This window comes from Miscanthus floridulus, chromosome 2 (genome assembly GCF_019320115.1).
Source record: "Miscanthus floridulus cultivar M001 chromosome 2, ASM1932011v1, whole genome shotgun sequence".
In the NCBI taxonomy this organism is placed as follows: domain Eukaryota; kingdom Viridiplantae; phylum Streptophyta; class Magnoliopsida; order Poales; family Poaceae; genus Miscanthus; species Miscanthus floridulus.
This window is the reverse complement of record NC_089581.1, coordinates 47,759,746-47,820,150: the sequence shown is the minus strand read 5'-3', so window position 1 is coordinate 47,820,150 and position 60,405 is coordinate 47,759,746. Positions and strand designations below refer to the sequence as shown.

Sequence of the window (60,405 nt, the reverse complement as noted above, 5' to 3'; positions counted from 1 at the left end):
CCTAGCCGCTGACTCCCGGCCCCGCCTGTCAGCTCCCCCACCTTCCTCCCACAACCGTAGCTCCCGGTCAAGCCGCAGCTGCAACCGTGCCCGCTCCACGCGCGTCGTGGGAGCGCCCCCCTCCCCGCGCCCCGGCCTCTTTTTAAGCGAAGACGAGCCCCCGCGCGTCCCTCTCCCGCTCCCCGCTCCAGTTTCGCCCTCGCTCACGCATCGGAGGCCGCAACCGTCACACGGAGAAGCCCTGCCCTCCACCGAGCTCGGAACCGTCGTGACCCGCCTTCCCCGAGCCGTCTCCGACCCCTTTCTTCCCTGTGGTGAGACCCCCATGCTCCCCTCTACCTCCCCATGCCGTTTAATTTGTGTTTGGTGGCTTCTAGCGCCATAGCCACGAGCGTCGAAAGCTCTTGGCTGCCGTCCATGGTGACCGCCGCCTCGGCCTTCCCCTCCGGCCGCTTTCTCGGCCTGGACGTGTTCGCGAGAACCCCCTCTCTCACCCGGTGCTCTCAGTTCATCGAACCGTGGACCGTGGCCCCCATACCGTGCTCGCCGGAGTGCTCCACGCCGCTGGCCATGGAGAGCCACCGCGGCTGCACTGTTCCCCGCCGGCCCCCCTTTCTTCTCTCTCCTCTGATTTAATCCCAGCCGTCCATCGCGTGATCAAAGGCCCTGGTTGGACGATACCCCTTCGCGGGTGAATATGCTAAAGAGCCCCTCTGTTTTTATGTAATAAAACCCACCGTCCTTAGCGTATTTCCCCGTGTACGCTTTCTCGTTTTGAAAGCGTAAAGTTAACTGTTTTAGTTCAAAGTACGTTTCAGTATTTACAGAAATGCCATTTGAACTGTTTTGCTTATAAAATCGTCGTTTTAGCTCCGAATTGAACCGTTCAAATTGTGTTAGCTTTGTAATTTCATTATCTACATGTTAGTACCACTGTTAATTAAGTTTGCAACTTTTAAATTTCATGGTTAGATTTAATTAAATATATTGCTATAAGAAATCCCGTTTAAATCATAACTTTCGTATTTTAGCTCCGTTTTTCGTGAACTTCGCGTTGACGTGATCGTAGCGAGACGTAGATTATTTTCATAAATATTTTATCTTGCTTTCTATACTGTTGGTATACTATTCTAATTATAGGAATGTTTGTTTTGCATGAAATGCCTTTGGAATGTTGTATGTTGCTGTGTTGGTCGCGTTCAGACGGTGAGGAGAATGTTGGAGACCAAGAATTCTTCGACGACCAGCAGGGCCAACAAGAGTTTGTGAACCAAGGCAAGTATAGCATGGGCCTACCTTGATGTCCTATTCACTTTAATCATTTACTCATATGCATGTGTCTAATTTTGATAACCATAAGGACATTCTAGTCATTGATGACTTATTCCCTTGACTCATATGGGTTAATTGCATATGGGTAGATTGCTAGTGCTCTAACTGAATATGATCTATATGATAGTGAATGGAGCTATGGAACTAAAAGGATAACATGATTTATAACATCTGTTCCATAGGGCGAAGGTGCAAATGACTTTTGATCATGTTGCTCCCGGCCCTCCATAAGGACTTATCTGTCGGCAAAAGCTGGGACTGACAGTGCAACCGGGAGAGTCATATGGCTCTGACTTTAGCTCAGTAATAGGACCTTTTCTAGCTAGGTAGAGGTTACCTTTACGGCGCAAAAGGGGCTTGCCACGTTGAGTATAGGGCTGCCTCTGTTCCTATGTGTATAGCCGCGATGGATATGTGCTATAGGAAAGGGGGTTCCTACACTTGCCTGCCAAGGAAACCTAGCGGCCCTAACTTGTTAGAGAAACCTATGAAATGGCTTCATAGTGTACCCTGCCCGCTCACCTTGGTAGTGACATGGGAGTAATTAACCCAGCCATATGGGAATCACAACTCACGGTGAATGTGCACCACCTCTGCAGAGGATAACAAACTGTTATAACAGCCGTGCTCACGGTCACGAGCGGCCCAAAAAACTCATAGAATAACTGGTTACTTGTTGATGATCATTTAAGTTGTTCTATGATGATATATGATACACTTGACCCTGATATCTGTTCATATGGGATTAAATGGGAGCTTAAGCATAATTTAATAATACCTGAGAATAAAAGCTTGACTTACTAAAAATGCTAACTACAGTAAACCAGTGTCAACCTTTTTGAGCCTCATAACCCCATGTTAACTTGTTAAGTACGGGATGTACTTACGCTTGTTTATTTTCTTTATTTGGATAAAAATCCCGGATGGGTAACAGATGATAACGGGTATGAGGAATTCCCTGAGGATTTTTAGGCTTGTGGTCAACCAGTTGACCTTTCCTGTGATGAAGCCCCACGAGAGAGTTATCTTTTTATATTCCGCTGTGTGATGTAAGACTAAGTTATATTATGGATCTGATGTAAGAGACACCGTGATGATACTTTATGTAATTTGTCAGCTTGTGTGTGTGATTGATCCCTGGGCACACACGAGTTTTGTGCATTCAATTTTATCCTTAAAATTGGGTGTGACAATCTAAATTAATCGTCTTATTTATTATTAACACAATTACCTAAAAGAACCCTAAATTTACATTACCCATCTATACCATTATGAAAATCATCCGGATTAACCCTTTCAATTTCCATATAAGTTACTCACACCAATAATTATTAAAAAAGAACCCCAAAGGCTATAATTGGTTACCTACCATCTTCGCAATTACAAGATCTCCCAATACCTTTGCATACTTCTAAAAAAAGTATACATCATGATGTGTGTCACTAGGCTTACCAAGTATATGTATGTTCCTAGAAAGCAATGAGTGTATCAGTTTCCATATCAAGCACTTATTAGCTCAGGCTAATGTTTCAACGACAAATGTGTGAACAAACATATGGATGCAAAGAAGAAGAAATTTAAATGGGGATGAAAAGGCACATAGTATTTTTTTTGAAGAAATGAAAGCATATAAATAATTTGTAATAATATCACAATTGGATAAAAACAAGAAAAACACCTATATAGGGTATGTGCTAGAACATGAACAAATGAGAAATAGCAAAGATAAGCAATTTTGTTATGGGATTCATACTTATCCATGAATTTCTAACACTTATATCTATTAGGATTAGTAACCCTTGCAGGTACCATAGTTTGATGAACTGTGTGTGTGTGTGTGTAGTTATAATATATAGATTGACTATACAAGATGGGTGTTTCTACGTTCATCAAGAAAGGGATTTTCATAAACAAACCACTAATCTAAATGTGTTGACTTGTAAACTGTTCAGATGCACATCTTAAGTGCCATGTATTTTTCTGAAGGAACGAAACAAGTTTCTAATGGCAAGAGGCAAGAGCACCAGAAACTATGCCTCTGATTTTTTTTCTTTAAACACCTCCAGTTTCTTCCTTGTACATGTACATACTTGTGCTGTTAATCAACATGTCATCGTGTGCATATTCCTTGTAAGATGCTGTCAACTGCAATGAAGTGATAAGTACATCGGTTACACACATGTGTGGCCTAATTTCTTCTCTTATGTTAACTCGACAGCCTCGATCGAATTATAAGTGCTGAGTTGCGAAGATAACTTTGTTAACTTCGATTCCTTCTTTCCTTGAAACAGTATTCATGCATATACATACTGATACTCAACTGTGAACACAAAGTCAAATTTCGAATGTTGCCTGCACTGGGTTACTCTCATCTAATAAATTTCTTATGCTTGCCGTTGCCCTCTCATAGCTATTTTCTAATCCTTTTGTTTTAGAAAAATTGCCGTCTCCGTTGCTGTGGCTAAAAAGAAACAGTTACATGATAGAAATGAGAGAAGAAAAAAAATATTTTTGACTCATGGTGGTAGGTAAGGGATTAAAGTAGGTACCAGTGGTGTCTTTTATCAACTAGTTTAACTTAGATTCTCCTGTTCAATTAATTACATGATGTACCCTTTCAATTTATTTTAGTAAGTTTTAGGTCGATCCAATAGCACGTAATACATATTCTTAATTTCTCTTTTTTTATTTTTCCCCTCCCTGATAAAAATTCTTTCAAGGTATTGACAGTTTCACATGCCACAGTCAACAACAATAACAAAGAGTTTTTTTTGTCTCTCGTCTGGGTACAGCTGTAGCATCTGTTCGTACACACGCACGCCCACTCAACACACGCACACTACTCACACCACCCGTGTACAAACAAACCTACAACTACACTCAGAACTGGAGATCGCGTCCTTATTGAGATCACCGAAATCCCCAGATTCTGTAGGCGACGGGCACGTCACGATCCCATTGTGGCATCACGCGAAAGAGCCACTATTTATATTTGGGTGTTGCACGGCACACACCCGAGTGCGACACCAGCGTTGCGATCGCTGGGGATCGAACGCTGGTGGGCAGACTCGCCATTGCGAGTATAACCACTGAGCCAGGCTCGTTCGCACAATAACAAAGAGTTGACAAAGAAAGGGAACGTTGTACTAGCTACAAAGCTACAAGGAGCTACTCTATGGATACATGTCCCTTTTGATTAGTGTAACGACCCGAGTTCGTTACAATGTAGGGCTCTCATTTTTTGTCATCACAGAAGCAACCGGTCGAACTCCTGTGGAGATCCCCAAGCGTCCGAATCAAAGGAATGTGACACCCTTTCGATCAACTACTCAAGTTGGGCAAGATCAAACTCCAGTCAACTAAAGTCAACCGAGCGATTACGGTCAGAAAACGTCGCATGAGAACTTCAACAAGGACTCCTTATCTCCTTAGAAGTTAAACAAGGAATATGTGGACCCTGAGATTTACACAAAGCCAAGAACCCTGATCCTTAACTCAATTGTGCAAAGACAGAGATTTACTAGATAGTTCGCCAGGATCACCGGATAGTCCGATAAGAACACAGAGACAGCAGAATGAGTGAAAAATGAGTTGTTTTCCATTATGGGACATGGCCCATATGTCAGCACGAAGTGGTGATATTTCTCAACAGCTGAGCCTCAGCTCTACTCACTCACCTCTCATTCCCCTCACTCCCTCTCTCTCTAGAATGAAGAACAAGACAAAGGAAATGATGAACTAGAGTGAGAAAGTGAAGAAGATGGAAAAGAGAATCAAGTCTACAAAGGGCAGCAAGATCAGCCTTGGATCAAGTTCTTGAGCTTCAAAACCTCTCATCTCATGGTTAGCTCAAGAACTCTCTCTTCTCATTATCTTGAGATCAATCCTCAAACCCTAATTTAAGTTTCTTCATTTGCATGGATGGCTCATGAGGATCACTGGGTGTCGTTTATCACCTCAAGGGTAAGAATCAAATACGCTACAACTCAATCCTCTCAAGATTTCCCTAGATATTCTCTCATTTGGATTTTTGGGATATTTTGCAAGAAATAATGAGATCTCTCTCATTAGCTTGGAAGCGAGGATGTCAAGTGTTTGATATCTAATCTTGGTGACAAGGAACTCACCAAAACCCCAAGCTAAGTTGTCATGCTCAATCTCAATCTCTTTTAGGATTTTAAGTAGTTAATGAATCACTAGTTGCACTACCTAGTTCAAGCTAAAACCCTAGGTATCCTAAGCCTAGCTAGCTACCTAAGTCACCCTAGAATTATATTGCACATGCATGAAGGCCTTAATCCTATATCTAGACATGAATCCCCAAGCCTTCACCAAAGAATTCAAGAACATAGGTTCTATCACCCAACTGACAGAGAGTCCGTCGAAATCGTCGGATAGTCCATCAACCTCGAAGTTAGTCACCAACACCTTAAAATCCCTTCAGAGTGACCCAACGGAGTGTCCACTGAATTATATAAACCAAAACCCAGTGAACCCGAGAGTACCCAACTTCTACCGGAGTGTCTGTGGAACCTCACGGAGTGTCCACCGATTTATAAGCTTGAATAACCAGAGAACCCGAGAACTCCTAGTTCCCATCCGAACATCCGTCAATTCGCTCGAAGTGTCCGCCAACCCCAAACTCACCAAAGTTTCCTAAGTCCCAAACCACGAAACGTTCCACGAAACCTTCCGTGGGAAATAGAGAGTTCGTTACCCATGACGAAGCGTCCATCAACCAAACCAGAGCCGAAACAGAGACTGTTAACCTCAGAGGCTAACTTAGCAGAGAATCCACCATATATGTCGGAGTGTTCGATGATTTATAGAGATAGTATATGAGATCTAGAACCTTGCCCTAGAATTCGATCAACCTTAGTCACACTAAACAACAATGGTGCAATAGTAGAGCATAGTTAGATGTCTCTTCCCAAGTTCCAAATCAAAGTTCCCAATCTGTGCGTGGTCGAACGGTCAACCTCGGACATCTTCTCGGCGCACATCTACGGCCATGGTCGAACGGCAAGCCTCCATCACCCACTATGCGATGACCTGCTCAGCGATCACCTGTGCGTGCGGCACCAAACTCTCCCCCAGTGCATGGATCTCGTCTGTGCTCCACCCATCGGCATATCCTCTGCAGATGGCCGCGAAGTCTAGATCGAGGTAGTGGGTCACCACCGAGGTCAGCACCCTCGATGTCCCATAGAACATACCATCAGAGATGAGCGTCCAAACTTCATTTGGGACCTCCGCTAGCTGGACGGTGGGTGTACTGGTGCTCGGTCCCGACCCAAACACCTCGGAGACCACCACCTACGCAATGTTGCAAATTTGGTCGAGCTCTCCCTCGAGAGCGCATCGCTCCTCAAGGGACTAGGCTAGCGCCTCCACGCCCGACCAACCACCGCTTTAACCATCTCCATCTCTTGCTCTAGAGAGCCGATCTTTCCACCTAGTTCTGGAAATGGATGACAAATTCAGGAGCAAGGAAAATACAAATTCAAGGCATCAATCGAGGGCAGAACAGGTACGTACCGAGCTGGGCACTTTCGAGAATGGAGAGCCCTTCCTCTTGCTGGGTCACCCTCTCGAGCAGCCGAGTGTTTGACTCCTCTGCCCTGAGCATCTACCTCCAGAGCACGATGACCTCCCGCTCGGCGTTTGACCGAGCCTTCCTCTCTGCTTCTAGAGCCTCTAAGGACTTCCTGAGCGCCACCTCGATCTCCGCCAAGTGGGCCTTCACCATGTCGGGTTTCTACTCGGTGGCAGTCGCCCGCTTGACCATGCACATCTTCGCTGACCGTGCTCCCATCGCCTTAGCTGCCTAGTCTTAGGACTCATGGTGGGTGGACTCCAGCTGGTGCCTGAGCTCATCGACCCACCGTGATGCCACCGCTTCTTGCTCCATTCGACCGTGCTCCTCCCAAAGAAATCGGGACTTATGGATCGACATCATCTCCAGGTCCTGCGAGACAAAAAGCAGGCGTGCTAAGACAACCATTTAAATGCCAAGGAATCAAAAACAATACTAGGAATGCACAAAACTTACCTCTGCAATGCGTGGTAGGTCAACAGTCATGGCCTGATGGACGAGCTCAACCCTCTCCAAGGCCTCTTTGAGCCTCGCCTTGGTAAGAGCGAGATCGGACTCCATCGACAGTCCTCTCTCTCTGAGCAGTGGGCCCGGGGAGCAGGCGGAGTAGATAAGGTAAGGCGCTCGAGTCAACCGTAATACTGAGGACTGTACCCTGCCATGCCCTGTGCACCTGTAGGACGGTGCCATCGGGACATGTCAGGTGAACACGGTAGAGCCTGCCAGATGCATCAGAGCATAAACAGTATTGTGGGCGTCGTCGTTTGCTGTACCAAACGAACATGGTAGAGCCTGCCAGACGCATCTGAATATAAAATAGTATAATGGGCACCGATGTCCATCCCGTACTCGATGGCGTGGGCAACAAGACTAGGCAGCGCATGTATACACTCTCTCTCTTTTTCTCTGGCTTGTAAGGCTATCCCCTTCAACTATAAAAGGGGATGAGCTCTCTCCTAAAAGACCCCCCCGAAGACTGGACAACTCGAGGACTCGACAACTCAATAGCTCTAGAGCCCGACAGCTACACAGTCTACACGCTCTCAATAGCTGATAAGCTCGGACACACAGAGCACACGCTCCGATACTTAGCGTACGTTTGAGCATCCGTCACTCGGTTCAGAGTCCGACTAGGCCTCTAACGCCCCCTTCTCATTCTTCACTCGTTTGTAACTCCACGGCAAACTTCGAGCACTTGGGCTCAGGAATAAAGTCACCGACCGACTGAAACTAGATGTAGGGCACGTTGCCTGAACCAGTATAAATTCTGTGTCATCGCGTGCTAGGCCACATCCGATCACAACGCACGATAAAACTACAAATATTTACTTGTTGGCCACATTTCGCACCGACAGTTAAACAATTCAAGTATGAATCATGATCATGTCATTCTTTCAATAAACGCCATGCTTTTTGCAAACATACATTTGCCTGATAACACCCTTGCATCCACCAAATATCTATATGTTAGAATTAAGTCATGTGAGTACGAAATATACTCACGGTGCTGCTGTTAACTTGTTTTGCAGGTAATCTCATCTCGGTCGATTTGAGCCAATGCTCTATCCACAACTGCATAGTATTCCTTGTAGTGGGCGATTCCAAGTGAGCTACAAGTTAACTCCGATATTCATGTATAAGCGAACTCGAGATGTTAACCTTAGATGGGATTAGATATTATATTGAACTCTTGTATTTTGACATGAATTATTGGCGAAAGACTTCCAATTCCTTAATCATTATTGTAATAACATTGTATTATCCATTGGGTCATGTGCTAGTTTATTACTTGGATTGTTGTATGCCACTCAATTGCATAAGATCCTGAAGAGGAGGTGCGGATGGCGCCCTCCTGAAGGATCTGTGTCACTTGGGAGCGGCTCAGGTTGGTCAAAAGGATGACTCCTGTGTCTTCCCAACCGGTACGGGGAAAACCCCTCTCACAATTAGGGTGAAACCCCCATTTTCCAATCTCCAACTTACACGACAGTTTGATTTTCAATACTGAACTATGAAACCGAGTATCAGACATCCTCCACCTGTTGGAACTGGACAAATTTGATCATTTGGCTAGTTTTAAAGGTGGTTTTCTATTTTCTAAAAGCAAAAAATACATATGATTCATTCTCTAAAAATCATGACTAATTTATATTAGATTAGAAAAATATGAACTAGTACCATTTCCAGAAAAAAAATGTCATCTATATGCTAGTGCTCTATTTGCACGGTTCATTTTCTAGGTGTCTCATTGCATGTAATCACACCGTTATTTATTTAAATTATTGTTTTGTGCTCTACTTCATGTAATTATGTTGATTGCATGACTAGTTAGTTGCATGATGTGCAATCAATGTAAAGTAAAATGCTAGCCATGCAATGCTTAAATATATCTATACATACGGTGGAGCATGGCATCTACTCCCTCCGTTCCAAATTATAAGTCGATTTGACTTTTTTGGTTCATCTATTTTGCTACGTGTCTAGACATATTATTATATCTAGATGCATAACAAATTGATATATCAAAAAAATCAAAGCGACTTATAATTTGGAACGGAGGGAGTACGAGATTGGTGTAGTATTCCATATCTTTCTAGCTATCTACTCATAGTCTGCCAGATCATCTTGATTGATCTCCAAGCAGCCTAGTACAATGCAGAATAATAATTACATAAATAATGAGCACAACTATAAGCAATAAAAGAATATGAACATAAGTAAATAAGTTCAAGATAATTATAAATGGATCACCAAACTCTAGATTATTGTTTTAGAAACAATTGGAAATACGTTGCATGCAACACAACTGATTGCAACTAATGCAGTTATAACCGTAGAAATACACCGATGAGTTTTCATCCAATCCAAGTCAACTTAATAAAAAGAAACTATATCTGACTACCTGTACTTTTCCCTGCGTGCACCGCCGCTCCCTTTTTTTTTTTTGCATGTTTGTTAGAGTATTCGTTTATTTGTTCTTCATTCTGGAAGAAAAAAAATGATTCAGCAACGAGCATAAATGTGTATGTAAATCGCTTAGTAGCACACAAAACGAGAGAGAAATCTATCGAGACGAGCTCAACCAAACGCCGCCTATAAATCCTGCGGTGGCGCCTGTAGTTTGTTCATTGTCGCCAAGTAGTCAGGTACCCCCATTCGATTCCCACTGGACAGAGTGAGGCCAGCAGATAGAGCCATCAGGCGTCAGCCATGGCCACCACCGTGAACCCTGACCCGGAGGCGGCGCTCGGCGGCGCGAAGGAGCCGAGGGGCCCAAGGTCGCTGCTTGCGCGCGCGCGCGACAACCTGGCGTTCCAGTCGGTGTGGCCGGAGCTGAACGGCGCCATGGGCGACCTGGGCACCTACATCCCGATCGTGCTGTCGCTGGCGCTGGCCCGGCACCTGGACCTCGGCACCACGCTCGTCTTCACGGGCATCTACAACGCCATCACGGGGCTCATCTACGGCGTGCCCATGCCCGTGCAGCCGATGAAGGCGATCGCCGCCACCGCGCTGTCCGACGCGTCGTTCGGCGTCCCCGAGATCATGGCCGCCGGCATCCTGACCGCCGCCTTCGTGCTCCTCCTCGGCGCCACGCGGCTCATGCAGCTCGTCTACCGGGTCGTCCCGCTCCCCGTCGTGCGCGGCATCCAGCTCGCGCAGGGGCTCAACTTCGCCATGGCGGCCGTCAAGTACATCCGTTACGAGCAGGATCTGGGTAAGGGTAAGTCCTTGGGCCGACGCCCCTGGACCGGCCTCGACGGCCTCATGCTGGCCGTCGCGGCCATCTGCTTCATCCTCCTCGTCAACGGCGCGGGATCAGAGAGCAGCATGAGGAGGAGGAGGACGGGAACTGTCCGCCGAGAGCAAGGCACCCATCCCGATGAAAATCAACAAGAACCAGAAGAAGAGGAAGAGAGGCAAGGTGGTGGTGGCTGGCGGTCTATGGTTCGGCGCGCGGCGCCGGCGATACCGTCGGCGGTGATGGTGTTCGTTCTGGGCGTGGCGTTCGCGGTGGCGCGGCACCCGGCGGCGGTGCGGGAGCTGCGCTTGGGTCCGTCGAGGATGCGCGTGGTGCGCATCTCGCGTGAGGCGTGGAAGCAAGGGTTCCTCAAGGGCGCGGTGCCGCAGATCCCGCTGTCCGTGCTCAACTCCGTGGTGGCCGTCTGCAAGCTGACGCGCGACCTGTTCCCGGACAAGGCCCCGTCGGCGACGCCGACGTCGGTGTCGGTGACGATGGGCGGGATGAACCTGGTGGGGTGCTGGTTCGGCGCCATGCCGTGCTGCCACGGCGCGGGCGGGCTGGCGGGGCAGTACAAGTTCGGCGGGCGCAGCGGCGGGTGCGTGGCGGCGCTGGGCGCGCTGAAGCTGGCGCTGGGCCTGCTCCTGGGCGGCTCCATGCTGCGGGTGCTCTCGGAGTTCCCCGTGGGACTGCTCGGCGTGCTCCTGCTGTTCGCGGGCGTGGAGCTCGCCGTCGCCGCCAGGGACATGTCGTCAAAGGCCGAGGCTTTCGTCATGCTGCTCTGCACCGCCGTGTCGCTTGTGGGATCCAGCGCCGCGCTCGGGTTCCTCTGCGGCATGATCGCCCACGGCCTGCTCATGCTCAGGGCATGGGCCATGGGGGTCAGGCTCAGCTAGGATCATCACTGATCTTGATCACCAGGTCCTCCGTTTGTAAATTGTGAGCTGTGATTGTCTGCGTGTGTGTTCATACATTCCCCAGTCCGCTACTCGTTGACCGGGCAAAATGTCAACTTGAGTAAATAATGTTAGCAAAACATCTCGTCAGACCAGCTTCGTTCAGAAATGTCTAGTTGCCTACTGCATCTGCTTCTTATACAACCTTCTTCGGCTGCTTTGTTCGCTACAGTACATAGCTTCACCATGAAACAATCATCAGCTTTGCTCGCCATCCCAACACCACGGCTAACTGATCATAGATCACTTGGTCAGGTTCCTGTAGTGGAACATGTTTAACTGGATTCAAGTCCTCGACTTGACACGGGTGCTCGTTTTTTTCCTATTTCTTTTAGGATTCGGCGCTATGCTTTCACTGGTAGGCGACGTCTCCGTTGACGACGAGGCGCTAGTAGTGACTTCGTGAATCTCGAGATCTGTCGGCTCAGTCCTTCAGAGGTGAGTAAGATTTGCGTGGGATTTGCGTTTTACTGTGTAATTTAAAAAAATGAACAAGGCTATGCGCCCAGAGTGTTTAAATTTAAATAGCGGGCTAGCGCCGCTATAGGCTCTAGCAGTTAGAGTAGAGTCAACTGCCGCTAGGCTACCACTCCTGGTTCTGGCGCTATTGCAGCTATGTGCGCTATCGCGGCGTTCAGCGTCTAGCGCCGCTATTTCCGAATCGATGTCCATGGGACAAAGTCAAAGCCCATCCACTTTCGAGTGCTTGCGTGGCCTCATGTCTCTGGTCAACCAGTGTCTCAAATAGCAGTTCGGCTGATGAAAATCAGCGGTGGCGGTGGCGGCGGCTGCTTCGCCCAAGCCTGCGACCGGCGGCCGCTTGCCTCCAGCCTGAGCGCGATGTTCTTTCGCCGGGGCTGCGCCCAGTTGAGTTGCTTTCTATAGCTTCATGCACCAAAAAAAGATGAAATGGCTAAAACTAACAAAAAGGTTTACTCGACAAACATGTGCCGTTTTTTGTCTGCAGCACAGCGACTCGCCAATTAGCATGTTGATCACAAGGTATTAAGATAAGAAAATTAACTACACTGATTTGGTGGATGAAGAAACCTTTATCAATATTCAAAATACTGCCTTTCGCCCATTACTGGAATCAGCTATTTAAAAATTCTAGCCAAAAAATGGCATCATTCACAATCAGCTGCTGCGTTCCATAAAATCGGGAGATGCTTCCCGTACGTCTGCAGTCAGAGTGTCAGAGGAAAAGGTCCAGGCATCCAGCCCAGTCTAGAGCAGAAATATCCTCCTGACTCCAACCAAACAGTCCACAGTGCCAAACCAAGCAGTGATGGAACTGATGAGCTTCTACCCACCGGCAAACAAAGCAATCACCAAGATCACACGCGCCTGCCTCAGTAACATCACATTCATTTCCGTGAATCGCATCCTTATTTGTTTTACATTGTTCACAAACCATGGTACATTCTAGCCACATTACAAATGGAGAACAAGATGCTAGTCCCTGAAGTTACCATGCAACTAGATTCGAGTTCAATCAAACATAGTTTACAAGTTGAAGCCTGGTTTACTCTTTCTTTGGTGGGACGTGGTTGCCACCGGTTGCAATTTTGAACAGATAAAACGCGGACATCACGGCACTACAAGGAAAATTCACAAATTAGTGCCGTGAAGCAATTTTCTATTTGCACACAAAAGGAAAACAGGTGGGCAGTGCATGATAATCCAGTGATGCTTCCAAAGTGTTGAAGCTGATGTTTACCTGAGACCAGCGACGACACCAGCTGGCATAATCTTCGAAGTCTCAAGGAATCTTTGCCCCATAACGTAAGTTAAGGCTAATGCACAAACTGTTTAACAAAAATCGCATAGTCAGTACAGAAACAAGATAGCAACAAAGAAAATTGCAGGCAGGAGAAAAGTATCTCAAAAATTTATTTTGCACATCGCACTCAGCAATTCATGTTTAGTATAAAGAATACAATGCGTTTGGCGTCTGTTCTGTTCAATCTTTACGGGAAACAACAGAACTGTTGAAAGTGCCACCTTTTTGTGGTCTCCTAATAATTACCATGTTAAGCCCAAAATGTTTAAACACTGATAAGATATACCATAACAGCTTTGGTGGTAAGGTAGTGACGTTGTAGTTAATGGTTTAAAGCCTCATCAAATCTGTCGGCAGCAGCATTATCCAATGATTTGGTTCTCTCGTCTCAGGACCCTCATTCCGTAGTATGCTTTAATTGAGATTCAAGATACTGAAGATCTTATCCAGGATTCCATATTCATTATGATCCCACCCTATACAAGGATTTTGGAAACCCCAAATTTAAACTTTACAAGTAATTCTTCAAAGCTTTTTAATAGAGTGTTTTTTTCTTGGAACCAACCATTAAAGGGCTGTGAAAAGATGAAAGAATGCAAGAAGCCATTCCATCACTAAATTCCAAACAAATGTAAGAACTAAGCTCTCCATCAGGATTTCCTAAACAAATAGTTAGGAACTCAATATCAAAATGCTCACACAAATATCTTGACAAAAACAATAAACACAAATTAATAGGACTGTGAGCATAAATTTGTTAACATCCATGCAAATTTAGTGTATAGAAGTTGTGAAGTGCTGACAAGCTGTTAGTGTGCCAAAACAACTGGAATGGAGAGTCCACCATGGAGAAGGAACAGTTCACACTACACACATTATAGTTGGTGTACTCAAATGTTTTCAAGGCGGTAAGGCGAGGCGAGGCGACTGACTACCGCCTTACGCTTAAGCGACTAAAGCGTGAGGCGAGGCGACGCCTTAAGAAATTAATTAAAAAATGAAAACAGCAGCTTAGAGCAGTAGATGAAGAAAAAAGGAAAGGAAAAAAAAGAAAAAGAAAGGAGCCGAGTAAGAAGTGGGCTCGCCCAGCCCACTAGGCAGACCATGTGCTCCTTCCCCTCCTGGCGCCGCCGCTCCCCACTGCTATTCCGCCTCCACACGACGGCACGACCGCACGAGTGGCTGCTCTGCTTCCCTCCGCCCCTCTCCGGATGCCCTGCTCTGCTTCCCTCTCCTCCTGATGCGCTGCTCTGCTCTTCCCTCCGCCCCTCTGCTTCCCCTTCCTCTCTCTCCTCTGCTTCCCCTTCCTCTCTGGTCAGTGCTCTCAGATCGACAGCCGCCGCCGTCTCCCCTTCAAGATCTCCTGCTCGAGGGAAGACTGGAGGAGGCGGCTCGGGTCCTGCTCCTGCTCGATGTTCAGCAGAGGAGGCGGTGGGGAAACAGCAGTCCGCCGCCGGCTGCTCCTCGCGCGGGTGGGGAAGAGGGAAGGGAGAGGCGAAGCGGCTCGTGTCCTGCTCAATGGAGGACCAGAAGAGGCGACGGGGAAACAGCAGCCCGCCGGCGGCTGCTCCTCGCGCGGATGGGGAACAGGGGAGGGGGAGGCGGAGCCTCGGCGGCAGCAGCTTCTACCGGCGGCGCGGGCGAACGCGTTCGCGCGGGTAGGTCCGTCTTCCCTGCGAGCGCTCCTCTCTCTGCTCTCTGATTTCTCCTGCGCTCCTCTCTCCCCGCGCGCGCGATGCTTTCCCGCGCGCGCGATGCTTTCCCCGTCCTTTCTCCCGCTCCCGCGTTTGCCATCCCCGTATGGCACCCGCCTTGCTCGATTTCGACGAATCGGACGCCAAATCGACGACTTTCGGACGCCATGGTAGTAAGGCGGACGCCATACCAATCTGAGGCGAGTCGTCCGCCAAATCGTCCCGCCTGTAGTGCCTTGCCGATTAGGCGACGCCAAAGCGACACCTTAAAAACATTGCTCATAGAAAACCAATGAAGCTGATTGAGCAGTTGAAAGCTAAATGGAAATGAAATGCTACTAAATGCGAATTGAGTAAAGGCGTCTAAATAAAACCACAATTTCCCCCAGTTTGGAGCACATGATTTTTTCCCCCTAATTCCTTCAGTATATGCATTGGTTCCTACATGTTCCTGAAAATTCCTGCAGAACTGCTACATTCCAAACAGCCCTAATTCCTAGGCATGCAGGAAAGGATTGGGTTGCCTCGTAGTGGATTGTGTCTACTACTACAAGAGTACATGTACAGACTTATGCCTATCCACACAAGACTATTACAAACGTACATGTACTGGGTATTCTCATGCCTCCCTCCCCTCCCCTATTTTAGCTAGGCATCGGCGATGCCTTGCCCCCAGCAAATGCAACATCGCCTAGGTAAAGCCTTAATGACACCTTAAGAATCTACTGCTACAAGAGTACATGACAGAGTGCAGACTTATGCCTATTCGCACAACTAGCAAGACCATTTGTCTTGATGCTTGAGATGCTCACAAAACTAGTCATTAACCAGCCATTACGAACTTTGGGTTAAAAGTATCAAATTCATTAATCAACATCAACACATAACTGGGATGATTTTCCACTGTATTTACCAGTAACAAGTAAATATTAGTATTCTATCCCACATCTGGGAGTCAATTAGGTTCAGAAATTAAGAGCCTGATTTGATATACAAATAGATGTATGATCTGATACAGGATGCATCAAAAGCAATTAATTTACCCATAAAAAGGGTCGAGGAATCCAATGATCATTAAGCTGGCATTGATATGGCATAACCTACTGATATGATATCTTAGTACACTAGTGCCCTCCCCAAGCCTTGTACTCATGTCCCACATGAAGCAACATGCAAGAGGCCCCGACAGTGAGCAATACAAGCCACACCGATGAAGAGGTTATGGCAGTGGAACTAGCGCGTGCTCCATAGGTTCAACACAATGCGACATTTCTAAATGGTTAGAACTTCGAACTTGGGCAGACTCGGACATGAAATGCTGCCTATTGGCCTATTTGATATTCGCAAACACTGAAACACAGCAAGTTCGTTAGAAACGCGGAGAATCCTGAACTCAACCAAATCAAATTACTAAGCACTGCCCTCATTGCATGAGAACTGGCATCTCATAGATCCCACAATTCCAGCCCATTTCCGATGATCAAGGCGGCGATCAACCGCCCGGCCCGGCTACAAATCAAGTAGTCTTATTTTTATCTGTTCCTAAATAAACGAAATGAAAGGACAAAAGAATGAGAAGCGGGGGTAGGGGGCGGGGCGCGTACGCGTCTCGAGCGCGAGGGCGACGTAGGAGTTGCGGCGCTTCTCGAAGGCCTTGAGGCTGACGAAGCCCGCGAGGAGGAGAAGCGCGCCGGCGCCGGCGCCCCCCGCCAGGGAGGCGGTGCTGCCGCGGCGGAGGTAGCCCAGCACGCCGCCGGCCAGCACGGCGAACCCGTAGGGGATGGTGAAGCAGAAGTCGTGCATCTTGGGGAATGGGGACCGGAGCTCTCCCAGATCTCGCGGCGAGCCTTCTGTCCCTCCCTCGTCGCACGGATCGGAGGCGAGGCGAGGCGGGAGGAGATATAGACGAGGAAGTCGTCGTCGACCAGACCAGTTGCGGTTGCGGTGTGCGCGTGGCTTCTCCCGCCCAGGGAGCGGGTGCGGGTGGCGCAGAGACGGAGGAGGGGCAGTCTCGTCATTTCCTGAGGGTAGGTGGCCAGAAAAGCGTGCCCGCCACTCGCTCGCTACTACCCCAGTCACCAGCACACCCGGAACGAAATTAAAAAAAAAATGTAACGCTCTGCGATTCCTATCAAAACTGAGGAGAGAGAGCGCCTCGTAGAGAGATGGAAATCATTAACAAAGTAAAGAAAATATCATCATTGTTAATGCCTTAACTTGAGTTGATTTTGAATATATTTATATTTACGGAGAAGAGAGACTAGATTAAAATTATACTGAGTTCAAATCCCGACTTTCAAACAGGTCTTAATAAAAGTTGTGCATAGAGATAATGCCAAACGAACATGGTTTTATATCTTGCTACCTATCTAAACATGCCAAATTACAACTCCACTTTACTCTTAAAAACATGAAAAAAAGAGTAAACCCATTTCTAATTTTTGGGATAATTCAGAGTTCCAAATGTGAGGTCAAATTATAAAAAGTACACTTTTTCATTACTTTTAAAATCTTGTTATTACATCCCTTCCATATCCTATCCAAAACATATTCGAATCGATTGGAGAAAAAAAAAACTTCCTCCAAACCCTAAACTCGGCCAAACGCCCAAACCCCACAGGCCGTCAGTCAGACAGGCCCCCAACCGTCCAAGCTCTCACCCGGCGGCCCCGAGACCCCAGTCCCCTGCAGTCCACCCATGGCGGCGGCGAGCCAGAGCGATGCGCCTCACCGGGAGCCCGGGCAACGCCGTCCCATGTGCGGCGTCTGCACGAAGCCCCTCCGCCTCTGCCTCTGCGGCCGCCTCGGCTCCCCGCCGGTGGACAACGCCGTCGGAGTCACCGTTCTGCAGCACGCGATGGAGGCCCACCACCCGCTCAACTCCACGCGCGTGGCGCGTCTCGGCCTCCGCAACCTCGCCGTCGTTCAGGTCACCGACGTCAACCACCGCGCCAGCTTCATCCTCACCACGCTTAAGGCCGGCGGCGGCGCGGCGGCGGCGCCGGGTCTTGCAGGCGGTCCTGTGGCGGCTCATTTTGGAAACCATGATCGGTCTGACGGGCCGGAGGAGATCGACTTGCAGAATGGCGGTGGCCTTGCGTTTCGTCGTGATGGGATTTGCGCCAAATCAGATCGAAAAGATAGTGCGAGCTGTGATTTTGACGGGTCCGGATTGAATGCCTATGGTTATCTGGGCGCTGAAGACATCAGTTTTGGTGATTCTTTTGAAAGGTTGGATCTTGGGGATCTCAATGGTGGGATCTTCTGCGATCTTGCTGGAGAGGTTGGTTCTCTTAGTTGCTGCCACAACGATGGCGGGTGTGTCAGATTCATCAAGAAGACGAAGAGTGATGGACATCCTGCAGGTCTTGAAAGTCCTACCTCTGCAGCAAACCAGATAGTGAACTCTGTTGGTGACTCAACTATAGGTGAAAGCAACCATAGAAGCGAGGTGGGGTTGACGTATAAGGTAAATGGTAATGGTAATTTGTCTCATTCTGTAGTAGCAACTGACTCTGACTCAGACTCAGGAGAAGTTAATGGGATGGTTAATGACTGCAACGGTATGGGAAAAGAAATAGATGAAGTTAGTGCTGCTATTGGACAGGATTGGACCAGGAAAAACATGGATAAGTGCACTATTGAGTACACAGAGAAGGAACTAAGGATTGATGTTGAACGTGGAGTGAAACCCAAAATCAGATGGTTATCAAGAGGACCACTTGGTGAAGTAGCTGTCTCAAATGGCTTTCTTGTCACAAAGATACAGATGAAGAAGTGTAAACTCACTGGAGAAGTAACAGTGTTTGAGGAATTCTCAATCACCATACCACCAAAATCTGCTTTGCTATTTCCATGCCAGCGGGCAATCAGCATCGATGCTTCAGGTTGTCAGGTACAACATTTGATTGTGTTGGATGGCACTTGGGCAAAGGCACAAAGGATGTACCATGAGAATCCATGGTTGCAACTTCTGCCACACGTGAAGCTGGAGTCAGATAGGGTTAGCTTGTATAGTGAGGTGAGGCATGAGCCAAGGGCTGGGTGCTTGTCTACCATTGAGAGTATAGTTGTTGCCATGAGGAAACTGGGAGAGGATTCAAAGGGATTGGATGATCTCTTGGATGTTTTTGAGTCGATGATTGCTGATCAGCGACGATGCAAGGATGAGAATGTCAAGCAAAAGCTGAAGTCCTAATCATAAAAAAGTCTTATCATCGTCAGTCTGTTGTCTAACTTCATGATGACCTCTGGATGCATTTTTCAGTCCAGATGACATATATATGTTACTTCATACTGAGAATTTTTTAATGCCGAAACTTCATAGTTAGATGGTGTTTTCCATTTAAGCTTTATCTCATTTTCTGGTTAGGGCAGAGCATATCATTGTCGGTTTCACCTTCTGTGATCAGATCTGACTCTTTTCTCATTATTGCTAAGCTCTCAACACAACTATTTTGTAGACTTGGACCTATGGTAATCATTTTGAATGGGATGATGATACATCAGATATATGATACAGCACTGCATTGCTTCTGCTCCTATTCTCCTATTCTTCTTAAAAAACTGCTTACAATAAACTATTTAGTTGACCCCCTTCACTGATCTTTGGCCAGTTATAATTTTCTTGCCATTTCCAATGTTCCATGCCATGAAGTTTGCGACAACAAATTAAAAACTGAGTTGCTGAGAAATTTTTTATTGTCATGGGAATGCCTATTTTTCTTTCTGCCATTGAAATTTTGTGCGTCTCATTCTGTCAACTCTCAGTCTGCTTCCACCATTTTTGACTAAGTAAAGATTTTCCCCCCTTAAAATTATCATGACGAGTATGCCGCTGGAGGTCCTTGAGAATTGAGATTGCACAATAAGCAGGTAAGGCTGCCTAGAAAATTCCTTTCCCCAGACTCCATGTTATGTTGGAGCTTCTGGCATTGGATATGTTATGCCTTTTGTTTAATAATTATCATGAACAATGGAAATACTATGAAACATGAATTGCATAAAAAATGCAGGATTTGTGTATTTCTGTTTTCCTATGAACAATGGAAATACTATCAAACATGAATTGCATAAAAAATGCAGGATTTGTGTATTTCTGTTTTCTATAGACGGTGTGCGATGTACACCTTTCTTTTTTTGAGATGAAAGAAGGTATAGTCTTGTTTTTGCAAATAACAGAAGTTAACTCTAATTCCCTCTCTATGTGTGCTATGTCCTATTGGTCAAGTTTACACTCTATATGTTTAAGCCCATTCGTTTATCAGATCCTCATTTCACAGCTCTTCCTACAGTTACATTTTTTTCCTGCATGGTGTTCAGTTGTTTCCCTTGATGTTATGGTATTGTAGTGCTCATCAGATAAAATAAATGAGTATCCTGGTTTATGTCCTGAACAAGCTAACTCTGACTTACTGCTTACTCAGGTTCAACTCCAATTTCGTTTCATTTTTACTGTTACCATAAGCAACCACTTGCACGGCCATATCTGGGTTGGCCTGGCTGTTTCTCATTCCAGTTTTTTCTGCATTTGCCGAGAGGGTCCTTTTTTTACCTTAAAGAAAACATGTCGATTGTATCAGTTGGACTTGGTAGAATCATAATATTCACTTGCTGGGTTTCTTTCTCACAGGCTAGTCTCACAGGCTAGTGATTTGCATCTGTAGAAGAGCTGATTGGCTTTTAGCTGCCTACCATTGGCCTATTATTCAATACAAATGGTGAGATACCACCTGGATATGTTTTTACTCCTGCTAGCACAAACTGTGTGTAGATTTTTTTTAAAGGTTCTTTTTTGCTAAATGGGAACCCCTTCAGCTTTTCCTGTGGTAACATTTTCTTAGGCAGTGGAACACGCTACTGTGGCCAAACTTCAGGTGATTAGCACAGAGGTGTCACCTTTTTAGTGGGGACACTTCCTAGTATGGCTGTATGAGGTTTCTGCAACTCTACCATTGAATCTTTACATAAATGCTCTGTAATTGCATTGCATGTAATATCTGAGCATGGTGGAAGTTGTATCTTTCATTTCGCTGGCCGTGGTAAGAGCGGTTGGAAGGAATGAGAGGATGGCATAATGATGCCAACAAGATATTTGGGTAAGAGATCATGGTTTATAGGGTGGTTGTCTGTCTTTTTTTTTAGTTTCAGTTATTGTTCCGCTCTAGTGCCAGTTTTGGTCCCAGTTTCAGTTCTATAAATGGCTGGATTGCTTGTCGCAGCTCAATTAGTAATTTGACTGCTTTTTCTTAAAAAAACATTTTAGTTGTTTTTATTTTTTTATAGGATTTTAGTTCTTTTTAGCTTGTCTACAAATCCAATATTCTAAAAGCACTTTTGCAGATGAATTCAATTATACTGCTTTGAAAAGTTAAATCATTTGAAGGAATTATGAACATGGGACAATGATCATGTTGACTCTATGCATCCTAAGATAATGATTTGTTGTTTGCATTAGTCTTGGTCTGCATTAGACCTTGTGCAGTACAACCTAAGCCAGCACAAATGTATGCAATGTCTTTGGTGTTTAGTTGTTCTATCTAGATGTTGTGTTTTATGTATTCGCCTCCATGTTTTAATAGAGGTCGCATGCTTTTACTAGAGGTATGGGCGTATGGCAAATGAGAATATTTCTTTTTTGTATAATTCATGTTTCGAGCACTGTGTAAGTTTGCGTAACAACCTCTACAAGGAACCAAATGGGCAAAATATAATGCACCAGTCTGGATAAATGTTTGCAGGTAACCAAACAAGCCATACGGAGCCTGTATGTAATTAGTGAGTATCACTTTGCAATTGTAGGAATGTTTTGTTTCTCCACCAGTTGCTACAGTTAAACTATATTCACGTTTTTTCAGTTTCAAAATATCCATAAGTATTCAGTTTGAACAGGTTCAGCAACAGGTCATGGATAAATATCCATACGTATTCAGTTTGAACAGCAAACTCTTTTCTGTTCCAGTGCAATGAATTAGGTGGTAAATACTTTTTCCACTCCAATCTCTAAACAAATTCCAAAATAACGAAAAAGTCGCAGATCCCAAATTGTGGTCAGAAGTTGAAGCACATGCAACTTGACGTTTTTTCTTCCCGAATGCATTCGTCTTCGCGCTTAAATTTTCTATACACGTGCATCGCCACGTTCAATCGTCGATGACAGTAACTTTAAAATTAAATTTTCATTTCAAACACTTCGTGTACCGTTACATCTGGGAAAAAGTTACCGTGGCTTTTAGACATGTCTACTTGCTACATTACAAAAGTATTCCATGGCTTACATAAGGTCGTTTTGGTTGTGCCTACATTAAACTTCTCCTTTTGATAAAATCTACACAGAAAAAAAAAACACCACCATCTATAACATTAAATTAGTTTTATAAAATCCATCATAAAATATAATACACTGTGATAGTGCATTTACTTAGAACGGTAGATGTCGACATACGTATTTTTCTATGAGTTTAGTGGAAGTATGAAAATCTTGACTTATAAATAAAACTAGTACCTATATGTATATGTTTCAGAAAGAGGCAGTAACATTTAACAATGATTTTCTTTTGAGAAATGGTGTAATTTGTTAGGAGTGTTAGAGAAACTCCAAGAGACTTATTCTTCCTAATTGTTAGGAATAAAGATTTTAGTAAAAAGATTATATTCCAACAGCTCTTTAATTAGATTTTTTTTATTATAGTCATCTTCTATTCCTCTCACTAGAACGAGAATGACTATTTAAAGTGCAGAAATTTCCCTGGGGAAGTTGAACCGAGTCAGCCTCGCGGAATTGATTTTGACGGGTGGCTGGTTCATATGGTGGGAGCGTATGAAGTTTATCCATGGAGAATCCATCCAGTAGACAGCGCGATCAGCCTTATCATTTAAATTTGTATTTAAATGATCTTAAACGATGATTTAGAGAGTAAGTTATATAAAGCTAGTTGCCAAATTGCAAAGGGTAGACGTAGACCACGCATGTCGCTGCACGTTTGTATTTTTCTGACCGGAGGTGACGGTGAGCATTATATTATGCTCGCTACTCCTATATCGTATTCGTATCGCAGATACCAAAGCAGAGCTCCAACACTCTGGCACTCTGATCAGCTGTCACCAGCGATCCGCACGTCGCAGCAGCAAGATTCCAAGATATCGCGGGGGAAGCAAGAGCAAGAGGAGTCAACGCACGAATGGCGGGCACGGCGGCGTCACCGGCCGCGGGCTACGGCTCCGACGGCGTGTACCGCTCGCCGCGCGCGGCGGCGCCCATCGCCTCCGAGCCGGGCCTCTCCCTCGCGGACCTCGTCCTGCGCCGCGCCGCGGCGTGCCCCTCCGCGCCGGCGCTCGTGGACGCCGCGACGGGCCGCGCCCTCACCTTCGGGTCCCTCCGGTCAGCGGTGCTCGTCGCGTCCGCCGCGCTCTCCTCCCGCGCGGGCGTCCGCCGCGGCGACGCCGTGCTGCTCCTCGCGCCCAACTGCGTGCTCTACCCGGTCTGCTTCCTCGCCGTCACCGCGCTCGGCGCCGTCGCCACCACGGCTAACCCGCTCTACACCCCGCGGGAGATCGCCAAGCAGGCCGCCGACGCCCGCGCCAAGCTCGTCGTCACCGTCTCCGGCCTCCTGCCCAAGATCGCCGGTCTCCGCCTCCCCACCATCCTCCTCGACGGCGGCGACGGCGACGGCGCCTCCGTGCCTTCGGGCTGCCCCAGCGCCAGCAGTAACGTCACTCTCTACTCGGACCTCGTCGCCGGGGTGCAGGAGGCGGAGTACCGCCGCCCGCCGGCGGTAGGGCAGGGCGACACGGCGGCGCTGTTCTACTCGTCGGGTACGACCGGTGAGAGCAAGGGCGTCGTGCTCACGCACCGCAACTTCATCGCGGCGGCGACGATGGTGACGTCGGACCAGGACGAGCTGGGCGAAGGCCGCAACGTGTTCCTCTGCTTCCTGCCCATGTTCCACATCTTCGGCATGGCCGTGGTCACCCTCGGCCAGCTGCAGCGTGGCAACGCCCTCGTCGTCATGGCCCGGTTCGACGTCGACGCCGTGCTGGCCGCCGTCGAGCGCCACCGCGTCACCTACCTCTTCGGCGCGCCGCCGGCGATGATCGCGCTCGCCAAGCATGGCGGGGGCGGCAGGTACGACCTCAGCTCGCTCAGATGCATCGGCTCTGGCGCCGCGCCGCTCGGCAAGGACGTCATGCTGGCTATGGCTGACAGATTCCCCGGTGCTGACATTATCCAGGTGGGTTAGCATGTGGGATCGTGCATCAATTAATTAAATGCTTAACATTATGAGATTACACATCACATCATGATCTGATGATCCTTAACATTATGAGAACAGTTGACACCGTAGCCTGTGCACATGATCCCACGAGCTGACATCCTAGCCAGAGCGTGCTTTTTTTTGGCCCGAAATTTGAACACGTTCGATTGCAGTATTTTTTTACCTAAAATGTATTTAGCATTCGAAGTTTGTCCCAAAATAGATGTACTTCTAGTTATAGTCCACCTAGTGCTGGTAGTTTTTTTTTTCTTTCTCTATTTTCAAAGTGCAATTATTATATGCTAAAATAGCTTTTGATATGAATAAATATGTAATTTCTATATAGCATTGATGTTCTCAAGAATTCTAGATACACTTATTTTTTAGACCTAGGGAGTAGATACTAGAGAGAGAGAGTACTACTAGTACTACTTTTTATTTTATTAGGCTCAACGTGGCATATTTTGACATGCTAATCTAGGAATTGAATGGTGTGCTCACCTGTGATTGTAAAGAACAATGGTAACATTGATTGCTCTTCTGCAGGCAAGCCTGATGAGCTGCGCAAGCCCTGTATTTGGAATTGTGACAGATTTAGGTGATTACTAAAACAGCACAGTGATAACTGTGTTGAACATGTAGTATTTGTTGGAGTGCATCCTGTTTTATCTTTAGACCAGACATACTCCCCATGCTGTTGAAAATGCTGAAAAATGTTTACTTTTTTTGCGAGGAAAAAAATGTTTACTTCTACTTTTGCTGCCATTCTTTTGTATCAAGAGTCATGATGACAATGATGCTACCTATAAACTCATCTTGCAGGGTTATGGTATGACTGAAACCTGCGGGATAATATCCCTGGAGTACCTACAAAAGGGCCGCGCCCGTCAGTTTGGTTCAACTGGGGCACTTGTCACAGGAGTTGAAGCAAAGATTGTTGATGCAAAGACAATGAATCATCTGCCTCCGACCCAACTAGGAGAAATCTGTGTTCGAGGACCAAACATAATGGAAGGTAAATTTGAATTATGGTCTGTGTAAATCTAAACCTGTCATTACGATATGGATTACCATAACATCTATAATCAGAAAGGGATCTGTATTCACTAAAATATAAGACATCAATTTCTTGGTCAATTATTTACAAATTAAAATACCAAGCTCACTCAAATGATATTGCACTGAAACCCAAGCAATTGTCAGTAGTTTTTTTTTTTTTGGCATTGCAGTTGTTTATCGAAAACTAGGATATGCCAATTGCTAATGACTGACATGATTTGGAAGGAAAAGGCAGCTAGTGTTTTATACCAAGATGCTCCATCTATTAGATATGTATAGCCATGTGCTATACATACCTAATACCACCTCCTACAAAGTTCCCTGTCATGAGCTATGTGCAAATCTACAATGTTTCTCACCGACAACAGGCCCAAACGCCCGCCAAAACTTCTTTTTACTTATTTAATTGGGGGGAATTGTTAATAGGTTATTTCAACAATGTGCAAGCTACTGAGTTTACAATCAAACATGGGTGGTTGCATACTGGTGATCTTGGATACTTTGATGAAAGAGGCCAGCTTCATGTTGTCGATAGACTTAAAGAGCTGATTAAGTACAAAGGCTTCCAGGTAAAGAATTTCAGTTTTTTTTTCCCCTGAATTTTTTTTTCAGTTTTAGCAACCCCCTTTTCTTTTAATCATGTGAGGGAAAACTAGTTTTCCCCCCTCGTACCAGAAATTTTCAAGTGAAACAGAATGTCCGTAGGCCCATTTTTTCCGTAGGAAGTTTATATCTTCCTTTATTTACTGGCAGATTGCTCCTGCTGAGCTTGAAGGATTGCTTTTGTCTCATCCAGAAATTCTTGATGCTGCTGTTATCCCGTAAGCTGAACAACTTAGATTCTAGTTTTTATAGCTTCTTATAAGAATAGAAATATCTTCAATTCTTTTGTTTTCTTGTCTCGTAATTTTTGGAATCTACTTTCTCCAAGGTATCCTGATCCTGAAGCAGGGGAAGTTCCTATCGCCTATGTTGTACGATCACCAAAGAGTTCACTGGCTGAAGTTGATGTCCAGAAATTTATTGAAAAGCAGGTGATGTTGGCTAGAACCCAAGCTTAGTTGTGACCAGCAACTAGTTTTACTATAGTAAAAAAGATCACAGTATCTCACCCACTAATAGAATGAAACATTTGTAACTCCAGAAATCCTGAATGGATGATGTTCTGTACTCCTGCATCAACTGAATATGGCCCTTCTAAGTTCTAACACCATAATGACTTAGGCCTTGTTTAGTTCCTCTTCCTAAAGTTTACTCCCTATCCCATCGAATGTTTAGACATATGCATGGAGTATTAAATATAGACTAAAAAAATAACTAGTTGCACAGTTTTGCGACTAATTTGTGAGACGAATCTTTTAAGCCTAATTAGTCCATGATTTGACAATGTGGTGCTACAGTAGCACATGCGCTAATGACAGATTATTTAGGCTTAATAAATTCGTCTCGCGGATTACCGACGGATTCTCTAATTTATTTTTTTATTAGTATCCGAACACCGCATGCGACACTCCCATATGACACCAAAAAAACTTTACACCCTGGATTTAAACAATACCTTATTTCAGGTCACGCACTACAAGAGACTGAGGAAGGTAACGTTTGTGGACAGTGTACCAAAATCTGCTGCGGGAAAGATTTTGAGAAGAGAGCTCATCGCCCAAGTCAGATCATCCAAGCTGTAGCAAATTGATCTTCTCGATTTCATTACAGTGCTTGTCTTCTGGGTTCTGCTAGATTTAAAAGTATAGAATCTCGGCTAAGCGCTGTAAAGGTTTATCTATCAAGTCACTGTCAGGAACCACACATTCAGTCTAGACATGCCAGACACTTAAGTTTTTTTTTAATTAAAGAATAAAGCATTCTGGCCTCTATAATATCCACGGATGAATGAGTATAGCCGTACGCCGGATACTGGGTGCAGGCCATGGATGATGTAGACAAGTACGCATGCAAGTCGGCCATTTTAAACCCAAACCCGCCTCGAATGATTTATTTGTGCGTTTGCAGATCGAACCCTCGAATCCCTCCCTATAGCATACTGATATAATGGAAGAGCTATCAAGCCTGTGTGAATGAATCAAAACACAGTAATCTTTCAAATATAAGAATGATAAAAGGTCATTTGATACCATGATTTACTATCAACTCCAGGAGACCGATATAGTTCTTGGAGAAAGTGGCCTTTACCCGGGCACATGGCCACATGGGTAGTGGTGTAGTCCTCGGATTGATAGCAAACATAACGTACGTGTATCCCTTTTATTCTCTCTTTTGTGTAAGGTTGCGTGTCATCTGGCCGAGAGGATTTCAAGGTGATAAAGTGTGTGGGCCTGGCCCGTTCCATCTCCAGCCTACCAATCACGGGCCGCTACACTCCCATGTGCCTCTCTCACAACTCCTGCAGCCTACCTGCTATACTACGCTATACTACTAACATTTAGGCATCGCATATATACACAGTACATCGCAGGTCCTTTTAGACTACGCTATACTACTAGTACTGGTAGCATCAAGGAGACATTAGGATCTTCCTCAACTCACGGCTGCCTTCCAGGATGCAACCTGAACCAGCAAGAGAGTTGATCCACACGTCATCAGTTCTCACGGGCTCTTCGTCGTCATTCCTGTGCCAGGTCCAGTGGGCATGGGTGGAGTTCACGATCTTTAGCTCGCCGTGCCCAAAGCTCGCTTCCCTGAAGACTGACCAAGCTGGCTTCGGGTTACGATACCTGAAGACGCCAAGAATGCTGAGGTTGCTAAGATTCAGAGGCACAAATACAGTGGTGGTCAAGTGGTACCTGTGGGCCAAGCCTTCACGGTTCCCACCGTCACCAATAGTTATGTGAACAGCACCACAAGGATCAAGTCTGCCATTGTAGACTCGCTCCTGCAGGAAGAGTGAAATAACCACATGTAATTTTCATTCAGATCGACCAAATGGTTACTTGCTCAAATTTGAATACTTCTGCAGACTGCAGTTCGGGGATATATAGGGAGTCATACCGCACGTTCATAAGCATGGACATGACCTGCTATTACCATATCCACATGAGCAGCATACAGCAAAGGCTCCATTGAAGCCATCATACTGTCACCTTCACCCTGATGAGCCCAATTGCTATTGTACCATGGTACATGCAACAACACAATGAGCCAGGGTGTCCTCTTTCTATCAACCTTGGCAAGATCAGCCTGAAAAGAAGAGAAGTTAATATACCAAAAAAAAATCAAATCTACTATCAGCAAGAATAGCTGAGGAGAGGTTTTGAAGTTAAAGACATCCTCTTTAAGTTAAGACAAATAAAATATACATTGACCATAGATAAAATAACTAGTAATTAAAATTCAAGATGAGCAATACACTAGGTATTGAATTCCAATCATTAGTCTATCTTTACTCTTCTTAGTAATGTACTGTTAGCAAAAACATGGTTCCTTTCAGTATACACAATCCCTTCTCCCTCCAAACAATTGTAATGCGCTCTGATATGGATGTTATCATTACAGAGTTTCATACCTTTAGCCAAGCATACTGATCTGAGTTATCATCATAATCTGTGTATGAACCTAGCATTATGAAGTGTGCACCTGCAACTTCAAAAGAGTAGTACAAATTTGATCTAGATCCACTCTCTTCATAAGGCATTTTCCATCGTGCATTATAAGATTGAAATCCTGACTTAAAAAATAGAATCTGCTCCTTCTCATGGTTGCCTTCCGTCACCATCCAAGGCCGGTTGCTAGCAAGTGGCTCCACCAATGTGCCGAAGGAATCCCACAAATGTTGCATATAATCAGCATAAGAGAGATCACCAGGGAGTAAAAGCATATCATGCTCACACTGCTTAATGTGATTCAGGGTTGATGTTGTCCAACTAGTCTGACCAAGATCACCAACAACAGCCAATGACAGTGGAAACTGGGAGGGCGGGGTCTTAAATTGGAATTCTGGACCTTGGCCTCCACATCGGTAGTAATAAATAGTGTTGTCTTCAAGAGGTCCGACAACAACATGATGAATTTTTCCTGAGCTATACAATAAGTAGCTGTAGGATGTGCTTTCTCCTTGAGATTTCATTGTGTATGTACCTTCTTTGGTTCCATAGTCCACCACAGATGGGACAGAGTTATCATCGGTAATCCATGTTATTCTCATGTGCTTTTCTCCAGCTAGTGAAATGTGCACCTGAAAATCGTGCCATTACATGAGTGGTTCAAGAGCAAATATTGTCAACAATAAAAGGAAGTAAAAACACTAGTAAAGGACTAAGCAAGTACTAATGAACTGCACAAAGGATCTGCTGCAAAGAAATTTAGCTTCAGAGAACAGATAAACTAATGCAGTCAATTACTTCCTTATATCTCAAATTATGACCCTCTTGTTTATCATGGACATAGAGAAGCTAGGATATCCATCAAGAAAAAACCCAAATAAGAAGGCCTAAGACATCCATATGGCACATTAACAGATTACCCATGAATACTAACACAACTAGTTATTTTTATGTGCCAATAATTAAATTTGCCATCAACTAACCTCATGAAAATTAAGGATTCCCTCAACTTCATAATACAAGGTCAAATTATACTTCTCCCAGGTTTAAAATGGTGACAGTTTAGGTGATTAGTCTGCTCTTATCATATGTAGAGCTAATAACCTGCTCCTGTAAGTAGGGAATCATTTAAAATGTGTCCTTGAATTTAGTAGAGGTCTAATGAAATGGATGGACGCGCCATTAAATTCAACTGGTCATGCCAAGTTCCAAATCTTTTATACTATAGCTAGGGACTAAAAAACTACCTTATGTTTCACACTAAAGATGCTGAAAGATCTACAGTGGATGTTAACATCTTCAACATTTAGGCACCAAGTCGCATGTAATGCAATTAACATTTGGGTGTAAAGCCATAAAATCCAACAGAAAGCCCTCATCAGGGTTGTCGCTGAGTGGAGTATGGTCATACAAATGAAAAAAAAAGGTAGAAATCTGGAAAACAAAAATTAGCCGTCCAGAATCATGATTCAACTATTTAGCGGTGGTTTTTGTAGGCTTCATGAGCTTGTGGTCTTATATTATCTGTCAATGTTCCTACAAAGTATGAACAGCCAAGACGGACTATAAAGGATAAGAAAGAAGAAAAACATTGCAGGACTAGTAAACTCTATGGTCATAGGAACAGCCAAGATGGACTATAAAGGATAAGAAAGAAGAAATACGTTGCAGGACTAGTAACTGTATGGTCAGAACTGTGTGCCGCTAACATGTTATCAAGTGGAATGGATATTGAATGCACATTAGTGAAGTGCCCAAGCATGCACTGATATAGAGTTTCTGCATTATCACACTGGAAAGTTGAACTTCAAATACCTTCAGGCTTCATAGGTTAGTTCAGCCTAGATCTATTATTCTGAGGCCACCCCACAAAGCTCCTAGCCTCCTGGGCATCTTAGAAGCAACAATTAGTGATCTCTCCCTTACATCACTAAAAACATGGTAAAATCAACCAGGAATGAAGTTGATTTTGATTTAGTTACTAATCGAGGATAGCGACTGAGTGTACCATGCTAGTCATGACTAGTTTGGGTTGGAATTGGCATGACCTCACTCATCTCTATAAGACGAAATGAGGGCCAAGCTCAGCCCATCCATTGGGCCACGTCAACAGGAATTTCTCAGCCGATGGATCATAATCGGACGGTTTAAATCAGCGTTCTGGAGCCTTCGTCCTGCCTCCCCGTCCTCGCACCGGCCACTCTCGCCTGCCGAGCCGCACGCCGCCCACTGCCTCAACCAACCCCACGGCGAGGCCCACGGGCGAAACCCACCAGCAAGGCTGCCGCGGTCGCGGCCACGACCACGAGACACCGGCTCTGGTGCAAGGGGGGCTAGTTACCAGCGAGACAGCAACAGCACCAGGCGTGCCAGCCCGCCTCCCTGTTCGCACCCATGGAACCCACCTCCCGCCTACTCACATCCACCGCAATCGCTGCCTCCCTCCTTGCCTTCCCGACGCGAGCTGCCTCCACTGTGTGGCCACGGCGGCGAGCATGTGCCAACTAACGGCACTACCGTACCCTCTGGCCTCTTCGCTTCATACTCCTCGCCGCCTGCGTCTCCCTCCACCACGCACGGCCCTCGTCTGGGGGCTAGGGCTGGCCCCTTCCACAGCAACACAAGGTGGAGGCCATCCTCGAAGCGGCAGAGACACGAGTGGAAGACCCGCACCGATACGGTGGCGGTGCGAGCGGTTGGGCCCGTGGGCGCAGGAGCACGGTGCCGTCACAAGCCACGCGTGATGATGCAGGCAACCAGCACCAATGCTTCGCAACTCCCCCGCACCCCTGTGCAATCCCACGCAGCAGATCACACAGTCCAGAGCTCCAGCAGCCATCGACATGGATGACGCCCAACCACCGTTTGACGAAATGCCTCCAAGGCAAGCCGTTCACTGAACAGATGTCATGCTCGCGCCCTTGGATGCACTGTCTCGCCTTGACACGCAGGAAGCAATGGCGGCACAGGCTCAGTTCCCTCCACTACTTTCACTTTCCCAGTGTTGCCAAACTACCGGAAGGAGGTGATGGTGGAGAAGCATGAACTCGCAAGTCAAGGTAACCGTGGGACCGTGACTGGCTTAGTGGCAATCCAAGGTCATAGACATGCTTCAACAGCATTACCTATGCCTGCATGCTGAAGGTATTGAGTAAACGGTTCTGAATGTGAACCTGTTCAGAAAGCCACTACTAGAACCTATGGCTGCATTACACATCAGTTATAAAAAATCTCTGTCAACCAACAATGCTCCTGCAAGCACGAAATTAGAATTACCTTGAAAAAATATTTTACCCACGAACTAATGCATTTTTTATTTATACTTTCTTCCTGTGTGCATAAGTCTTTTAACAGTCGTCCCTCACTGTTGATTAACTAAATCTAACCACATGTGCTTACAGAAAATACATTGATTAAGGATATGAAGCAGGCTCCACTTTTTTATTTCTTTCGTAGTACATATTATGCACAATTGCCCTTAGGCACCATGTTTTCTACAAGCCAAGCAATTTCACAAGTATAGGTTTTAAAAGTATATAAAAATTAAAAATTAACAAACGATGTATTTTTCTTACATGAGTAACTGCACAAAACATATGTACATGTTACCATATCTTCTGCAGATTTGCTCTGGTGTCTGGGTTAACATATGTGACTGAACAAAGAAAGCAGTAGACAGCAATGTCAATGTCATGGCTGTTCTACTCTATTAACTGAACAAGGGACAAAAATGTATCCATCCTTGTGTCCTCTCTGTTTGCATGAGAAACAAAACAATATATACATCCTCTTTCAAAAAAAAATATACATCTGGGCTGGGATGCATTTCATTTCCACTCTTTTGCTTGGCCCTTGTATGATTCATTTTAAGTGTGGTGGTGCCTTGTATGATTAAATGCATCTCTTTTGTCAAAATAGTATCAGATTTGCAAGTCATAAGGTTTAACCATACTTCAACTAAGTCTACCGTATCATAGTCCTATGGTTAAGCAAGAACTAACCAGTCTACACTGCCATTGAAAGACAACATCTATCTAATATGTTCATGTTTTAATTGATGTTCCATACAGTCCGGATGTAAGTATTTGATACATGACATTCAATGGTAATGGAATATCTCGCTAGAGCTATCATTTATTCATGTCCATGAGACAAATAGTAGCTTCTTACCCTTTCTTTTTTGCAGATATAAACTTAAAATGTTTTGTAACTTACACAGCTATGCCTGGAAGGTTCAATACACCAGCAAACCTTTCTTACCTATTGATATAAATTATAATTTATGAAAAAATAATTTTAATTACTCCAAACTTACTGAGCAAATCCACTGCAAATGTATTTATGAGTCTTTTCAAACTGTACATTAATAGAAAAAGAATTGTACTTCTCTTTCCCCACAGATGCATATACTTAGACTCTGACGCTAGTTGGCTGTTTTATCTCTTCAAGAAGCAAATGCTAACAACATATCATGGACTTTTTGTTCTACCCCTTCAAGAAGGAAATATATGGACTTTTTGGTGTATATATTGCATTGTACTAGATCCAAGATAGAGCACCCAAATACTTCAAGCTTTTGTACTCACTGGCCTGTTCGGTTGTCTGTTGAAGCAGCTTCTGCCGGCTGTGAGAGGAGGCAGCAGCAGCAGCAGCCCCGTCCAGCAGCTAACACCCATACGAGTTAAGATCGAACACAAATATATACTCCACTTAACTTCAATACTCAAAAGAAACTAGGCTGGCCCATTTAGGTGGTCAGAGACGACAAGGGGAGTGAACATTCGGCGAATTGGACCAACGGAGCTATTTCTGAACACAGATACCGAGGTGGAACCATTCAATACACAGTAAATCAGCTCAAGCCCTTGAATTAACATATTAAGTGTAGTTAGTAAGGGGAATATGCTGACAGACTTGCACCCAAAAAAAAAGAGAGAGATGTTGATAGATAGCCATAAACAGCACCAAATCGACTACTTCGATCCAGCCGAGCATCACTAGATGAAGAAGTATCCGAATAGGGCCGGTTGCTGCCAAAACAAGAAAGGTCCCTTTGCTGGACCAATCCCCAGAACACCCCAAAATTCAGCTCAAGGTATCAAATCGATAGGGATGAGGCACGAGATTTCACCTGCTGCGGATCGGAGGCAGAGGACTCCTTCTTCTTGCTCCAAGGGAAGAGGCTAAGGAGTGCCTTGCGGTGGCACCGCGCCGGCGGCGGACGGACGTAGTCCTCCCCCACCACCGGAGCCCCGGCTGCCGCGGCGGAGGCGCAGGAGGATACGGCGAGCAGGAGTATCAGGAGGATGAAGGGGAGGGGGAGGGGGAGGGGGAGCGGAGGCGGCGCGGCCATGGCAGGAGATTTAGGTACGGCGGACCAATCTTCCACTGGGCTGTATCCTTGTACTGTACGACGGACTACTTCTGAAAGACTGAAAAAATGTCAGGCCATTTCTGGTAGAGCACAGTTCAGCCTCCGTGTCAACTGTCAACGAAGGCGCCATTCTAGCACAGTGCCATGTTTAATATCTTAAGTTTCATCAATTTTTATATAAAAAATATCAATGTTTATAATACCGAATAAATATTATTAAATTAATTAGAAAATATATTTTCATAATAAATTAATTTAAAATTATAAATGTAAATATTATTCACTGAAAACTTTTTGATCAAACATGAATAACTTTTCGTGGCACGCAAAACTTTTTGATAAACATGAATAATTTTTCGTGACACGCAACATATAGTAAGGTTCTTTTCAGAACGAAGGTAGTAATTTTTTCTCTTTTCAACTGCTGGACTGTCAACGGACGCACCAATCTTTTCTTTTTCTTCTTAAAAAAAAGATGTGTTTGAAGCAGACATTTGCTCAAAATGTGTCATGCAGAATTTGTTTGAATGAACAATTAAAAGCCCAAAAGACACAAGGGAACAAAAGTAAAAACACGATAAAATGTGTCTTCCAGAAGTTGCCTGACAGCCTCCGTGCTGGAAGCAACATTTGCTCAAAAAGCATGACGCACCACCAGAGCCCATGAAATGAATCAAATCAAATTTAGATGAGACGCGCACCATTTCAGAACCACCCCCCACTTTGCCTTTTCGGCTGCGCCCTTCGCACCATTTCACAACCAGAGTGACACTTTCATGACTGCAGAGGAAAAGTGACGCAATCACTGGCCGAAAGCCGAGTAAACGAACACACACAAAGTTACATAGGTTACATCACTCGATGATGATGCGCTTAAATTAAACAGGCGCACATCACGACCAACTAGACAGGATTCCAAGATGGTCAAACTTTGTCAGCGTTCAATCTGTCAATATCCATCGCCTTGTAAAACTTCACATCCTACCTGTGCAGAGCTACCTGCAGAAACTATGGAGAAAAACTACGAAAATACAGAAACTGGGAACCAAAGGCACCTACATCGTGTTTCACTTTGCTCGAGAACTTCTGGGGATACTTTTCTTAAGGACTTCCCTTCCCACATACATCTGTAGGTAGCCCTGCAAGACGAGTGAATGTTACATTAGCCAATTAATCATGGTATTACATCATTGCAGTACAGAATATACTGTAACAAGGATTGGTAATCTACCTTAACAAGGGTCCTTATATTTTCAGCTTCATCGGACAAAATTCTTGGGATGTCTATTTCTGCCGAGTGAGCCCAGACGGCTGCCACTTTATCCACAGCCTTCTTCACTACAATCTTGTGGACTTCCCGGGATAGCAGACCGTTTTCCCACAGAGGTTTTACAAAGCCTTTGACAAATTCGCACAAGGCACACTTGAGCGCATTCATTGAGGTGCTACTTTCTTCGACTGCGCTTAGTTGCGGAGGCCCAGTATTTGACTCGGAGATCTGCAACTGAGTTGCTGCATCAGAGGTACCGTCTTTGCAAGCTTCTCTGGTGATTTGGTTTGTTGCCTCAGCCTGATTACACTGTTTCTCCTCTACTTGCTTGAACTGTTCTCCCTTTGAAGTGGGTCCAGTTAATGAAGCTGAAAGACTCATAGAAATGCTCTGGGGTTTCAGACTGTCTGCAGTTACCTGGCAAACCGGTTCCTCAGGTGGTGCCCTAAAATCTTCATCACTGATCATACTAGGCGAGCAATTTAAGTCTGGTATTGAAGGACGTAGGATCCGGTCATCTTGTTTAGCAGCGCCAAAATGAATTGTATCAGAAGCACGATCCTCTGTTGTTATCCGTTGATTTGATGCGATCTCAACCCTACAGGCTTGAGGCTGACAATCCTCCTTTCTAGCTTTCGCGTTCAGCTCATCTTCAGTCTCTGCCAGCAGGGAACATTCTTGCTTCTTCCTTAAAACATTATCATACGTGGTTTCCTGTTGGTTGTCCCTACAATCATTTCCATCTAAACAATTTTCGAAATCTATGCAGTAACTTTCACTAGACCGATTGATGGACTTCTTTTGGGACATGTTTGCAGTTCCTCTAGGCAGCATTGATCCATCGCATGAAGTACTTCCAATCTCATGATCTGGAACCCTTAGTGCATTTACCTTCGAAGTGCCATGCCTTGAGCAACTAGCAACAGTCTCTTTGTCAAGCAATATTGGGTCAGTATACATACCAGTAGATTGTTCAGCCAATTTGGCACCATGGCCTCCTGCTTTCTTTTCACATTTTACACCTGGTTTCTCTTCCCTTCCTGCATCCGAATCAGCATTATTTGTCTCCTGTTGAGAAATATTCTGATGTGCACTATTATCACAGTGTGAAACAGCTGCTTGATCCACCTTACAAGTGTCAGAACAACCATCCAAACTACTATGCACCTTGGGATGATCAGTTGATACCTGCCTCCTGTCAACAAGTTTTTCCTTTTCTTTAGGTTGTGCAATTTCAAGAGGATTTGCTTCTCGCAGAAGCTTGAGACTACACTTCAGTCCTTTCTCAGCTGTTGCGTTTTGAGGCCTTTTGTTGCATTTACTGTTACTAGGGAATTTGACGGTCTGCTCTAACTTTTTGTTAGCTCTTCCTTCACCACACTTTTGTAGTTCATCAGATGATGTTGCACTACTAAATTGGTCAGAACACTCTGAAGCAGTGTCATCTTTATTATCTCTTTCTGAGCTAGAAGACGCAGCAGGTCCTCCACTCCTCACTCTTCTTCCAGTTGACATCTTGCTTCTTTGTGCAGTCTGTCGTTGGTCAGCTTTCACGATGTTATCAGCCTTAGCAGCACTATTCTTTCTTGATTGTCTTTCTCTCCACAGGATTAAACAATCTCGGCGAAGTGCCTCAGACTGAGAAACATTATCTGATATTTTCAGTTGTATATTCCTCTCTGTATGGGTGACTGGAATATGCTGCAGTATACCTCTTTCAGTGCAAACATCAACATCGTTGTCAGATTCTAGATCCATGTCTTTACTTCCTTCGCTCAAATTTGGTGCGTGTGATGAAGCAATAGTTTTGCTGCACTTGGGACTTAACATGTTTTTCCCATCACACTTTGTTGAGCTACTAGAAGCGGGAGCTGTAGCATTCTTCTTTGGGTTGAAGTTCCCTTTTGCTCCATCTTGACACATTAACTTGGTTATTTCAACATTTCCCTCCCGACTATCATTTCTCATCTTCTCAGACTCAACTTGTTGTCGTTGGTCCTGCTCAATGGAGCAGCGGAGCCTTTTAGATTTGTCCTTATTAGCGTCATTCTTCCTAGCTTTCTTTCCACCCAAATGATCTGCATTCCTTCTCCTGCTATTGTTTCTATCATATTTACCAGCACAAGCACCACTGTAAGTGTTTCCAAGGAAATCTTGTTTTATAAATTTGCTTTTTACTACCTTGCCATTATAAGCATTTCTGAGATTTCGACTGTTATCAGAGCATTCATGAAAATCTTCATTGGGAGAAAGCTCAGGTTGCTCATGGTGGATGGGACGAAATCCATTAACTGGTCTATTGGGGTGAGCTTTTGCTACTTCATCCCTTTGACATGATTGACCATGTGAGGGGTGAATAGGAATATGCTTACTTGAAGATTGAAAATTGCACAAGTAAGACCGGTGTCTTGCTGCATCTATCTCAGAAAAATGGTCATCCAGGAATTTAGTTGGTGGATATCTATCATCATGATACTGTCTGTTCTGACTGCCACTCCCCTGGTTAGCAGAATAATTCTTCCTACAACCTCCTGCTGCTGGATGTATCTGTCTGTCAGGTCCTTTTGCACAATGAGGAACATGATCGAAGGAAGGGATTTTCTTTCTCCTGGATTAAGAAACAAACTATTTAAATGGCCAGGACTAAATAGTATGAAAAGTTGTTGGAAATGCATAAAGACAAATATTTAAGGTCAGAACAAGAGATTACCGGTAAGATCTGGTACATTCCGATGAATGGTTGTGGCAAGCATGATATTGACCATGGCGTCCACCATAAGAACAGCAAGATAGATGGCACCCACCTACTCCATCTCCAGGGCCATAAATCGCAGAAGAATGTCGGTGACCATGTGATGGCCCCAATCTGCATGCCAAAGCATCAAAGTTTCACAAAACTGAAATGTTTGGTATAAGTAACAATGAGCATCCAAGCTTGGAAATAGGTGCACACGGCATACCTCTTTACACCATACGTAGCAAAGTTACAATATCTATTGCTCACAACTTCTCCAGTTCTGTGCAAATCATAACCACCTCTAGGTTCAGTCAGAGAATCTTCTACCCTGTTTTCACATCACAATATCACATAAATCCAACAATAGGAGATAAATTTGAATCTATAAAACTAACAGCAATATCAGTATAGCATGGAATCTGGAATTTAATTCATGTGTTGATATGTTGATGAAGAGAATAACCTCTCAGGCATATCCAGAGGCAAGTGCAGGGTTGCTACATGATCAGGTTGCTCCCTTGTTGCTTGATCACTTTGACGAAGGATTAAGTTTTCCCACTCATACTTCTCGGAGCGCGAATAACTTTGTGATGCTTGTCCAAAAATTTCTCCATGTACTGATGACAACAATATCCTTTTTGAACCCATTTGTTATCCAGCTGCACTTGCATGAAGAGGACACTGACATGAAAGCTCAAATGTCACAGATGGGAAGCTGGTTTGAATCCTTATTCTTCTCACTTGCTTCCTAGCAACAATACCCATAGATAATCATTGGATAAATCTTGCAACATGGCCCTTGATAAGCAATTTAGCACATGAATTACCAGTTTCTACCAAGGATCACTTTAGTTCATACTCCCTAAATCATCCTTCAAATATCAGTAAATGGTAGTATCCGACCCTATAATTATGGCATAGGAAAATAGTAATAAGTAGAATTGAATGGTAGAGTCTTCAGTACACGTGAAGTCGTGTTCTAAAAAAAATGGTAGTCTACAGTAAAAACTGAACTGTAAAATCTGGCATCTGGCTGAAAGAGAGTCCCCGCATTTCCTTTATAGGGCATACCGGCATACTATCACTGGCCACAAAGGATAAGGAGCTTATAGAGACAAGAAAATGGTAGAGGAATAGATAGTATATGTGATTAATAATGTCTTGGCAAGAAGGGAGAGAATAGTTGTGTTGTGTTTACTCAAATGTCGAAACAGAAGAGATAGATTGGTGATGGCAAATGAGTGGTCAGTCCAAACAGCATGGAAACCTTATATTTTGAAGGAAAAGCAAAATGGCAAAAACAAAAACTATACCTTAAATTTTAGAACAGCTGGAGTTTGATGTAGGAAAACAAATAAATGCAAAAGTTGACATGTACGCATATGTAAATTTTGTTTCCGGTTGCCTAATATGCATTGACAATAATAATATATGCATAAGTCCTGCAATCATGCGTACTACTTAGTAATTAAAAGGCATCTGAATCTATACGATGGTAAATACAAAGTCCATATCTACTCCAAGCCTGCGCCAACTACCATGCTTACCCTTTCGCCCTTTCGGTATGACTTCAAATCAACAAGAAAAGATTTAAAAACTGTATAAGCAGTGCCATCAAAGTCATCATCAACGTATGCTAAAATTTTAGGTCAATACTCAAACTTTGTTATATGTAGTAACAAGATAAATCACAAATAAACCTTATTGAAAGATATTTTTTCTTGAAAGAAAAACTCTGGTAGCCCCACATGTAATATTAGTTGTTTCTCATAGCAAATGATGAGTTTCGATGTGAAAATTTATTTGGTAGCATGTAATTTATAGCACTCCTCACATTGCTTAGAGATCATTTTTTGTACGAATTTGTTACATTAACTAAAGAGATATTCAATAGGACCCAGGAATAATTTGTGAGAAATACCCCAATATATTTTGTGTATGTGCAAAGTAATATATATCTGTAAAAGACTTGAATTAAATACTACCATCATTTTTGTGCTAAATAAATAAGCGAGACAGCATGATTTTGGAGTTAAAATTCTTGAATTTGGAGTTAGAATTCTATTAGTGTCTTGTGTTCCACTTGGTAAATATTTGATACAGGTGGACCTTGTGGTAAAAAAAAGCATATGGAGTACTACTTTCACATCTAAGAAAAAATGGCATCCACAAATATGCGCACAATAATACCGCAAACAAGCCAAAAGCATCTCCCTCCAAATATAGAACTGTAGAAAAATGTGACACTACCAAATTGAGTCTATAAACTTTCCTTATACATTTGACAACGAAAGGAAGGGTTGCATCAGTAGTGCCAACGCTTGGGCTTGTTTGGCTTATAAGTCGTGCTTTCAGCAAACGAACAGTATTTTTCTCTCGCACCAAATCAGCAACCGTACTTTCAGCCATGGCTTATCAGCCAAACAAGCACAAGCGAACAGGGTGAAGGACACGCTTGACCACCACCGACCAAACAGCAATGCATCCCGGCATAACGCCCAACCCTTCAATCTTTGTTTTGTAAAACAAACATGAACTTGGCAATTGATCCCAAACAGAAAATGCCCAATTTATGAGTGAAAGGCACTGTGCCCGGCAGGTGGAGGGAGACGGCCATAGATGCGAATAGACTGAAGTAATGCTAGTCTGGAGCAGAACTAGGAGCAGTCCATGCATGGAAGAGTGGAGAGAAGAGCAATACCTTGTCGTCCCCGCAGCCGGTGTGAATGTGTGGAGTTCGCCCTGGCCTCAGGTCGTCGGCGTCACAGATTAATCTGAGATCCATAGAACATCGCACGATGATCAGATAGGCGATGATGTTCACGTGACACCAATCAACCTCCAGACAAAGAACTCAGAGAGCCAAACATGAGAACCAAAACCCCAAAGTAGTAATCGATGGTGCAAATAAATGCACATTAATAGAGAGAAATCAGAATACAAGAACGGGCGATTTTACGGGAAATAAAAAGGGAAGCGGAAAAAAACTCAATTTAAAAGCACAATAAATAGAAGGTAGAAATAATGCAAAGGATTCGAATCTTCATTAAGTATAAAGTACTACTCCAGTGCTCGCAAAATCTTTAAAGGAAGATGCAAAAAAAAAGTGCAAAAAACTGGAGCGAACAGGATAAAAAGCCAAGATCCCACCTTGGAGGCAATCCGCACACTGGGGTGGTCACTGTTAAACCCTAAACACTCGCCCCGTAACCGCCAGCGATTGCACCGGCGAGATAAGAGAGGAGAAGGCAACCGTTGCAAGAGGAACGAAGAGGACGATCGCGAGGGAGGGCGAGGAGTTTACCGACGTCAATGCCGGAGTCCCGAGTGGAGGAGGCCTCCAATGAGTACGAGGAGTCCGAGTCCCGACGCGAGAGCGGCGGAAGGGTGGGGGCGGCGCAGTGAAATGGGAGGAGACGAGGAGGAAAACGAGAGGAAAAAAAGGTGGAGCAATGTAGGAGAGGCGGCCAGAGCGGAGGCGTGATAGAATTAGACAATGGTTGCATTGAAGTTTTGTATTAGACCTTATCCAAAGTAACTGGGTGTTTGATACAAGTAACTAAACGGTAGTCGTGGTCACGTCTGATGTTTGATACTCATTAGAAATAATAAATAATAACTAATTACAAAACTAATTCCATAAATCGTGATTAATTTGCGAGATGATGTGATGTTAAAGTATGCTAATCATGGATTAATATGTTTAATAAATTTATCTCACAAATTAGTCACCGTTTATATAATTAGTTTTATAATTACCTCGTACTGAGTCCTTCTAATTGACATCGAGCGTTCAATATGACAGGAAGTAAACTTTAGTCCTAGATTCAGACACTCCGTTTACGCAGCGTCTCGTGATCTTATATGTCCAGTAGAAGTATAAAGTTGAGAATATTTGTTTTGCGTATGTGCATAGTAAACCTATACTATCTGCTCTCAACATTATGTATACAAATAACTAAACATAAATAAATTGCACTGCAAAAACCTAAATACATGTTAATTTAGGCATCAATCAAACTAACTTATAATGGACCATTAAACGAACGGTGACGTAGCATCTATTATAAATTTATAATAATTATTAGTATTATAAGAGAATAAAGAATAATTTCATCTATTTTATGTATTTGCATTTTTACTTTATCTAATATGTTAATCACAAGAGAGAAAAAAAAAGGATCTTCACTATATATGTTTGATCACAAGAACAGAAAGAAAAAGATCTTAACCGCTAGTAACTTTTTTTTATAAAACCGCTAACAACTTTTTCTTTTTGATAAAACCGCTAGCAACCTGCTGTACTCCTATCCAACTGCTACTACTAATCTCTTCTCTCTCCACACGGTTTCTTCTTCTTCTTCTTTTCCTTGCCCACATGTTTCTTCTTATATTTTCTTGCCACAACCACAATATTATTACTACTCACTTCGCTGAACCGTTTCCACATAGTACCACTGCTCGGTTCTAAAATACCATATATTCGGTCTGTTTGCTTGTTGGTTTTAGCTAGTCCAAACCAGTTAGTTAACAGTGTTTTTCTTTCACAATAAACCAGCACCAGCCAGCCTAAACTAGACCAGAAATCAATCAGCGAACAGGCTTATTTTTACTGCCCCATTATCCGAATATTAATAGTTAAATGCAGATTTGAATGTGCCTCAGTCACAGCTAGATAAACGGTATGTTCGTTGGTTGGTTTCTGAGTTGATAAACTCGGCTGGTGCTGATTTATTGTGAGAGGAAAATACTGTTGGCTGGCTGATAAGTTCTGGCTGAAACCAACAAACGAACATGATGAAAATTATGTGTGTCCTGAGAATAATAGGGACTGGTGGACGCTAACGATGTGTTTGTTTGAGAAATGATTGGTCTATCTTTTTTTCACTTCGTACTTTTTTTTTGTTTGTGAAATAAAATAGATTGATGCATCACTATTTCATCCCTCACAAATTAATAATTACTCGGTGTGTTCGCTGGTGGGTTTCTGGGCTGGTTTGGACTGGCTGGTGCTGATTTGTTGTAAGAGGAAAGCACTATTAACTGGTTGAATAAGTCTGGCTAAAACCAACAAACGAACAGGGTGACTATATGTACGAGGATTGGGTTGCTTATGTCAAAATTCATAGATAAACTCACGATGCACCTTCTCATAAAACGTGGGGTCATTCTACTAGCCAAATACACCCTAAGATACTAGATCGGAGGCCGCCACTTTGACCATGTTCGGGTTACCCCGTACTAGCGTACTAGCGAACAGGGCCTTTGCATCAAGGGCCAGTGCCCAGTGCTAGTTTATGTTAGTACAGACGTCTTATCCTCGACAAGTATGGAGTACATCGTCTACTACTTAAAAAGTAGTATAAATATAATAAAATGTAAGCACTCGCATTAAGGCGTGAACTTCAACTCAAATAAATAGGTTTTACTATAAATAACTTAAACAAATAATAACATACACAGTTCACGACCACTAGTGTTGCAGTGAAGGATTCTACTCGGGAAAAAATATATATACAAGAAAGAGAGAGCAAAACGGTGCTTTGGCGACTTATGAAATGGAAGTGGTATTTTGGCGTAAAAGAGTAGCGCACCTACATTAGGGATACGTCTGGATGCGGATTGAGATAGGAAAAGGGAAATAGATTGGCATTAAAAGAGAAGGTATGGGATAAGTATGCTGGTCTTTATTTTCCTATCATATCTTCATTTCCTATTTTTTCCAATATAGGATCAAATCTATCCCATAATTCCACCCCTTATTTCCATATCCCAACCACCATTTTCCATTTCCCAAACACCATCTTCGTTTCCTATTTCTCAAATATGCGATCAAATCTATCCCATAATTGCACCCCTTATTTCCCTATCCCAACCACCATTTTCCATTTCCCAAACACCATAGCCCTGTTCGCTTGAGCTACTTTTTAGCTATAGAATAGTGTATTACTCTCACAATATTTTAGCATAAGCCAAATTTCAGCATAAGCGAACATGACTGTTAGTTTCCTGTTTCTCAAATATGGGACCAAATATATCCCATAATTGCACCCCCCTTATTTCCCTATCCCAACCATCATTTCTCATTTCCCAAGCGCCACCTATCATTGTAATCGCAGTGTCAATCTTATACTGTTAACTAGGTAGCATGTCCGTGCGTTGCTACGGGATAACTAAATCTTTTGTACTAAAAACACACGGATCGCACGATAAGATAACAATACTGTTAAATTAAATACCGATGTTAAAGTGATATTTATTTCAAAAAGCAAAGTTCATGAAATTAACACAGTCATGGAGAGTGCGACGTCGCAGGCTCACAAACTCTACTGTATAGACTTTTTCGTGATACGGCTAAGATAATATTTTATATCGACAAAAAGAATTCTCCGATATCTATTTCTTTCATGGGCCAATAAATCCATGAATAAGTTCCGCTAGATCTCTATATAATCCTGTACACACAGGATTGAGTATATATGTAAATATTAGTGCCTGTCACATAGATAATACTGCGTGTCTTAAAAAATCTCTCACAAAATCTTAAAACAAAGTATGTTATACTCACCGTATAAATATGTGTGGCTTTAGGACTATTCCACACAGACATATATTGTAGAATAAGGTATTCGCTTGAGGGTCTGTTCCAAGATGTTGAATTAGGTGTTGTAATTCTTAATTTCGACATATTTTTTAGGTCAAGGCAACCAATGGTGACACTTTTCTTAGTGGTGTATAATTTTATGGTACACCTTTTGACTATCTGAGTAAGGACAAGTTAGCACTGCAAAGGCTCAGAAAAGCTGCTGAGAAGGCCAAGGTTGAGTTTTCCTCCACTATGCATACTAAAACCTACGTCCCTGTTTATCATTGTCGATGCTTTTGATGCAAAGCAATTCAATATTACCATGATTAGATATAAGTTTGAGTCTCTTGTAAGCAATCTCATAGAGGGACTGATCCTTTATGTGATCTACCCCAAAGATATTGGCATCTCTACCCTACATCGTTCTCTTCAGCAATCAATTGATATAATTTTTAGGGTTGAAGAAGTTGCCTGATCTTTGGAGGAAGCCTTGTACGATTGCCGCATGCCGCGCGTCGGATCGCATGGAGGCAGGATGATGGATCCATGTTGGAATGTCGCATAAAAAAATATCCATGTTTTGTCCACGATTTATTTCCCATGAATACATGCAGGTACTATGATAACACTAACTACACCAAATAAAAGATTAGAGAGAATTTGCATAGCCTCCAGAAGAATTTATTTATTAAGTTCTTTGGACTCTACAGGCAGTTTTGAAATATCTGTTTGCATGTCTTACCTTGTATCCTAATTCAAAATTTTGTAGTTTAATTCTAATATTTAGGTGATTGTATATATATAATATTCAATACAAGAATAATCTATGCATGATCTTGAAAGATTTCTGCAGTGTAAAGACATATTCGTTTTTCATGTATGCCCGTGCTAATGCTATAGTAAAAACAAAAAGGACAATACATCAATTAAAAATAAAACAAAACTCATGCTCAAAGTCAAAGAGATAAATTATGAATGCTTGAATTTTGTCTTCCATTATCTACCGACGTGCCTATAAAATAGATTGAATAAACAATTAAACATAGATAGAAAACTAAATTAATGAAAGGATCATTGCAAGACATCAATCATCTCATAGCTTTGGACAATATCACAAATCTACTAAAAATTGTAACCGTGCCCTCACCTCAAACATTGTTCAGATAAATGGATTACAATAAAAATAGAAGCAAATGTTAATACACATGGAAATAAACGCACAAATAGAATAAATAATGCCATTTTAGAGGAAATTTTTCCGGGGTAAACTTCAAACCATATCATAAGGAAAACTATCTTCTCATGAAACCACAAAATAAAGTTTTGTCCACCTTATAACACACGTGTACCATACAAATTTATTCATGGCAAAAGGATTATATACACGCATTCAATAAATTATGTTTCACAAAAAAAGTATAAGAATGATTGAGAAAACAGGTGTGTTCTATCCCTACGCCTTGGAGCGGACTTGGTACCACTGTCGCTTCTGATTCGGCATAGCTTCAATGTTCACGGTCATCCGCAACAACTGCACCCTTGGGCTCCTCTCTCCACATCCTCCGTGTTCTCCATCATGTGGGTTCTCCCTCTTTTCATTTACAGGTTTTTGACCTTTCTGCACTTGAGTTAGTATGTCAATAATAGGAAGTTCAGACTCTTACGTGAAAACACAAAGTACCACATGTATCTAGTTTCTCTTTGTTTTTCATTCTTATTATGTTCATATGTGAAATAGTAACAGCAGGATTGCACCCCAAATAGCAATGGACGACAGGCAAGAAATCTAAAATTCTAGGAAGAACTGCTATAGTTTTTTTTCCTTCGTCAAGTCACGTCTACTCCCTCCGTCCTAGAATATCTGTCGTTCTCGCTTCTCGAGAAACAACTTTAACAAAATATGTCCTAGAATATCTGTCGTTCTCGCTTCTCGAGAAACAACTTTAACAAAATATATATTAAAAAATATTATTATTTATGATACATAATTAGCATCATTGGAAAGATCTTTGAATCTAGTTTTTTAACAATTTTATTTGGAGACATAAATGTTGCACATATTTTGTACAAATTGAGTTAAAGTCGTGGCATGGACACCGAAAACGATAGATAAATTGGGACGGAGGAAGTATCATGCAAGCAATACATAATGAATTCAAGTACTTGCTATAGTCCTTTCAGCCCACTTTTGAAAGTTCCCAGCCCTCCTTCGGTTGCCAGCAAGGATTTGACTTTTAACAACTAGGGACCATGTATCATTTAAGTAAAGCTTTGGTCTGCCTCCAAAAGCATATTTATGAACAAGCTCTGCCAATTGCAAATTATAAAGAAAACGGTTAACAATTCAGAAATATATATGAGATGTGCATGGAGGTCAACACACCTAAATCATAAGACGCACATACTGGTTATCATGTTAAAACATGAATGGATTTTTTGTTCCTTTATTAGCTATATATCCTGGTATCTCAACAATTAGCATATCAAATGGAATCATAAGGCGCACATACCAGAAGGGTGTATCCAGTATAGAGAGCTCCCGCTCTGTGTGGGTCTAGGGAATGGTGTTAGTAGCAAGCCTTATCCTCACCTGTGCAATGCGAGGAGACCGCGACTCAAACCCGATGAAAGGATCAAGATGCCCAAGAGAGAGGGTGAATTGGGCTAATTCTAAATTTCTTTACAATAATTAAGTCCTATGGTTAGCCCAATTAACCCATTGTGCTTAGAAAGTTTCTATTGATCTACCGCACAAAAGTTTAGTAACCTAAGTTCCAATCCTACTCTAGCATGGCAATTCTATGAATGTAAATGACAAGAATTGAATTGCTCAAAGTAAATGCTCAAAGTGAATAGAGAAGGAGGAACACGACGATATTTTGCTGAGGTATCGGAGAGTCGCCACTCCCCACTAGTCCTCGTTGGAGCACCCGCACAAGGGTGGAGCTCCCCCTTGATCCGCGCAAGGATCAAGTGCTCCCTACGGGTTGATTCTTTGACACTCCGTCGCGGTGAATCACCCACAACCGCTCATAACTTGAGTTGGGTCATCCACAAGCTCCGCCAGATGATCACCAAACTCCCAATCACCACCAAACCGTCTAGGTGTTGGCGATCACTAAGAGTAACAAGCATAAACTCTCACTTGACTACGACAAGCCTAATGAGAAGGGTGGATACACACTTTGCTACTCTTGAGCACACTAATGAGGGCTCTCTTTGGAATTCTCAAATCTCAATCACCTCACTAGGACCTTGCTCTTCTTGGCACTCTCAAAGGTGTTTCTTAATTGTTGGAATAAGCAAAAGTACCCCCACACATGAATGGAGAAAGTATTTATAACCATGCCTGAAAAACAAACCGTTATGTGCTTCTGCGGGGTGAGCGGATGCTCCGGTCATGTTGACCGGACGCTCCAGTCAGTTCTCCCCGAACTCCAATGTTTAAAATGTGACCGGACGCGTCCGATCGTGATTTTCTTTCTTTGGAACCTTACTGGAGTCGACCGGACGCTGGGACTCAGCGTCCGGTCACTTCACCTCTCAGTGTCCAGTCACACCAGATGATTTTACCTTGATCAAATGAACTGACCGGACTCTGCGCCAGCGTCCGGTCAGTATTTGACCCTCATTCACTTCCAACTCTCGATCATATATGAATAAAGTTTGCTCCAATAGATCTAAGGGCTTCTTAGGAGCTACCTAGTGCTAGATTTAGCAAGTGTGTACTACACCTAACTCACTAGACTCATCTAGGTCAAGCTACCCGTCCATACCCCCTTAATAGTACGGCCAAAGAAAAAACAAAGTCCTAAACTACTCTAAGTGTCTCTTCAACTCCAATCGACACTCAGAACTAGTCCATCCTTAACCTTGTCATCCATCCTTTGAAAATCGAAATAATTTCCATCATAGGGGCATGAGCACCATGATAGCCCAATCGATCTCTATTACCATGACCTAACTTAATTGCATCTGTAAAACACACGTTAATCATAGTAATCATGTATTGTCATTAATCACCAAAACCCAACTAAGGGCCTAGATACTTTTAATCTTCTCCTTTTTGGTGATTGATGACAATACCACCTCGAATATGTGAAAGAGTTGAGGTTTTCAACATACTTGATTCATATAAGCTTTTGACAATAAGAACAAAGGAGTTAGGCAAGCTTATATGACCTAAGTCAACATGATGTACTCAAAAGATATGAAATAAGCATGAGTACAAGTAATAAAGCTCATTTGCATCGGAGTAAAACGCGAAAGCAAAGCAAATGAGCATAACACAAGTGATATGACATATAAGAGATTCAAAGTAGAGAGCACACATGTCACATATCACGATCACGTAGATACACTATCACATAAATATAGTTTGATGCATGAAAGTAAACACACACGAATGCATAATAGTGTATCACACATAAAAACCAAATATAATAGAATACTAAGCTCCCTCTAAGTCTAACATACTCGATCCCTCTCCCCCTTTGGAGTCAAACACCAAAACCTAAGGTCGGTCGGTGGGGCTATAGCGGACGAGTCGGGCGCTGAGGTGCGAGGAGCGAGCTAGAACTATGTGCCATCATCATCTGACCCTGAGCTCTGAGCTGTCTGACCCTCTATAGCTGGAAGCGATGCTGAAGCAGTCTGGATTGGATCAGTGACTGGAGTGGCCGTAGACTATGCATGTATCACTGAAGCAGGCGGCTTTGATGATGCAACAGAAGAAGGGAGCGTCTCTATAGTCCCGGTAATAGGTGCAACTGTAGAAGGACCTAGGACATGTAAATATGGCGGAGTAGGCTGCCCTGTCAAGTCACTGAAAGTCGCTCCAAGGCTCCTAAAGATTGAGGTATCTGGCACTAGCAGCAAAGAAGTCTGAGCTGATGTGAAGCCCGTCGGAAAAGGTATGAACTACGAGGCTAGCACTAGTGAGGCAAACCGCTGGGACACCTGCTCTGTTGGTGAAGCAAACTGTGCTGGTGGCTGTCCCTGACTCTAAAGCCCACTAGGCTATAATGCTGGAGTCATAGAAGTGGTGGCAGGCTAACCAAGTTGGGGTGAAGGCTGTGGCAGTGGAGCCCCATAGCTGTCATAACATGCTGCATAAACCCTAGTAGCTGCTGCTGCATGAGAAGCTGTTGCTGATGCATGGCCTGCTGCTACTGCTATATAGCCTGCTACTGCTGGATTGCTTGCTGCTGTCGTTGGAACTCATCCTGCCTAGTCTGAAACTGAGCAAAAGTGGTAGATGTCTCCTGAGCCTGGCGAGCCTAATCCTGCCTCATCCGCTCAAGTATGGCAAGTAGAGCGGGGTCTGTCTACGGTGCAGGTGGAGCTAAACTGGAAATACCGGCCTCATGGTCATGTCGACGTGGAGGCATATGAGGAATAGGCTGGTAGTCATCATCTGAGCTGTCATTGGGGTCGCTCACGACAATCCCCTCCTGCTGAGCATCAAGTTGCTCCTCCTCTATAGCTGCTATGCTCCTAATGGTCTCATCCTGCTGAGCTGCAGTCTCTGGCACCTCTAGACATCGGCTCGGCTGGCTAGGTGTCCTTACTGCACTATGATGGATCATCTGAGTCATATTGTATACAGGAAACTCTATAGTAGCACCACTATACTCTGCCAGCATCTCTGGTGGCCTCATAGTAACTGTCATGTGGATCAGGAATGTAACCCAGTGAGCATATGGTAGCTACCTATGACCTCTGAATCTCTCTGCAATAGTATCCTCCATCTCTAATTGAAGAAGATCCCAAATGTCAAACACTGTCTGCTGCATCAGAGAGTTCAGTAACCATAACTATATGCGAGTTAAGCCCTCGCGATACCCCATCATCGGAAGCAGTGTCCTCCTCATAACGGCATCTAGCACTCTAGCTGTAGGAGTGAGATCACTGGGTGTCCTGCTCGATCCCTCGCCGAATGGCTCTATAAAACAATGGCGGACTAGATCTGTAGGGGGCATAAGACCACCGTGAGGGCATCTGGGAGGCGCTGTCTGTCCATAGCAAACCTCATGTAGTCGGATGGGCTGCTCCTGAAGTCTGAGTATCTCTCTGACCCTAGTGCTCATCAGCCTGTAATCTCTGCCTCTGAATGCAAAGTGTATAAATCTGTGCTGCGGGTCAATCTAAAGTGTAGCATAGAACTGACGGACCCAAGATGGAACATATAAGCCTATCCATCCAAGTATTATCTATCAGCCCTGGTAGGTAAGATAGGTAAGGACGAATATGCTCTCTAGCTGCTGCTACAATGGTCTCAATGTTGCACACCCTCTGAAATCTGAATACTACCCCACTGTTAAGATATGCATTATAAAAATCTTCCTACAGAGGTGTGTAGAAACCCTCTGAAGCACGCTCATCCCGCCTCAGCAGGAACCACTACTCAAAGTCCATAAATCTGAGCTATTGAACCTGCTTGGCCATGGCGGCCCTCAAATCTAAGTGAGTCACTAGAGGCGGACCCTGTGGTCTATGGGGTGGGCGAGAACCCCTCCACTGTGTCTTTGACCTCGGTGTGACTGGAGCATGGGTACGACTAGAGTAGCGAAGCTATGGCTGAGGTGCCTGCTCTGTCTCCTTGGCCTGCTCTCCCTCCTGAGTCTGCTCTACTAGCTATGGTTGCTGCTGAGGCTCCCCCTAAGACTGACTCTCATCAATAGCGACACACCGTCCTCCAACCATGAGAGTCCCAGCTGGACCACCATGACGGCGCTCAACCTGCTCAAGTGCAGCCCTCATAGATGGAGAAAGCTGATCTGCAATAACAACACCACTCCAAGCACCTCCTCTCTCTGCACACTCTGCGGCCTCTACAACTGCGGCTGCTCTCGCTGTATCTGTATCTGGGTACTTGCGCTTCATCGTCGCTAGCTTCTTCGTCGCCTTGCCTTTTGCATCTATAGGCTGGTGAGGCGGGGGCCTCGAATCCTCATCATTGGGACCACCTCCAATATTCTTGACACGAGCCATCTGATGGATCTAAAAAGAATAATTGTCGCTAACGAAGATCGACAACCAACTATCACTTCCGAGGCTTGGCCTCGATCCGTACTCACGAGCTTGGCCCCGAGTTAACTGACAACTACCAATGGGACCACAATGACACCGACTCACTGCACGATAGAATAGATAGGATATATGAATAATTACGATATATCTATAGATACGAAACCCTAAGAAGCAAGCAATTAGATGCGGAATTAGAAACAAGGGCTTGCTACCTAACAAACCAACGAATCGATGAGAAAAGGAACGAATCGAGGAACCACCGGGTCGGCACTTCAAGGCTAGGGTTAGGGTTGTGGCGAGATTCGATGGCCGAGCAATACAATGAGGGCACGAGCGTGGGCGGTGGCGCTGGAGCTAGGGCATGGGAGGCGGTGCTGGCATTAGGGCACGGGAGGCGACGGCGCTGATGCACTGGGGCGGTGCTGGTGAGGCGGCGCTACTGGTGGCGTGGGCTCAGCATGAGCAGGGCGCGGCGACGCAGATAGGACATGGCGATGTGGGGAGCAGCATGGGCTTGGAGGCGTGCAGGCACGAGATGGCGCGGTAGCGCGCGAGCATGCAGGTAGGGCGCGGACAGCGCGGGAGCACAGCGCAAGCGGCGATGCAGGAGCATAGCTTGGGCGGTGGCACGCGGGTGGCAATGACAGCATGGGCTCGAGCACATTGTGTCAAAACAAGGCACGGCGCTGCGGTTATAAGGTGGCCCCCAACATGACAGAGAAGGAAACAGAGAAGTCATAAAACCGCATGTTTTCTACTGACCGGATGCTCCGGTGGCAGTGGCCGGACGTTGTCACCCAGCGTCTGGTCGATTCCAGAGAGGTCCAAAACCCCTGAAATCACGACCGGACATGTCTGGTGAACCCCAACCGGACGCAGCCAGAGTCTGGTGCAAGCAGTCTCCTTCGTCTTCGATCGACCGGACGCTTGATCGCCATCTGACCGGACGCTGGGAAAGCACTGTTTTAGCGTCCGGTCACTCCTTCTCAGCAGCAGTTCAGCTCCTGTGAACTGACTGGACGCTGGACATCAGAGTTCGGTGCAGCGTTCGGTCACTCTTTTTCCTGCAAATCTTCAAAGTCCTTCGTGCTGCCTGTTCCCAATCAAGTCCCAACTTCAATAAGATCCAAATAAACATCAATTGGGACTGATGTGAGTGACCTCTCTCAAACCCTCAAAATTTTCAAAATATTTTGCCTTAGGCTATAATTCTTTTTAAGAAAATAGGCAATAAGAGGGCAATTGAAGATAAACGACAAAGCAACATTCATGCATATGCAATGCAATACTTGAAGGTAAATCTAGTTGCTTGTCAAGTTTGATCTAAGGTTAAGCTTCTTCACACGCTTTTCGGCGGTTATCTTTACCATGTTAGACAAGCCCTATATGTATTACCATAAAGAGTAAACATGTTGTATATTACAATACAATGCAAGGGACAACACAAGCTCATTTTTTAGTGAAGTTACTAAAATTAAGAACATTGAGTTCATTCCGCAATCGACAAAAAGTCACCTCATCTAGCGATTTAATGAAGATATCCGCCAATTGATCCTCGGTCCTTACACCTTCTAATGAAATATCATTCTTTGCAACATGATCTCTAAGAAAGTGATGGCGGATATCAATGTGCTTGGTGCGTGAGTGTTGAACCGGATTATTTGCAAGTTTTACCGCACTTTCATTGTCGCACAAAAGATTTACTTTTTCTAGAACTACACCATAATCTAGCAAAGTTTGTTTCATATAAAGAATTTATGCACAACAAGCACCCGTGGTAATATATTCCGCTTCGGCGGTGGACAAAGCCACACTATTTTATTTCTTGGAGGACCAAGACACAAGTGATCTACCAAGCAAATGGCACCATCTGGATGTGTTTTTTCTATCCACTTTGCAACCGGCATAATCCAAATCAGAATAGCCAACTAATTCAAATATAGCTCCTTTGGAATACCAAAGGTCAATGCTTGGTGTATGCTTAAGATACCTAAGGATTCTTTTAACGGCAATTAAATGAGTTTCCTTATGATTAGCTTAAAATCTAGCACACATACACATACTAAACATGATGTCGGGCCTAGATGTGGTTAAATATAACAAGCTACCAATCATAGAATGGTAGAGAGTTTGATCAACCGTGTTACCTCCCTCATCTAGGTTGAGATATCCATTAGTTGGCATTGGTGTCTTGATTGTCTTACATTCATCCATCTTAAATCTCTTGAGGAGATCATTTGTATATTTCTCTTGAGAGATGAAAATCCCTTCGCTCATTTGCTTGACTTGAAAACCAAGAAAGAATGTAAGCTCTCCAATCATTGACATCTCGAACTCCTTCGACATCAATTCACCAAACTCTTTGCAATAATCTTTATTTGATGATCCAAAGATGATATCATCAACATACACTTGACAAATGAAGATATGCCCATCAAGCTTCTTGGTGAATAGTGTGGTGTCGACCTTTCCAATAGTGAAGCCCTTCTCAATGAGGAAGTCCCGAAGACACTCATACCAAGCTCTTGGGGCTTGCTTAAGTCCATATAACGCCTTGGACAACCTATAAACATGATTAGGATATCTAGGGTCTTCAAACCCAGGAGGTTGATCAACATAGACTAGTTCATTAATAAAGCCATTTAAAAATGCACTTTTCACATCCATTTGATATAGTTTCATGTCATGATATGATGCATATGTAAGGAGGATACGAATGGCTTCTAGTCTTGCAACCGGTGCAAAGATCTCTCCAAAATCCAAACCTTCAACTTGAGAGAACCCCTTTACAACTAGTTTTGCCTTGTTCCTCACAACTATGCCTTGATCATCTTGCTTGTTGCGGAACACCCACTTTGTTCCAATTACTCTTGCACCTTTTGGCTGCTCTTCAAGAGTCTAAACTTCATTGCGGGTGAAGTTGTTCAACTCTTTATGCATGGCATTTATCCAATCCAAATCTTGAAAAGCTTCTTCTATCTTAGTAGGCTCAAAACAAGAGACAAAAGTGTGATGTGCAATAAATGAAGCAAGTTTTTGTGAGCGAGTCATTACACCCTTTGATAGACTCCCTATGATGAGATCTTGTGGATGATCTTATAGTAGAGGTGTGTTTCTTCTATTGACCACTTGAGGAGGAGGTTGTGGAGCATCAACATCTTGTGCTTGTACCACCATTTGATCATGGGAGACATGGGTGTCTTTATTTTTTACTCTCCCATCTTTATCACCATCTTATGGCATATTTGATGAAGAAGGTGGATCAATTACTTGTACATCATCTCCAACATCTTTAGGCTTGATGTCTCCAACCGGAATGTTCTTCATAGCCTCCCTCAATGGTTCATCACCTACATCATCAAGATTCTCATGTGCTCCTTGGGAGACAATAGATTCATCAAATTCCACATCATATGTTTCTTTAACCAAGCCGGTGGTATGATTAAATACTCTATATGCTTTGGACTTTGATGAGTAACCAATAAGAAAACCAATATCACAACATCTTTAAAACTTCCCTAGGTGTTGCTGCTTCTTGTAGATGTAGCATTTGCAACCAAACACCCTAAAGAATAAGACGTCCAGCTTCTTCCCATTAAGCAACTCATGAGGTGTCTTGCTAAGGAACTTTTGAAGAAATAGGCGATTGGATGCATAGCATGCGGTGTTGATAGCTTCCGCCCATAAAGCTTCGGGGGTGTTGTACTCATCTAGCATTGTTCTTACAAGAGTGATCAATATCCGGTTATTTCTCTCAACTACACCATTTTGTTGAAGAGTATATGTTGCGGAGACCTCATGCTTGATCCCAACTTTATCACAATAGGCTTCTATGTTTGTGTTGTCAAATTCTTTGCCGTTGTCACTTCTAATCTTCTTGAGCTTCACTTCAAATTTATTTTGTGCTCTCTTGGCAAACTTCTTGAAGCAAGATACAACTTCAGATTTGTCATGAAGGAAGAATACCCATGTGTATCTTAAATAGTCATCAACAATCACAAGACAATAAAGATTTCCTCCTAAACTTTTGTATGTTGTTGGTCCAAATAAATCCATGTGAAGGAGTTCTAGCACTCTTGTGGTTAACATGAAAGCTTTTGTTGAATGAGTATTTACAACTTGCTTGCCGGCTTGACATGCACTACAAAGCTTGTCCTTCTCAAACTTCACATCCTTCAACCCTCTCACCAAATCATTCTTCATTAACTTCTTGAGTGAGCTCATCCCAACATAAGCAAGTCTTCTATGTCATAGCCACCCAAGTGTTGTTTTGGTGAATAGGCATGTTTTCAAGTTAGCATCTTCGGAGGTGAAATCCACTAAGTATAGGTTATTGTATCTAAATTCTTTGAATATCACTTGATCATCATCCTTCTTAGATACAACAACTTCCTTTTCGGTGAACAAGCATTGGAAGCCAAGATCACACAATTGTCCAACGGATAGCAAGTTGAAGCTCAATGAAGCAACATAGAGCACATTTAAGATAGAATGATCATTTGATATTGCCACTTTGCCCAATCCTTTAACCTTGCCCTTTGAATTATCTCCAAATGTGATTCTTTCTTATCCATCTACTTCTTCATCTAGTGAGGTGAACATACGAGGATCACCGGTCATATATTGTGTGCAACCACTATCAATAACCCAATGACTTCCACCGGTCTTGTAGTTCACCTACACACAAGAGATCAAGTTTTAGGAACCCAAACTTGTTGATGGCCCTTCACCTTCTCAACAAGTGACTTTGCAACCCAAATTTTCTTAGGCCTATTCTTGTTTGGAGGTCCTAACAACATGACTTTCATCTTTCCACTAGAATCCTTTCTAAGCATGTAATGAGCATTGAATGCAAAAGGTCTAGCATGCTTGGGCAAGGGTTGTGGTGGTGGAGTTTAGCACTCATGGGCAAAGTGGCCTTCTTGTCCATACTCAAAACATCTCTTTGGCTTTGGCTTTGACTTGTGTTGTTGTTGAGCTTGAGCCTTCTTCTCTTAGTTTGCCAAATATCCAATGCCACTTCTATCCATCTTCATGACGGTGTTCATTAGTAGCTTACTTTGAAGATGCTTGCCTCTTGTGAACTTGCTCAATCCAATCTTGAGATGCTCTTTTTCCAACTTGAGCTTCTTGTTTTCTTCCTTGAGAGCATCATTATTTTTCTCTTCCTTGAGCTTCTTGTTCTCTTCTTTGAGCTTCTCATTTTCAAGAATCAAGTCACCATCATGATCACGAGTTTCAAGCACTATGGTGTTGGTGGTCTTGAGCTCTTTAAGATCTTTCTTGAGCTTTTCATTGTCATTCTTGAGCTTGACAAACTCATCATAATCATCGGCCTCAACCACTTGTTTGTCCTTGCTACTAGAATTTTGCTCAAAGCTCTCAATGATCAAATCATCACATGATGTAGCTAGATCAATCTTATCAACATTGTTAGTAGCATCATGTGGCTCATTTGATAGAAATTCTTGAGCAATAATAAGATTATCATGATTAATTTTAAGAGTAGTATATTCTTCTTTTAGCTTATTGTGGCTAGTGATGAGCTCTTTGTGCATCCCCTCAAGTTTATCATGTTTATCTTTAAGCTCTTTCTTAGAAGATTTGAGCTCCTTGAGTTTGAATGATATAGCATCATTTGCTTCTCTAAGCTCAACACTAGCCTTTTCGGCTATATCACATTTTGCTAAAAGTGAATCATTCTTAGCCTCTAGTTTTTCATTCTTAGCTCTACTCTTTCTAATGATCTTAGTGTATTGATTTAGCAATTTAATAAGATCATCATAAGAAGGTGATTCATATTCATCATCATCATTGTCGCTATCATCATTGCTAGCATGTTCATCACCACTACTATCATCATTTGATACCTTGTGATCACCCTTGGCCATAAGGCATAGGTGTGTAGGGGATGATGGCGGTGGTGGCGGTGAAGATGATGAAGAGTCAATAACAATGGTGGCCACCTTCTCGTTGTCACTATCATCATCGGATGAGCCACTAGATGAATCAATATCTATGAGCCAATCATCAACGATGTATGCCTTTCCACTTTTCTTCTTCTTGTGGAAGTCCTTCTTGCCATCTCTCTTCTTGTATGGCTTATTTTTCTTCTTCTCATCTTCTTCTTCATTGCTTGAGTCATCTTTCTTGCCCTTGTACTTGTTCTTATACTTATCTTTCTTGGGCTTTGTGCATTGATGTGCTAGATGACCAAGTTCTCCACAATTGTAGCAATCCATCTCGGAGATTGGCTTCCTTCTAGAGCTTGTGAAGAAATTCTTCTTGCCATCGAACTTGATGCCACTCTTGTTGAGCTTCTTTAGCATCTTGGCGGTTCTTTTCACCATGAGAGCAAGGCTTCTATCATCAACTTCATCATCACTTGAGCTCTCATACTCAAGCCTTGCTTTGCCCTTCTCTTGGCTAGCTTTGAATGCTAAATCTTTTTCTTTCTTCTTAGTAGAGGATGAGCCATCTTGTGGTGTGATGTGCATGTACATCTCATGAGCATTGATCTTTCCCAAGATTTGTGTTGGTGTAGCGGTGGAAAGACCACCTTGATGAAGCACGATCACAATATGCCCATATTTGTCAATGGGGAGGACACTCAAGATATTTCTTACAACATCGGATGATTGCATTTGAGTGAGTCCAAGCCCATTGACTTCCTCTATAAGAACATTCAAGCATGAATATATTTCATTAGCACATTCTTTGGGAAGCATCTCAAAAGAGTTAAGCTTTTTCATAACAAGATGATAGCATTCCTCACGCTCACTCTTTGTTCCCTCATAAAGCACACAAACGTTCGACATAGTGCATGAGCGTCTTTGTGGTTCCTCACCCGGTTGAACACATCTTTGCAAAGGCCTCTAAAGATGGTGTTTCGAGCCTTTGCATTCCATTTTTCGTAATTCACCTCATCGCCTTTTAGGTGTGTAGCATCCCGATGTTTTGGGAAGCCTTGTGAGGTGGCTCTAAGTATTTCAACATCTAGAGCTTCTAAATACGCCTCCATGCAGATTTTCCAATATGGAAAATCATCCCCCTCAAAGATAGGAGGAGGTCCATCCTCGTGAGACATCTTTCTCTAGGCGGTTAAGCCTAAATACGTGAGCACGAGGCTCCGATACCAATTGAAAGGATCAAGATGCCTAAGAGGGGGGTGAATTGGGCTAATTCTAAATTTCTTTGCAATAATTAAGTCCTATGGTTAGCCCAATTAACCCCTTGTGCCTAGAAAGTATTTCTATTGATCTACCACACAAAAGTTTAGCAACATATGTTCCAATACTACTCTAGCATGGCAATTCTATGAATGTAAATGACAAGAATTGAATTGTTCAAAGTAAATGCTCAAAGTGAATAGAGAAGGAGGAATGCGGTGATGTTTTACTGAGGTATCGGAGAGTCGCCACTCCCCACTAGTCCTCTTTGGAGCACCCACACAAGGGTGTGGCTCCCCCTTGATCCGCGCAAGGATCAAGTGCTCTCTACGGGTTAATTCTTTGACACTCCGTCGTGGTGAATCACCTACAACCGCTCACAACTTAAGTTGGGTCATCTACAAGCTCCGTCGGATGATCACCAAACTCCCAATCACCACCAAGCCATCTAGGTGATGGTGATCACCAAGAGTAACAAGCATGAACTCTCACTTGACCATGACAAGCCTAATGAGAAGGGTGGATGCACACTTTGCTACTCTTGATCTCACTAATGAGGGCTCTCTTTGGGATTCTCAAATCTTAATCACCTCACTAGGACCTTGCTCTTCTTGGCACTCTCAAAGGTGTTTCTCAGCTATTAGAATAAGCAAAAGTACCCCCAATACATGAATGGAGGAAGTATTTATAACCATGGCTGAAAAACGAACCGTTATGTGCTTCTACGGGGTGACCGGACGCTCCAGCCAGTTCTCTCCGAACTCCAGTGTTTAAAATATGATCGGACGCGTCCAGTCATGATTTTCCCTCTCTAGAACCTTACTAGAGTTGACCGAACACTGGGACTCAGCGTTCGATCACTTCACCTCTCAGTGTCCAGTCGCACCAGATGGTTTCACCTTGATCAAATGAACTGACCGGACTCTGTGCTAGCGTCCGGTCAACCTGAAGCCAGCGTCCGGTCAGTATTTGACCTCCATTCACTTCCAACTCTCTATGATATGTGAATGAAGTTTGCTCCAATGGATCTGAGGGCTTCTTAGGAGCTATCTAGTGCTAGATTTAGCAAGTGTGCATCACACCTAACTCACAAAACTCACCTAGGTCAAGCTACCCATTCATACCCCCTTAATAGTACGGCCAAAGGAAAAACAAAGTCCTAAACTACTCTAAGTGTCTCTTCAACTCCAATCGACACTCAGAACTAATCCATCCTTAACCTTGTGGTCCATCCTTTGAAAACCGAAATGATTTCCATCGTAGG

At 43.7% G+C, this 60,405-nt stretch overlaps 6 protein-coding genes across 6 annotated transcripts; 3 read left to right on the top strand and 3 right to left on the bottom strand.

Moving 5' to 3' along the window:
- Positions 1-10,008: 10,008 nt before the first annotated feature.
- On the top strand, positions 10,009-11,836 carry LOC136538703 (molybdate transporter 1). Its single transcript, XM_066530669.1, has one exon. The coding sequence runs from the start codon at positions 10,139-10,141 to the stop codon at positions 11,564-11,566; it is 1,428 nt and encodes a 475-aa protein (XP_066386766.1). The 5' UTR covers positions 10,009-10,138; the 3' UTR covers positions 11,567-11,836.
- A 1,138-nt stretch (positions 11,837-12,974) lies between these two features.
- Positions 12,975-17,100, bottom strand: LOC136538702 (protein FATTY ACID EXPORT 5-like). Its single transcript, XM_066530668.1, has 3 exons — positions 16,708-17,100; positions 13,347-13,434; positions 12,975-13,224 (listed from the first exon to the last, which is right to left on the bottom strand). The coding sequence occupies exons 1-3, from the start codon at positions 16,904-16,906 to the stop codon at positions 13,152-13,154; spliced, it is 360 nt and encodes a 119-aa protein (XP_066386765.1). The 5' UTR covers positions 16,907-17,100; the 3' UTR covers positions 12,975-13,151.
- A 636-nt stretch (positions 17,101-17,736) lies between these two features.
- On the top strand, positions 17,737-19,487 carry LOC136538701 (uncharacterized). Its single transcript, XM_066530667.1, has one exon. The coding sequence runs from the start codon at positions 17,802-17,804 to the stop codon at positions 19,299-19,301; it is 1,500 nt and encodes a 499-aa protein (XP_066386764.1). The 5' UTR covers positions 17,737-17,801; the 3' UTR covers positions 19,302-19,487.
- A 3,688-nt stretch (positions 19,488-23,175) lies between these two features.
- On the top strand, positions 23,176-27,372 carry LOC136538700 (4-coumarate--CoA ligase-like 1). The gene is made up of 6 exons (XM_066530666.1): positions 23,176-24,333; positions 25,180-25,372; positions 25,843-25,985; positions 26,170-26,237; positions 26,348-26,450; positions 26,985-27,372. The coding sequence occupies exons 1-6, from the start codon at positions 23,284-23,286 to the stop codon at positions 27,099-27,101; spliced, it is 1,674 nt and encodes a 557-aa protein (XP_066386763.1). The 5' UTR covers positions 23,176-23,283; the 3' UTR covers positions 27,102-27,372.
- Positions 27,373-27,510: 138 nt separating this feature from the next.
- LOC136538699 (purple acid phosphatase 18-like) lies at positions 27,511-34,426 on the bottom strand. The gene is made up of 5 exons (XM_066530665.1): positions 34,105-34,426; positions 28,937-29,605; positions 28,423-28,611; positions 28,218-28,306; positions 27,511-28,148 (listed from the first exon to the last, which is right to left on the bottom strand). The coding sequence occupies exons 1-5, from the start codon at positions 34,324-34,326 to the stop codon at positions 27,929-27,931; spliced, it is 1,389 nt and encodes a 462-aa protein (XP_066386762.1). The 5' UTR covers positions 34,327-34,426; the 3' UTR covers positions 27,511-27,928.
- Positions 34,427-35,276: 850 nt separating this feature from the next.
- On the bottom strand, positions 35,277-41,113 carry LOC136538698 (uncharacterized). The gene is made up of 6 exons (XM_066530664.1): positions 41,056-41,113; positions 38,818-39,102; positions 38,578-38,682; positions 38,328-38,483; positions 35,579-38,225; positions 35,277-35,486 (listed from the first exon to the last, which is right to left on the bottom strand). The coding sequence occupies exons 2-6, from the start codon at positions 39,000-39,002 to the stop codon at positions 35,415-35,417; spliced, it is 3,165 nt and encodes a 1,054-aa protein (XP_066386761.1). The 5' UTR covers positions 39,003-39,102; positions 41,056-41,113; the 3' UTR covers positions 35,277-35,414.
- Between the last annotated feature and the right edge of the window lie 19,292 nt (positions 41,114-60,405).

What these genes read in the sequence shown, in the direction of transcription:
- LOC136538698 (XM_066530664.1), bottom strand. Translation starts at nt 39,002, where the DNA reads ATGGGTTCAAAAAGGATATTGTTGTCATCAGTACATGGAGAAATTTTT. An exon ending in GAATGTACCAGATCTTACCG is followed by an intron (nt 38,226 to 38,327) that starts GTAATCTCTTGT and finishes TTCTTAATCCAG; the next exon opens with GAGAAAGAAAATCCCTTCCT. An exon ending in ATATAAGGACCCTTGTTAAG is followed by an intron (nt 35,487 to 35,578) that starts GTAGATTACCAA and finishes CTCGTCTTGCAG; the next exon opens with GGCTACCTACAGATGTATGT.
- LOC136538699 (XM_066530665.1), bottom strand. Translation starts at nt 34,326, where the DNA reads ATGGCCGCGCCGCCTCCGCTCCCCCTCCCCCTCCCCCTCCCCTTCATC. An exon ending in TCCATGCTTATGAACGTGCG is followed by an intron (nt 28,307 to 28,422) that starts GTATGACTCCCT and finishes CTCTTCCTGCAG; the next exon opens with GAGCGAGTCTACAATGGCAG. An exon ending in CGTGAAGGCTTGGCCCACAG is followed by an intron (nt 28,149 to 28,217) that starts GTACCACTTGAC and finishes TGGCGTCTTCAG; the next exon opens with GTATCGTAACCCGAAGCCAG.
- LOC136538703 (XM_066530669.1), top strand. Translation starts at nt 10,139, where the DNA reads ATGGCCACCACCGTGAACCCTGACCCGGAGGCGGCGCTCGGCGGCGCG.
- LOC136538700 (XM_066530666.1), top strand. Translation starts at nt 23,284, where the DNA reads ATGGCGGGCACGGCGGCGTCACCGGCCGCGGGCTACGGCTCCGACGGC. An exon ending in TTAAGTACAAAGGCTTCCAG is followed by an intron (nt 25,986 to 26,169) that starts GTAAAGAATTTC and finishes ATTTACTGGCAG; the next exon opens with ATTGCTCCTGCTGAGCTTGA. An exon ending in AGAAATTTATTGAAAAGCAG is followed by an intron (nt 26,451 to 26,984) that starts GTGATGTTGGCT and finishes ACCTTATTTCAG; the next exon opens with GTCACGCACTACAAGAGACT.
- LOC136538702 (XM_066530668.1), bottom strand. Translation starts at nt 16,906, where the DNA reads ATGCACGACTTCTGCTTCACCATCCCCTACGGGTTCGCCGTGCTGGCC. An exon ending in CGCCCTCGCGCTCGAGACGC is followed by an intron (nt 13,435 to 16,707) that starts GTACGCGCCCCG and finishes TTTGTTAAACAG; the next exon opens with TTTGTGCATTAGCCTTAACT. An exon ending in GGTGTCGTCGCTGGTCTCAG is followed by an intron (nt 13,225 to 13,346) that starts GTAAACATCAGC and finishes TTTTCCTTGTAG; the next exon opens with TGCCGTGATGTCCGCGTTTT.
- LOC136538701 (XM_066530667.1), top strand. Translation starts at nt 17,802, where the DNA reads ATGGCGGCGGCGAGCCAGAGCGATGCGCCTCACCGGGAGCCCGGGCAA.